General features: G+C 43.8%; 1 long non-coding RNA gene and 1 pseudogene across 1 annotated transcript; both read left to right on the forward strand.

Annotated features, from left to right (window-relative positions):
- Nucleotides 1-10,124: 10,124 nt before the first annotated feature.
- LOC124795943 lies at nucleotides 10,125-33,821 on the forward strand. Its single transcript, XR_007016726.1, has 2 exons — nucleotides 10,125-10,381; nucleotides 33,526-33,821. It is a non-coding gene; the product is annotated as an uncharacterized LOC124795943 (long non-coding RNA).
- On the forward strand, nucleotides 10,786-10,903 carry LOC124717846 (annotated as a pseudogene).
- Nucleotides 33,822-72,089: the final 38,268 nt, after the last annotated feature.

The raw sequence follows: 72,089 nt of genomic DNA on the forward strand, positions 1-72,089 counted from the left end.
GTGACACTGCCAACGTACTGTTACTGAACAACAGTGAGTTGGATGAGTATGAACCTTAGCAGTTGGAGGGCTCCGGAAACACGGAAATCCCTAACACTCTTGGTTCTTCTGTGGATGGAAAAGACAGCATCGTCGAGGGTGATGAACATCTGTCTTCCTCACAGGAAGACCTTTCTGCTAAACAGTGTTCAGTAGCATATTTTGCTGGCTACTTAGCACATAAATGCATCCAAAAGTATGGATGCTTGCGAAGAAACGAGACACTTACGTGTGGCAATAATCTTCAAGAGAAGAGAGGATGATTTATTCTCAGTATATGTTACGTAAGTGGCACTTTGTGTGACTCGTCAACAGCACTCATAACTCCAATTGTTGATTTCAGCAACGTTATTGAGACGTCGTTACAGGCACACGCATCCTGTTCTCTATAGTTTATTTATAAGAGAAATATAAAGTTTAGGGTACTTACCTACATGAAATTCACAACTGAAAAATTTCACTTGCTGGATGATGAAGGATGTGGAGAGCACTTTTTATTTTAAATCACCGTGCTAAGTGCAAACTATATTACGGTTGCAGAACTATTTTCAGAGACAAGTTTCGTAAAACTCTCTCAAAACACAAGATACTGAAAAATATGTGGTTGTGGATATTTTCTTATAGTGACAAATAAAAAATTTGTTACTCTGCACTAATCGATTTCATTATCTTTCCTTCATCACTCCACCTCATTTAACTAAGAGGAGGTAAATGTTAAAATACTGCAAAATATATCTGCCTTTAATAATGCCCAAAGAAATATTTACAAAGGAAGCCAAAACTGTTTCTTATGCTTGTTTACAGTATCAATACATTGTCGTTATAATTCAGCTAATCCCTATACATCCACTACGCAAAAGAGAGGACTATGTCCGTTGTGTCAGAACATGACAGCTAATGGTATCCCAGTTATAGTTACTGCAGGAACCGTGTTCAGATCATTTACTTGATTAGCGATTGTAATGAGCCTTCTACACCTGTTACTCACCAACTATGTTTTTATTTAACGCAATAAAATCTGTGAGTTGTGTTGCACATGTTCAGCAGTCGGATTTAAAAAAAAAATCTAAAAAAATAGTAAATCAGTAGTGGGTGCCTGTGTACTTGCGCCATCTGCAATTCAAATGGTTCAAATGGCTCTGAGCACTATGGGACTTAACTTCTGAGGTCATCAGTCCCCTAGAACTTAGAACTACTTAAACCTAACTGACCTAAGGACATCACACATATCCATGCCCGAGGCAGGATTCGAACCTGCGGCCGCAGCAGCAGCGTGGTTCCGGACTGAAGCGCCTAGAACCGCTCGGCCACTCCGGCGGGCCATCCACAATTGTGAGCACTGCAACTCACGGTTGATTACTTACATTCGGGTAAATTTATTCGTGCTGTTGGTAGCGTCCAATAAGCAGGAATGAGAGAGAATCACTACGATCGTATTGGCAATGGATCAACAACCGTAAAGAACAAAGCTGGAAGCAAATCACTAAGACAACTGTAGTCGAATTTTCTATATGACATCGAAGTCAAGGAGACACGTTTATAAACTAAGCGACTGCATATGTCCAACAGTTTATCAGACAGTTTTTATGGCAATACAGCCAGCCTTCATTCAAGCACCAAATCGCGAGGAATGTTTCATTCATTTATTTATTCCGCATATAACTGTAGGAAGTATCCCTACGGTAGAAGTAAATTTCGTTTGTAGAATTGCAAGAGCTAATCTGCGACCTTCGGCTGCGGAACTCGCAGCGATCCAGCATTCAGTTAAATGTACCCTGTGATCTGGGCCGTGGGGCTTCTGAGGGTTCCAATTCCATGAGACGTATAGGCCCAATAACATCGTAGCGTAGCATGCGACATCTGTTGTCCGACGAAAAAACTGTTAATGCGGTTTTCTGTTGCACCGTTAAGGACAGCCAATCTGTTTATTGTGTGATCCGGGCCGCAGTGCAAAATGAGAGGTCGCGCTATACGGAGAGTATCTCTTCGAAGGAACGAGCGAAAGCGAGACAGGGCAAGCCCTGGCACGCACACGGCCTGCACACCAAGCCTGCTTGAAGTTTGGCTCACCGTGGCCGGTTCTGATTTCCACATTTCTCAAACAGTTTCTATTCATATTAAAAATATGAAGGGTTACGGAGTCCAGCCAAAACTGCAACAGAATTGGCGATTTATTTTTATTTGAACTGTTTACCCTTCTTTCTTTGAAGAAACATCATGACTTACGAGTAACGTCTACATTTCTCTTGTTAATAAGTTTAATTTTGCGTATTTTGCCAAAGCGCGGTATAGCTCGCAAAAACTCACCTTCCTTACTAAACTATGGAATGGCTACTGCGATCAGTCCTGAAATAGTCTCATTAAACAAGCGACTGGCAATAGTAGAGGTCGACAGCTTACGAAAAAACATCTTTGTGTCATTTTGCAGTAGCGTAAGTAAACAAATTTCATGTTTATTTTCACACTAGCAAAATCTCTTTTCACTACCTGTTGGTGATTCTGAAAAAATTACCGTGGTGTATTGAAAAAAAAGCAAGTATTAACTATATGGAAAAATACTCACCTCTTTGCATCGTATCATTTTTCCCACCTGAAGTGGGGCCGAGGCAGTTTCAGATAAGTTTTTACAGTCTGAAGGTAATTATGGATTTGTAGTTTTAGCTTGACGATGTCCACTATGGACAAACGGTAGTTACTTTTATTCTGAAGAAGGTTGGGTTATCCCGACTGAAACCTAGGTAAATTCTAGGTAAACGGTGCAACTGAGGCTGTTGGTTATTAAAATTAAAATTAATGAATATTTCGTTTACGTTGTATATGGTTCAAATGGCTCTGAGCACTATGGGACTTAACTTCTGAGGTCATCAGTCCTCTAGAACTTAGAACTACTTAAACCCAACTAACCTAAGGACATCACACACATCCATGTCCGAGGCAGGATTCGAACCTGCGACCGTAGCGGTCGCGCGGTTCCAGAGTGAAGCACCTAGAACCGCTCGGCCACTCTGGCTGGCTACGTTGTATAGTTATCACACATAAGTGCAAGTGAAACAGCTACATAAAATCCATTTTATCGAGACTGGAGGTACATATATATCTCCTCCCAAGTTTAAAGAAAAATTCAATGGGTTAGCTAAATTTTATACGCACAATGTATGATCTAATATGTAGCAAAGTAACAAACATAGCTACCCTTGTTTTTCATTAGAAACCTTTTGAATTTTGTGCGTTTTGTTACTTAAATGCAAAACTCGCGATATACCATTAACGGAATTATGTGCATTTCTCCGTAAGTAATGAGTCAGTTATCGCATCTATGCCAAAGAGTGCAATTTGCAAAACTCATTGATTGTTGTACAGTGTGTTGGGAAAGTTACTGTGCAATTCCAGAATATGTTGGAAGTGATGTTTGCAGCCAGCTATAAAAGCCATAACTGGCCTAATTTTATTGAAAAACACTTTCTGCTTATGTGATTGTGACATGCTTCTCACATACTCACAAGGGGAGGCCGCCAATTCCGAAATTCAGAGTGGATTCATACTGCGCATAATAAAAGCTCATGGCCAGAGGTGTAATGTGGCAAAGCACCAAGATGCACTTCTCAGCCGTTGTAGAGAAAATCGACAGTTAAAAGAAACCGTTGCGGTGAAATACTCTCTACGATTAACAGTTTTCTACAGTGCCGTGGCGCAGCGGTAAGCGCTCGGGTTCGTAATGAGAAGGTCGCCGGATCGAATCTCGCGCCATGCAACCTTTAGTTTTTTTAGTATTTGTTTTTTGTAATTCAAATGTATATACACACACACACACACGAACATCATTATGTTTTCCGCAAACAAAGTTGTATTTCACAAATGTTATTAATTGTCTTCATAATGTTAACCACGTATAGTTAACGGAAGACGTAGAAACGATAATCCGAAACGAATGCGTATAGCGTAAGTCAAACGCTCGAATTAGAATAGAGACCCCACGAACACAAATTTGCTGTGGCAGGTATGAAATATAAACTCCGTTACTCGCTCGTTACACTTGAAGGACAGATGTTGAATGGGCCGAAACGAGCCGCCGCATAACAGCGTAGTTGCCTGCTAACTTCGAAAGAAGGTAGATGCGGTCCCTAGCGCAACTTATAACATCGTCGAAAATCAGTGCGGACGTGAAAACTTTGGTACACCCTGTTAAACAAACGGAAAAATGGAGGCGGTACAATTGAATTGCATAAGCAATTCATTATATATATATATATATATATATATATATATATATTTGAATTACAAAAAACTAATAATAAAAAAAATTGCATGGTGTGAGATTCGATCCGGCGACCTTCTCATTACTAACCCGAGCGCTTACCGCTGCGCCACGGCGCTGTAGAAATCTGTTAATCGTAGAGAGTATTTCACCCCAACGGTTTCTTTTAACTGTCGATTTTCTCGACAACGGCTGAGAAGTGCATCTTAGTGCTTTGCCACATTACACCTCTGGCCATGAGCTTTTATTATGCGCAGTATGAATCGAATCTGAATTTCACAATTGGCGGCCTCCCCTTGTCAGTTATAAAGTCACAAACCGTGCGTGGATTGTGATACAGTACTGATTTTGGCACTTATGCAGTTTAGCAGGTACGGAAAAAATTTTTCATTCCAAATGTATCTGGCTTGGAGAGCTTTGTGGGTGAATATGTAAAGTTTGTTGGTGATTGTACTTTGTATTTTCATAAATAAAGTGATCTGTAGCGTAGCCCACTTGAGGTTAGGTTGGGAGTTTTTTTTTTGGAATGCGGCCGCGGCAGCGGCCGCCTATGATTTGAAAATACTGATTAGTTAGTGTATTACACAATGTTGCGTCATCGGCAGCGCCGCGCTTATCGGGCAGAAGATATCGCCGACGGTCAATGGAAAATGAAAATGGATATTATATTCGAAATCAGCGCATCAGAATGCACTATATCGACAAAATATTGAAAAATAAAAAAATTTAAAAAAAATTTAAAACAATTTTTTGATGTAAATAATTGACTGGGGCGAAAATAAATATCGTATTCGTAATCAGCGTATCAAATTTGACTATAATCGATCAAATTTTGAAAAAAAATGAAAATTTTTTTCCGTACCTGCTAAACTGCATAAGTGCCCAGATTTTACTGCTTCCCAAAGAAAAAAGGTCTCGTGTCGTAAGGTCTGGAGGACGAGTGTTTTTTGAGATGACATGTTCCCCAAAAGTCTTCTGGAATACACAAAGTGCTGTTAGCTGTGGGCACAGAAGCGGCATCTTGTTGAAACCATGAATTGTTGACACACATGGCTAAGGACATCGTGGATCATTAAACAATAACTTTTACCGTTTACGGTTAGTTCCAAAAATAAAGATTCAGTAATGCTCCATCTGAATATTGCTAAGCACACTCCACTTTCTGATCATTCAACGGCGTTTCAAGCACAGCACGAGGATTCTCTGCTGATCATAATTGTGTGTTTTGTTGTTAACATGACCAGAGTTATGGAATCACGCCTTGTCTCTAGGGAAGGTGGCATCAAGAACATCAGAGGTATTCCTCTCCATAAAATACGTAAACCGTTTGCAGTGACAGATTGTCTTTTCGTAATCTGCACCTTTCAGTTCTTGCACTGATGTTACTCTATACGAGAAAAATTTAACTTTTTGGATAACTGTTTTTATGCGCTGTTGCAAGTCCAATATATTTTTCCCGTGTTGGCTTGTGCAGTGGTCTTGCTGGGCTCTGCTGCATAGAGTCAGAAATACCCAAGAACTTACGTTCTTTTAGTTTAGGTGGTCTTCCAGTTCGTTAGACTTCTAACACAGCCTCTTAGCCTGTTTCTCGAAATTTGTACTTATCGTCTTATCGAAAGCCATGTACAACAAGAAAAATACGTTCGTCAGTTGAAAGCAGCATAATTTAAAAGCAAATTGAAGATCTAAAACCGGCCACGCTGGCCGAGCGGTTCTAGGCACTTCAGTCTGGAACCACGCGGCTGCTACAGTCATAGGTTCGAATCCTGCGTCGGACATGAATGTGTGTGATGCCCTTAGGTTAGTCACGTTTAAGTATTCTAAGTTTAGGGGACTGATGACCTCAGATGTTAAGTCCCATAGTGCTTAGAGTCATTTTTTTGAACATCTAAGTATTATACATTGTATTCGATAGCTTTCATCAAAGGAAAGAAACATTTCTTTGGTATGTAGCAGTAGAACGAATTTTAAAATGAAAAATCCGTCCTGCCAACTTTGTTTCAAACTTCCAACGTAATCTACAGTGTGACCATAAAGTCTGTTGACATTCCAAAATGCGCTACGTCACGTAATAACGTAGGCAGAGAGGTAAAACTTGACACACATGTCTGAAATAACATGGGATCTTATTGAAAACAAAAACAAGCGCAAAATTGGTGCTGGACAGCGACACGTCAGTCATGCGGCATGAGAATCGTGTAGCTACAAAATGTCAGTGCGGCGGGTGCGAAGTACGCAGATATGTTACTGAGTCGTATCATCCCTACCCTGTCTGACAAAAACCTGCTGAAAGGTACTACTTTTATGCATCATGCCGCTATACGTGTGAAAGATATCTTGTACACATCATTTGGTGAGGATCGCATGCTGAGCCGCCACGTCTTGTCATGCTCGACCTCCCAGACCCCAGACGCCAATCCGTGTGGTTACGAGTATGGCTGTGGGGTTACCACAGTTGTCATTTGGGATGCTAAAACACAACATATGACGGCAGTTTATCACAGTCCTACTGATTTGTTGTACAGTGCTGTTCACAACATTGGCGCTGGACTACAGGTGTTGCTGATGAAGCCGACATGTTGACCATTTGCTATAGCTTTAAGAACATCGTCTATAATAAACCTCAATTGTTATGCTATTTATTGCTTCTGTATCACGCCAAGGGTCATCTGTTGGTTGTTTTGTGCTCTTTGTTTTGGTTTCAATAAAACTCCATGTGATATAAAGTATGTGTGTGAATTTTTATCTCTCCACCAACAGTTTTCTGTGAAGTATTGAAACCGCTACACTGTACTTCACGCGTACAAATCCCTGATCCTCCCCAGCCTTGGCTATCTCTGCCCGTCCTATGTTAAGCCCCATCAGATGCTCGATCGCCATGCTCATCGCCTTGCTTCAAATTCCCACCTCTCCTCACAGTGCACCATCAGCAAATTCAACTCCACCAAGCCTACTGCGTCCCCTCCCCTTTCCAGTCCCAGTGTGCTGTCCCTCTTCCTGCACATCCCACCAGTCCTGAGCCACGAACACTGAATCATCCTACCTTATCCACCCCCAGGGCTCCCTACCACATCCCCTTTTCCCCTTCCCTGTCGCCCCCCATTCCCGTTTCTTCTCCTATCTACAGCTCTGAAGACCATTTGCCACACTCTCCTTGACCCCCGCAGCCACCCCTGTCTAGTCACCATCTCTTACGATTGCCCAGTCCTCATCACCAGCACTCCCCTATCTCCCTCCTTATCTATTCTTCTTTTCATTTACAATCCACTGTCCCAGGGCAGGTCCTTTTCCAGTTAAAGTGAAAGTGCACGGTACTCCATTTTTAATGCTCAGTGAATCTTCTGTCTTGTTCAGTGGTTTTCAAGTGTTAAGTGTTGTTCAAGTATTGCTCACGTGTTTTAACTGTTCTGTCTGTCCACATTTTTATCACTGTTTTTAAACAATTCATTATTTACACTTCTCCCATTCATGTCACCTTTTCAAATTACTTTGAATTCGTAGTGCACGTGTCTCCTTGTTTTTTGTTTTAGCATCTATATTACCGTTTAGTTCTGCTGGCTGGAGAGCAGGTTATTTGTTCCGCTGCTAGCTCCCCCTCCCCCACTAGCCTACATGGGACGAGGGGGGATGAAATAACAATAATGGAAAAAAAGCAAACACTGAATTTTCAAATTTTAACGGACTTATGGGTTACACTGTACAGCCGCGGACAAAACGAGCGAGACCCCTCTCCTTTTCGTTATGCTGATCCGCACAGCTTTAAAGTCTGCTACATAGTATAACAGGCAAGGCGACGAAGTGCTACCAAGATACTATACACAGGCGTGAAATTGACGAACTATCCAAACTTTGTCAGACTGTACGAGGGTTGGAACTTAAAGAGTGGCAACTATTTATTCACAATCGATACAAAAGAGTTACATGTTTGCACTTGTTACTGTCCTTCAAAGTAGTCACCAGCGTTGTATGGAACCCGTTGCCGTTACTCGCTAATAACAGTATTTTGTTATTTCGATAAACATCCCGAATGATTGTCACATAAGCGATGACATAAACGTAGAAAATTCATGTTTTAGAGACCAGAAAGTTCTATGCAACAGAAACTGCAGATCATTTTGCTATTTTCATTCCGAAATTGCCGGCTTATGCATGTCTGAGGTAATAATAGAGGGCTGTTTGCCTGGGTTGTCCACTAGCATAGTGAAAGGTGTTTGCTAATGCAAGGGAGGTCTGGTTTTTTTTCTGTTCTAATCTCTATGGAGGCAGATACACTATCAGTAAAGCAATTTTAAGAAATTCTCGCGCTCCCAATACGTTTTATTGCTACATTGATTCTGTACTGGCGCCCTGTGGATGTCAATATGAAACTCTTGTAGAATTTCATACTTGTTACTGCCTTCCTTTTTCCGCCTCTGTCAATAATTGAATTGACCTACGTGTGGCACTGAATGATTTTTAAGTGAATTTCGTTATGAATCTTTACGTATTGCTAAATTTGCGCACTTTCATGGTAGGTCAGCAACGGTAATCCACTATGACTGGTCTGACACAAACCGTTTCGCGGCCGAATGCGTATAATATTTTGCTAATTCGTAACGATCTGGGGTACTTAGTCTTACTAGAACAGTTGTGTTATCTCGATAAGCTGAAATTCATTTTTATTAGTACAGTTCATACTAATTAACGTTTCTTCTTTCATTTATATCTCATATTTACGTGTTGTGTTTAACACACTAATCAGCATTAATACAGTCCTACACATGATTGAAAACAGTCTGACAAAGTTCGGATATGAAACTTCTTGGCAGATTAAAACTGTGTGCCGGACCGAGACTCGAACACGGGACCTTTGCCTTTCGCGGGCAAGTGCTCTACCAACTGAGCTACCCAACCACGACTCACGCCCCGTCCTCGCAGCTTTACTTCCGCCAGTACCTCGCCTCCTACTTTCCAAACTTTACAGAAGCTCTCCTGCGAACCTTGCAGAACTAGCACTGCTGAAAGAAAGGATATTGCGAAGACATGGCTTAGCCACAGCCTGGGGGATGTTTCCAGATTGAGATTTTCACTCTGCAGCGGAGTGTGCGCTAATATGAAACTTCCTGGCAGATTAAATCTGTGTGCCGGACCGAGACTCGAACTCGGGACCTGGCGGAAGTAAAGCTGTGAGGACGGGGCGTGAGTCGTGCTTGGGTAGCTCAGTTGGTAGAGCACTTGCCCGCGAAAGGCAAAGGTCCCGAGTTCGAGTCTCGGTCCGGCACACAGTTTTAATCTGCCAGGAAGTTTCATATCAGCGCACACTCCGCTGCAGAGTGAATATCTCATTCTGGAAAGTTCGGATAGTTTGTCAATTTCACGCCTGTGCATAGTATGTTGGTAGCACTTCATCGCCTTGCCTGTTATGCTGTGTAGCAGACTTCAAAGCTGTGCGGATCAGCATAACGAAAAGGTGAGGGGTCTCGCTCGTTTTGTCCACGACTGTACATCTGTAGTCCGTAGTCCAGTGCAAAGTGTCTTTTCGAATGGACTGGAGCTTCTTTTATTATGATAATGTTGTGCAGAATCCTTTATTTTTAATGACTGTTTAGTATGTGAAGCTCTGACGTATTGCCGTAATGTTGTCAACAGCTCGGAGAACGACCGGGAGGAAGCGGTAGTGTTCGAGACGAGAGAGAGGGACAGGGAGGTAGAGGGGATCCTGGAGAAGCCGCTGGAGTCGCTGCTGGACGAGGGCGTGGTGGCGGAGCTGGAGGCGCTGGGCGAGCCGCGACTGGAGGCGCTGCTGCGCGGTCCGGCGCGGCTGCTGGTGGCCCGGCCGGCGGAGGTGCGCGCGGCGCTGGGGCGGCCCGTCTACGAGACGCTGAGCGTGCGCGCCGCGCACCTGCTGCGCCAGCTGCCCGCGCGCGTGCTGATGACGCTGCGCCGCCTGCTGCGTCTGCCGCTGCGCGACGTGCTGCGCGCCGACCCCAGCCTCGAGCCGCTGCTGCGCAGCTTCATCAACGCACCCGACAGGCCCGTCACCTGCGCGCCCGGCCAGGGCGTCGCCAGCGACGGCACCTGCCGCGACAAGTGGAAGCGGCACACCAGGTCCTTAACCACCTACCTACAACTACGTGTGCCTGTACACTAGAGATGGGCAAAGTCGTTCATTCTTGGGAACTAGTTCACTGGTCATCGCTCTTTTTTGGGAACTTCATATTTACTCGTTCACTTTTCATTGTGCTTGGTATATGGTTCTTATAAAAATTAGTAGCATAGGTGACTGAAGATGGAAGGCGCCAAGAGGGGGCACTTGCCTCCCCCTGCAGTACAGAGTGTTTATTCATAACAGAATTCTCACACATTTGTAATTTTCGTGATTCTGCAAAACATCTCGTTTAGCCAACTGTAGCGTTATGTGGCTGATCGCAGTGAAATAATATAAGGTGGCGCACTAAAAACCGGCCCCGAGTACAGACTGCTCGCCAATTACGCAGGATTTGTTGACCGCTGGCAACGGCCTTGCCGCAGTGGATAGACCGGTTCCCGTCAGATCACCGAAGTGAAGCGCTGTCGGGCGCGGCCGGCACTTGGATGGGTGACCATCCGGGCTGTCATGTACTGTTGCCATTTTTCGGAGTGCACTCAGCCTCGTGATGCCAACTGAGGAGCTACTCAACCGAATAGTAGCGTCTCCGGTCAAATAAAACCATCATGACGACCGGGAGTGCGGTGTGCTGACCGCCCCTCCTATCCGCATCATGAGCTGAGGATGACACGGCGGTCGGATGGTCCCGATGGGCCACTTGTGGCCAGAAGACAGAGTGCTTTTTGTTGACCGCTACGAGCAGAATAGATAAACATGTAATAATTAGGCAGTGAAGAAATAACAAATAAGCTAGTGCAAACATTTTCGAAACAATAGATGACGATTGGTAAGCGACAATGAGCAGTCTAGTACTCGGGGCTGATTTTTCGTGCGCCACACTGTACCACTGAAATAATATTGTAGGAGCTATCATATTCCCTTTACAAAATGTGACATTATTCACTCGATTACGAAGCGCTGGCTTCATTCGGTTGTAAGTCGGTCTGCCTTCCATAACAGTGAGCATGCTCTTTTACCTTGGATCAAAAAAAGACGGAAAACGGCCACTCGTGTGCCGACGTCCTTTGATTTTGTAACAACAACAAAATCTTGCCTTTTTACAAGTATGTCTTGTGCTGTTTATCGAAATACTGAAGAAAGCTGATACGCCGTTTTATTACCTTAAAAGATGTACGTATTACACACTACGTAATTTTTATGTAGTCTACGTAATTATAAAATACGTTTCAATCGTTTTAATTACCGATCGTGGACGCTGAATAGAACACGAAAAGAACCAGACGTTCAGAGTTCAAAAAAGGTGTCAAACAGATCTAGAATGGGCGTGCGAAGCGAATGAAATGAACAACAACAACTCGATACTGAACTATGAGGAGTCGACAGTGGAACGGCGACGAGTGGCCACGCGAAGAATGACGAGTACGGCCGAGCGAGACCGAGACAGATGGGAACGGACCGAACCTGGAACGACACCGGCCGATGTGCCGTTCGGGAACGAGACCGACAATTTCCCGTTCCCTGGAACTACAAGTAGACAGCCGCGTCCGAGACCGAGACAGGCGGGAATGGGACCGAGGCTGGAACGAAACCGGCCGACGTGCCGTTGCGGGAACGAGACCGACCGTTTCCCGTTCCCGGAAACTATAAGTAGAAAGCCGCGACTAGGGTTCCTAGATAACAGAACGCAGCATGTCATTCTCAATGGAGAGAAGTCTTCTGAAGTAAGAGTGATTTCAGGTGTGCCGCAGGGGAGTGTCGTAGGACCGTTGCTATTCACAATATACATAAATGACCTTGTGGATGACATCAGACGTTCACTGAGGCTTTTTGCAGATGATGCTGTGGTGTATCGAGAGGTTGTGACAATGGAAAATTGTACTGAAATGCAGGAGGATCTGCAGCGAATTGACGCATGGTGCAGGGAATGGCAATTCAATTTCAATGTAGACAAGTGTAATGTGCTGCGAATACATAGAAAGATAGATCCCTTATCATTTAGCTACGAAATAGCAGGTCAGCAACCGGAAGCAGTTAACTCCATAAATTATCTGCGAGTACGCATTAGGAGTGATTTAAAATGGAATGACCATATAAAGCTGATCGTCGGTAAAGTAGATGCCAGACTGAGATTCATTGGAAGAATCCTAAGGAAATGCAATCCGAAAACAAAGGAAGTAGGTTACAGTACGCTTGTTCGCCCGCTGCTTGAATACTGCTCAGCAGTGTGGGATCCGTACCAGATGGGGTTGATAGAAGGGATAGAGAAGATCCAACGGAGAGCAGCGCGCTTCGTTACAGGATCATTTAGTAATCGCGAAAGCGTTACGGAGATGATAGATAAACTCCAGTGGAAGACTCTGCAGGAGAGACGCTCAGTAGCTCGGTACGGGCTTTTGTTAAAGTTTCGAGAACATACCGTCACCGAAGAGTCAAGCAGTATATTGCTCCCTCCTACGTATAATTCGCGAAGAGACCATGAGGATAAAATCAGAGAGATTAGAGCCCACACAGAAGCATGCCGACAATCCTTCTTTCCACGAACAATACGAGACTGGAATAGAAGGGAGAACCGATAGAGGTACTCAGGTTACCCTCCGCCACACACCGTCAGGTGGCTTGCGGAGTATGGATGTAGATGTAGATGTAGAAGTGAACTATGAAAGACCGTTCCATAGAATTCGTTCCTCGCTCGTTCCGTTCATCTTGGTGAACTGTTCTGTTGGACCCGTTAGTTAGCTAACGACCCATCTCTACTACACACACGTTCCATGTAGCGCATAAGAGGCCCCTGTAACGTAGCAGATACGTTACGTACCAATATATAAATGTATCCTCATCCAGTTTTCTTTCTACTTACATTTAGTTATAATAATACTAAATAGAGGCATAAACAAAATTTACAGAGAAATATTTCACGCCATCCATAAGAGGACGTGAAATAAACTATTTATTTTGAACTCCAGTTAAAGTAAGAGGGAGCAATTGAAATAATACTAGGCAACCGGACGACTCCGTTAGTGTAAGAACCGAAAGACAGCCGTTAGCCTGCATCCCGGTAGTGTACATGAGTCCACACGGAGAACGCTGGTTAGCCTGCTAGTCAAGGTGTAGCACAGCCATTACAAGTAGAACGTCATGAGCGCTCTGTTAGCTTTATAGTCTTTCTCACACGGTTTTACAGAAACTACAAACTAAACTCCGCCCGAACAGGCCCAACAGAACCGACCGGTCGCCGTGTCATCCGCAGCCCACATGCGTCACTGAATGTAGATATGGAGGAGCATGTGATCAGCACACCGTTCTCCTGGCCTTATGTCAGTTTACGAGACCGGAGCCGCTACTTCTCAATCAAGTAGCTCCTCAGCTTGCCTCACAAGGGCTGCGTGCACGCCGCTTGCCAACAGCGCTCGGCAGACCGGATGGCCCAGCCCGACAGCGTTTAACTTCGGTGATCTGACGGGAACCGGTGTTACCACTGCGGCAAGGCCGTTTTACAGAAACTATTCATAAAAAAATTGTTTTTTTTTTGCGTTACATATAGGTTTCTACATCAGCTTCATGGAGAACCGTCCATAGTTATTGTGATACTCTCACACAAGTCAGACGCTGCGCGAAATTCGACAAAGTTTGCAATGAAAAACACGGTTCGCTATGGTTTCACGCTTGGTGCATATTAAACCATATGTTGCTCCGAATGCAGTTTAGCTAAGATACTGAATTTTTCTTTAGACTTGGGAGGAGGTTTCTATCTCATAACATATCTCACATTTCCTAAACCGTTCGAGATATCGATACGAGAGTTTGGCAGGTGATTGTACGCAAAGATGAAAGTATTTTGTTATATGCTTAACATACGGAGCTTTCTTATGTACGTAGATGTAGTCGAAGCTACAGTTTTCATTTTATTTTCTTCAACCAGTATTATAATTTTTAGCTAGTGAAAAGAAAATTTGCTAGTATGAAAATAAACGTGAAATTTCTCATCTTATGTTACAGCAAACCGACACAAGGAGGTTTTCTGTAAGATATTGACCACTCTGGTCACTTATTGTTTGTTTAATAAGACACTCTGTTTCAAGATTCTATCGCAATAGCTACTGCAAGATGAGTTTCTGCAATTTATACGCTGTGTTGGCGAAAAGCAAAATTATACCGGTGAACAAGAGAAATATAACCGTTCCTCATAACTAATGAAACTTTTTTGAAAGAGAAATGGTTAATAACTCAAACACAAAAAAGTCGCCAATTCTGTACCAATTTTGCTGCAATCGTGTAACCCATCGTATTTTTAATAGTGAACAACCGGAACAGACACTTACCAAAGGATTTTCTCCCTGTATTTCAGCTTCGAAATCTGAAAATAATTCGCAGCATCACCTTAATTATTTCTAATGTTTTAAAGATATATTATATATTTTTATAATCTATTTTAAACTTAATGCATAGTTTTCAGTGATTCATAAGGTAATGATGATCATGTTTTTATAACATTGTCATCAACAGATACACAACCACCAAATTCGTTGTTTCTTATAGAACAATAATGCCCTTCTGCCGCAAAGTAGAACTAACCTAATTACTCTTTCGTTACTCTGACGCTGTGAACACTCTGACGAGTTGCAGAACATAGCAGGATTCTGCACAACTGGCTACAGAATTGGCGATGTATTTTTCTCTGAATTGTTAACCATTTATCTTTTGAAGACGCTTCACAAGTTATGAGGAATGCCTTCATTTCTCTTTTTGACATGTTCAATTTTTCTTTTTTTGTCATAACTCATCCTGCAGTAGCTATTGTGACAGAATCTTGAAACAGAGCGTCTTATTAAACAAACAGTAAGTAACATCATTGTGTCGGCTTGCTGTAACAAAAGTACTTTCACGTTTATTTTCATACAAGCGAATTTTCTTTTCACTTGCTATCGATGACTTTTTAAAAATTACAATATTGGTTGAAAAAATGAATAAAAACTTTAGCTTCGGCTATATCGACGTAAATAAGCAAGTTCCGTATGTTAACCGTTTGGTAAAATACTTTCCTCTTCGCATATTATCACCTGCCAAAATCTCGTATCGATATTTTGAACGGTTTAGGAGATAAGAGGTATGTTATGAATATTTCAGTCTTGCGCGCGTGTGGTCGAAGTGCTACATAAATTACATTTTCTCGAGATTGGAGACAGAGACCACCTCGCAAGTCTCAAGAAAAATCGACCCATATTTTTCATTGCAAACTTCTCTAATACTGCGCAGCGTCTTACTTAAATGATAATATCATAAAAAGTATGGCCATCAACGAAACGATAGCCACTTCACTTTGAACATGATATACGAAGCTATCACTAATGTGAAAATCATTTTTTTCTGATTAGTTTCTGTAAAATCGTTTAGGGAAGATCCCATGGCGTGCGCCTCGATTCCGTTAGCACAGCACGCCGAAATTTTGGCAACCACATCATCTTTTTGGGACTCGATAGTGAAGGAGGCAATTGAGATTCGCTCGACGACCAATTTATTAATAGAGAGAGTGGTTTCAACCTTGATAAGTCATGGAATCCGGCACTTTGTGTAATAAACTCACAAAGACGCCGTCAGTGCAGCTCATAATAATATATCGACACGCCAACACAGATCGACTGCGGAGTCATAGATGTAACTCGCGCATTGTGCACGTCTCTGCCGCCGACCAACGTCTCTGGCGCATTTCCATCTGTGGCCACATTCGCAGTTGCGCGGTACACGAGTACAAAGGGACGAAGCGAGCACTGGAGCGGTAGTTTTGCTGCTCACTCTGAAGATGGCTGAATGTTATACACCCGAAATATTAGAAGAAGATGGAGAATTCTTGCGGCTGCACACCCGAAACTTAATGGAACAGTCTTTGCGCCGCCAAAACCTGAAGATTCACATCAAAGATAGTCTCGTTCATTCTGGCTTACCGGCAGCCACGAGACTGCAACGATCGGCGGTGGCACCCGGCTGCCATTTTGTGCTGCCTCATTAGATACACTGGGATCAGACCCCTCGCACTTGGATCCACTGTGCAAGTGGCCCGCTTTCTTTCTGTGCGTACCCTACATATTTAACCCAGCGAGTCACTTAGAGTAGGAAGGCGAGAGTGAAGTAGCCGGAAGTTATACACTGAGGTGACAGAAGACGTGGGTTAGAGATATGCATATATGCAGATGGCGGTAGTATTGCGTACACAAGGTATGAAAGGGTAGTGCATTGGTGGAGCTGTCCTTTGTACTGAGGTGATTCATGTGAAAAGCTTTCCGACGTGATTACGGCTGCACGACGGGAACTAACAGACTCAACGCGAAGCTAGATGCACGTGATATTCCATTTCGGAAATCGTCAGGGAATTCAGTATTCCGAGATTTGCAGTGTCATGAGCGTGCCGAGAATACCAAATTTGAGGCATCACCTCTCACCACGGACGACGCAGAGGCCGACGGCCTTCGATTAACGACGGAGAGGAGCAGCGTATGTGTAGAGCTGTCGGTACTAACGGACAAGCAACACTGCGTGAAATGACCGCAGAAATCAATATGGGACGTACGACGAATATATCCGTTTGGACAGTGCTATGAAATCTGGCATTAATGGGGTATGGAAGCAGAGGACCGCCGCGAATGCCTGTGCTAATAGCATGACATCGCCTGTAGCGCCTTTCCTGGGCTCGAGACCATATCGGTTTGATTCGACTGAAAAACTGTGGCCTGGTCAGATGACTCCCGATTTCAGTTGGTAAGAGCTGATGGTTGGTTTCACGTGTGGCGCAGACCTCACGAAGCTATGAACCCAAGTTGTCGACAGGACACGGAGTAAGCCGGTGGCGGCTCTATAATGGTGCGAGCTGTGGTTACATGGAATGAACTGGATCCTCTGGTCAACTGAACCGATCATTGATTGATTCAAAAAATGGTTCAAATGGCTCTGAGCACTATGAGACTTAACAGCTGAGGTCATCAGTCCCCTAGAACTTAGAACTACTTAAACCTAACTAACCTAAGAACATCACACACATCCATGCCCGAGGCAGGATTCGAACCTGCGACCGTAGCGGTTGCGCAGTTCCAGACTGAAGCGTCTAGAACCGCTCGGCCACACCGGCCGGCGATCATTGATTGGAAATGACTATGTTCGGCTACTTGGCGACTATTTGCACCCATTCATGGACTTCATGTTTCCAAACAACGATCGAATTTTTGTGAATGGTAGTGTGTCCTGTCAATAGACCAGAACTGTTGGCGATTGGTTTGAAGAACGTTCTGGAAATTCGGGAGAATGGTTTGGCCAACCAAATCGCTCTACATGAATCCCATCGAATGTTTGTGGAACATAATCGAGAGATCAGTTCGTGCACAAAATCCAGCATCGACTATAATTTCGCAGTTATGGACGGTTATAGAGGCAGCGTGGCTCGGTGTTTCTGCAAGGGACCTCCAACAACTTGTTAAGTACATGTCACTTCGAGTTGTCGCACTGCGCCAGGCAAAAGGAGGTTCGACAAAATATCAGTAGGAATCCCATGACTTTTGTCACCTCAGTACGTGTCGTTTGTGCAGTAGCGCAAGAAATATCTCGATTGTTCTAGAAGAATCTTCACGTAGGTAGTAGACCTTCTCGTCAGATTAAAATCGCGCAGAACGGCTATGGCGAAGGGGAATCCTCGTACTGGTCTGCTTACAATAGATCGAGGTATCGCACAAAAACATAAAATAGTCCCAGGAGTTCTTAACCCTATAGATTAGGGACTGTTTATTTTATTTGTGACCTAAAGAAGGTAATTGAGGAGAATACCTAATCGATCAGATTTCCCTGATCCAACTCGTGCGTTTTCATTCAGTTCCAAAAGCGGTTACATCTGCTGTGATCACGAGTGCGGAAGCGTATTTTCAGTGGAGGGGCACCAGCAAAGGTGTTGGAGCGTTCTAAAGTAGAAGTCGCTAGTGGGCTGACTGAGAGGCAGGTCACGTAGATGCGCGCTAGGCAAAAATGTTCATTTCAGATGTAATATAGTATTTTCCGAATACTATCGCTTTTCAGGCACTGTTTCGAGTGTCCGATACACCATCTGAGCAACGAGAGACTATTCCTCAAATATTACACGCAGTAACGTGCACGAGTAGAAAATGACTCTGAATGTGGGTACTGTTGTGGTTGGCAGGAGAGCCAACACCGTGTTACTAGAGGAGGCCGAAATGCACGCGATTTAGCTCACGCAGGCTGGCGTGAGGTCTGGAACAGGACAAGGAAATTAGAATTTAGAAAAATGGACGTAGCTGATGGAATACTTAACTTTAATCCATTAATGATGAACGTCGCTCTTGATGGTACATGATCCACAATATCAATAGTAACTGAATATGGCGCCTTGCTAGGTCGTAGCAAATGACGTAGCTGAAGGCTATGCTAAACTATCGTCTCGGCAAATGAGAGCGTATTTTGTCAGTGAACCATCGCTAGCAAAGTCGGTTGTACAACTGGGGCGAGTGCTAGGAAGTCTCTCTAGACCTGCCGTGTGGCGGCGCTCGGTCTGCAATCACTGACAGTGGCGACAAGCGGGTCCGACGTATACTAACGGAACGCGGCCGATTTAAAGGCTACCACCTAGCAAGTGTGGTGTCTGGCGGTGACACCACATTCCTCCCCCGCAAATCGGCGCACGGTCGTGTTATAAGGCTTCTGCCCGGCGTGGGGAGGACCCCATGTTGACGTATGCGATGAGGTGGGGAGCCTAACAACAGGCGAGGCTGTGCCACCCGCACCCTGCCATTCGGACCGCGGGAAGCTAGGAAACGCCTGAAAACCTGCTCCAGGGTGCACGCCAACATGCGGTGTATGCGCCCGTAGAGAGACAGGAGGGGCCGAAGGGTCGACCTCCATCGGGCCGGGGCACCCGACGGGCGAAGACGACACATGGTCCGTAGCGGGCAAGAGTTCCATGTCGGAGTACAACTGGTCCCGGGAAGCGATCGGCGGCTCGTGACCCAGGGAGGCGCCCGGCGGTTGCAGCGAAGCGTCCACTGCGGGCGTCGCCGGCGGGAGAACAGGCGGCGGCGGCGGCGCGTCGCCATGGGGCAAAATGGAAGGCAGCGTCGGTAACACCTGGGGCTGAGGCGAGCCAGTAGATGGGTCCCCAGGGCGCTGACCGGACGGCACCGTCGCTGAAAGCAGACGGCGAGCGGCAGATCCCGTGCGATGACAGAGGCGCAGATGGTTTAGATGCCGGCGCACCTCACCAGAAGCCCCCAAATCCAGATACATAGCGCGTCCGAGGCAGCGAAGAATGCGCCCTTCGAGACAACGCCGTGAACCTCGGTAGTGGCGGTAGCAGACAACGTCGCTCAGGGCAAAAGCAGGTGTCTGCCGCTGCGCAGGAACCTGACGCGGCGGGTGTAGCAAAGACATCAAGGTTCGATGAGGGCGACCGTGGAGCAACTCAGCCGGCGAGCGACCATCTCGGGGCTGAGAGCGATACGAGGACAAAAAGAGCAATAACGCGTCCTCCCGAGAATGCGACTCTTTTAACTTCAACATCTGTGACTTGAAAGTCCTGGCCAATCATTCAGCGGCACCATTTGACTGTGGCGAAAACGGCGCGGACGTCAGATGTTGAATACCATTGGCCTTGCAGAATGACTGAAATTCTGCGGACATGAATTGTGGGCCATTGTCGGAAACAATAGTCTGTGGAAGACCTTCCATGCAAAAGATAGCAGATAACGCTTGGATGGTGGCAGATGACGTCGTGGAAGACATCCGGACAACAAAAGGAAAATTACTGAATGAATCTATCACAATCAACCATCGAGCATTCCAGAATGGACCAGCAAAATCGATGTGTAAGCGTTGCCAATGGAAAGTGTCTTTTGGCCATGCAAAGAATTTCCGTGGTGGTGCTGATTGTTGTTCGGCACACACCATGCAAGAAGAGCACATGTTCGTAATCGCGGAATCGATTCCGAACCAAGTACAGTGCTGACGAGCAAGTTGTTTCGTTCTCACTATACCCCAATGTCCTTGGTGGAGAAGCTGTAAGACAGAGGACTGTAACGAACGTGGGACCACGACCCTGGACTGATCATTATCAGAACGCAACAGCAAAACACCACGTCGAACAAAAAGTCTCTCCTTGTGAGCAAAAAATCGGCGAACCAACGGGTCCCCGATCCGTGACTTTGACAAGGGCCATTGCGTAACATCAAAACGCAGAACGGTAGCAAGGACAGGGTCGGCAGCTGTGGCTGTAGCTACACGACGAAGATCAATCGAAAACGATACGACCACGTCATCGGTTTCCGCATCAATGAAATCATGAAACTTTGTAACACCAAATACGAGAGACAATGCTTCTTTCTCGATCTGTGAGTAATTTCTTTGCGCAGACGAGAGCAATTTGGACGCAAAGGCAATAGGGCGATCGTGCGATCCATCTTTGTGCGCAAGCACAGCACCGATCCCGAAATCCGATGCATCCATCATCAACAAAAGGGGCTTCTGGGGATCGAATGGCGTAAGGCAAGTATTGGAAAGCAACGCCGATCTCAACTGGTGAAAGGCGCGTTCGCATTCCATCGTCCAGATGAACGGAACACCTTTACGGTGTAAGCGATGAAGCAGAGCTGAAATGGAAGAGGCATACGGCACATATCTGTTATAGTAATTTATTTTTCCCAGCACACTCTGTAGCTGCTTCAGATTCTGCAGCGAAGGCAAGTCTTGTATGGCACGAAGGTGCATGGGACTGGGATGTATGCCTTGGGCATTGAGTACATGTCCCAGGTATGGCAAGTCATGAGCAAAAAACACACATTTGTCCTTCCGCAAGCGAAGACCATTTTGTCGCAAGACCTGAAATAATGTTCTGAGATGGGCTAAATGTTCTTCTTCAGTCTTTCCGGAGATCACAATATCGTCCAGATAGTTTGCTGCAGTAGGGACCGACGCACAAATAGTTTGTAGATATTGCTGAAATAATGCAGGGGCGGATGCACACCCGAATGGCAGTCGTCTTAATTGATACAACACAAGATGCGTGTTAATCACCAAAACGCGCTGGGATTCTTCGTCCACCGGTATTTGCAAGTACGCATCTGCGAGGTCCAACTTCGAAAAATATTTACCCGGGCACAGTTTGTCAAAAGGATCTTCCGGGCGGGGTAAAGGAAAAGTTGCAATCACTAGTTGTGGATTCACTGTTGCCTTGAAGTCCACACAAAGTCTCAATTTTCCCGAAGGTTTTGGCAAAATTACTAACGGTGATGCCCAGAGAGAAGCCTGCACACATTCAATTACACCTTGTGATTCCAAATCGTGTAATGTTTTTGTGACCTCATCACGCAATGCGTGGGGAACATTGCGCTCTCTGAAAAATTTCGGTTGCGCGTTTACTTTCAGTTCCAAATGTGCTTTATAGTTCTTAGCGCAACCAAGGCCCGGTACAAAAATGTCTGCAAATTCTTCACATAGACGAGAAACACTGTCAGAAGGCACAGTCTGGTTCACTGATAGGACCTGATTTACTACAGACAAGTTAAACAACTGAAATAAATCGAATCCAAAGAAGTTCACTGCAGAAGAAGAACGGAGGATGTAAAATGACACAAGTTTTGTTTGTCCTTTGTATGTTGCAAGAAGGCTGCACTGTCCTAACACAGGGATCTCTTGACCTGAATAGCTAGTTAACTTAACATTTGCGGCACGCAACGGAGGTGTGCCCAGCAGTTTGTAAGTGCCTTGATTGATCAGTGAAACTGCAGCCCCGGTATCGAGCTGGAATGGTATCACTTTGCCGTTAATGTCCAAGTCCACAAAAAGTTTATTGTCCTGCTGATGACAAGAGCAACTGTCTCGTGCAACGTGAACTGACACTGGTACAAAATCACTTGCGACTTGACGGGAGTTCCGGTGATGTCAATGCACACTATTTGTGGGACGAACACAGTCACTGTTAGAGAGAGTGGCACTGGGTGGAGTGGAATGAACTACATGAATTTCCATGGGTGAAGTTTCGCGAGCCTGAGTATCCTTGGTTCGATTCCGATTCCGGCGCGAAGCAAAGGGCCTGGAATGGTTTTGAGCTTCTGATCTGAGCTTTTTCTGGCAAACACTCTGAATATGTCCTTTTTTATTACAATAAAAGCAAATAGCTTGGCGTGATGGACAATTCTCACACGAATGTCTAGTAGCGCACTGCAGGCAGGATTTTAGCACTGCATTTGCTTGCTGGCAGGGCACACGTGGCTGAGAGCCTGGCAGCAGCGGTGCGGCCGGGCGCGAGGGCTGTTTACTGCTCCGTGCAGCTCGCCCGGCGGGCCAGTTAACCTTACACATGGCTGGTGAAGTTTCAAAGTCAAGTGTGTCCTGCTGATCCAATATGTCCATCACTTGTTGAAGGGAGGGACTGACTAGTTTCAAAATCTGTTCCCTTATACGAATATCAGAAACGTTCTGTGCAATTGCATCACGTACCATAGTATCTGAATAAGGGAGTCCACATTGACACTCAAAAGCACAATCCCTAGTAAGGCCTTCCAAGGTTGCAACCCACTCCCGATTAGTCTGACCTGCCGTACGTTTTGTACGAAAGAAGGTATACTGTTTGGCAACTACATTGACTGATTCTTTGAAATATGCATCTAATGGAGACAAAATTTCTTCGTAGGACAGAGTTGCTACGTCGTGTCGGGGAAATAATTTGACTATCACACTGTATGTGTTCACCCCAACTGATGATAACAAGAAAGGCTGCCGCTCATTACCTTGAATTCTGTAGGCGGCGAGATGGAATCCAAATTGGCGTGACCACTTCATCCAGCTTTCCAGTGCAGCATCAAAAGGTCGAAAAGTTGGTGCAACTGTGTGTTGTGACTGCGTGTTGTGACTGCGTTAGCAGTGGAGCGGCGGCTGCCGCATCGTTTTGCATTGCACGTTGACCCTGGACGAGCTGTCCAAGGGCATCCAGTAATGCCTGCGTCTGCTGATTCTGTAAGCGATAAAATTCGGACAGTACATCTGGAGATTGTGGCGAAGCCATTACACAAGTAAAGCAGGGCAATATCGATAAGAACGCGGTTTTGCCTCGTCGCCAATGTTGTGGTTGGCAGGAGAGCCAACACCGTGTTACTAGAGGAGGCCGAAATGCACGCGTTTTAGCTCACACAGGCTGGCGTGAGGTCTGGAACAGGACAAGGAAATTAGAATTTAGAAAAACGGACATAGCTGGTGGAATACTTCACTTTAATCCATTAATGATGAACGTCGCTCTTGATGGTACATGATTCACAATATCAATAGTGACTGAATATGGCGCCTTGCTGGGTCGTAGCAAATGACGTAGCTGAAGGCTATGCTAAACTATCGTCTCGGCAAATGAGAGCGTATTTTGTCAGTGAACCATCGCTAGCAAAGTCGGTTGTACAACTGGGGCGAGTGCTATGAAGTCTCTCTAGACCTGTCGTGTGGCTGATAGTGGCGACACGCGTGTCCGACGTATACTAACGGACCGCGGCCGATTTAAAGGCTACCACCTAGCAAGTGTGGTGTCTGGCGGTGACACCACAGGTACAAGTATCATTTCCAACTGTGATGGTTATTAAAGCGACGGTAGGCGGATGGGTAAGTGCTTTCGGCACGTGACTTAGCGCCTGCAAGATTTCTGATGGTTGTATCTTCGAAAGATTAAATACGCAGGTGACCGGCTGGTAGCGTGATGAAAATACTGAACACCGATCCTTTATTAGGGTTTATTATCCGCAGACGAGAAAGAGTGTAGTTTAGTATCATTATTGAAAGATCTGCGAGGCAGTACAAAAATGATCAAATCGAGTGAAAGTTATTCACATATTAATTTTCCGTGTTGTTACTGTGTTCAAGTACAAAGGGCCTGAGATAGATTTCTGGAGTTCTAGAAATGGCTAACGTGAGTAAAGCTTCCCTTCGTAGTCAGTACGTGATTTGTGAGAAGGATTATGTTTAACATGCGGATGGAAATATCACACAAGGCACGTAAGTGAACGCGTTCTCCTGATACCACTGCCTTTCTTGTGCTCTCGTCATAAACAATAGGTGCCAAACGCCACTGTAACCGTCAGTCCACCGCTATTTTAACTGCTGGTTTATTAGTGGGCAACCGTCTCTCAATTACTTTTGAAGGTTATTGCATTTCTGTTATTTTTATTCGTGGCTAACCAGCCCTGCTTCCCAGCATACCTTAATATAATTATGATTTGGTTACGAGTGCGCTTTAGCGGGGCTTTCCTTGAGTGCCTTTCAGACGAGATGGCGAAATTGCAGGGTTTGCAGCGGTAGCGGGAATTCACAAACATGAGGTGGCTGTTGACATACTGCCCGCCCTGGTAAGTGAAGAGAGTGGCATCTGTTCACTCAAGTACCTGGTCACCGGCGTCCAACCGATACGATCCAAACACTTTGAAATTAAAATGAGCATTCTACCAGATACCGACATAGTCAAGCGGGATTGATAAATACATTTGATAATCCTTCCACGCAGAGGCCCTAGACTCGCTACCTCCACCTTGCTGTTGCATGTTGCTCAGAACCAAAGGCAAACGTCGGGGCATCAAAGAGCATACCACGTCACACGAATGCTGCCGACAGAAGCCAATCGTTCACTTACAATTGCGCTTTTAAGCGATGAAGATAGCCTGCGAGAAATATGGACTAAAGCCTTATCGTTTCGAAGCCAGAAGTGAAGATTATCACAACAGGAAACGACGTGACACAGTATTTAGGGGAAAAATGGAGCACATTAAAGGAGTGTAGGCCACAGTCAGCAGTGGAGAAATTAAAAAGAAAAGAAAAACTATACTCGCAGAATTACCGCGGAAGACATTCATTGTGTCTTCGAAGAGAAGTAATGCTGGCAGTGAGCTTTCTACATTGTATTCTTTTTTGACAGACTTGCATTCACCAGTGGCATGGAATCGTAGAGTAGCAGGTATATTCTCGGAAGCAGTAACTGCTTTCCTCATCCAAGTACCATGATTTATTACACTACTGGCCATTAAAATTGCTACACCACGAAGATGACGCGCTACAGACGCGAAATTTAACCGAAAGGAAGAAGATGCTGTGATATGCAAAAGATTAGCTTTTCAAAGCATTCACACTAGGGTGGCACCGGTGGCGACACTTACAACGTTGCGATACCTGGTGAAACGTTGTTGTGATGCCTCGTGTAAGGAGGAGAAATGCGTACCATCACGTTTCCGACTTTGAAAAAGGTCGGATTGTAGCCTATCGCGATTGCGGTTTATGGTATCGCGACAATGCTGCTCGCGGCGGTCGAGATCCAATGACTGTTGGCAGAATGTGCAATCGGTGGGTTCAGGAGGGTAATAAGGAACGCCGTGCTGGATCCCAACGGCCTCGTATCACTAGCAGTCGAGATGACAGGCATCTTATCCGCATGGCTGTCACGCATCGTGCAGCCACGTCTCGATCCCTGAGTCTACAGATGGGGACGTTTGCAAGACAACCACCATCTGCACGAACAGTTCGACGACGTTTTCAGCAGCATGGACTATCAGCTTGGAGACCATGGTTGCGGTTACCCTTGGCGCTGCATCACAGACAGGAGCGCATGTGATGGTGCACGAACCTGGGTGCAGGAATGGCAAAACGTCATTTTTTCGGATGAATCGTGGTTCTGTTTACAGCATCATGGTGGTCGCATCCGTGTTTGACGACATCGCGGTGAACGCACTTTGGAAGCGTCTATTCGTCATCGCCGTACTGGCGTATCACCCGGCGTGATGGTACGGGGTGCCATTGGTTACACGTCTCGGTCACGTCTTGTTCGCATTGACGGCACTTTGAACAGTGGACGTTACCTTTCAGATGTGTTACGAGTCGTGGCTCTACCCCTCATTCGATCCCTGCGAAACCCTACATTTCAGCAGGATAATGCACGACTGCATGTTTCTGGATACAGAAAATGTTCGACTGCTGCCCTGGCAAGCACATTCTCCAGATCTCTCACCAGCTGAAAACGTCTGGTCAATGGTGGCGGAGCAACTGGCTCGTCACAATACGCCAGTCACTATTCTTGATGAACTGTGGTATCACGTTGAATCTGCATGAGCAGCTGTACCTGTACATTTACTTCCTCGTCTTTCCCTAATCCGATGAGACCGATGACCTCGCTGTCTGGTCTCCTCCCCCAAAACAACTCAACCTTACTCATCCGTAATTGCATTCAAAATGGGTATTGGTCCATTTCTTTTCTAAGAAATGCCAAGCTTCTCTACTCCTCCTGTCAGGTCATCCATTTTTTTCCACCGACCATGACCATTTTCTATTTTTCGGCTTGTTCACTCTCTTTGTATAGACCACAGAGAAAGGATGAAATCCCGGTTTCCTGACAGAACTCGACGCCATGCAGTACTGACATATACTTTGTACCGCGTGAAACTACATGCGACTTTCCCCGTTCATGCTTTCTTGCGCTTTAAGGAACGTATATATATGGGCACTAAGTACCAACTACTACTCTTCCTGACATACGGCTCGAAATACCGAAAAGAGGTTTTCGGTAAATAGACGGAAGTGACAAAATTCATGGGCTGCCTCCTATCATCGTGTTGGATCTCCTTTTGCCCGGCATAGTGCAGCAACTCGACGTCGCATGGACTCAACAAGTCTTTGGAACTCCCCTACAGAAATACTGAGCCATGCAGCATCTGTAGCCTTCCATGGATTTTGTGCTCGAAATGATGTGTCGATTATGACCCATAAATGGTCGAGAGGATTCGCGTCAGGCAATATGAGTGGCCAAATCGTTCATTAGAATTATCCAGAATGTTCTTCAAACCAATAGTGAACAACTGTAGCCTGGTGATAAGGCGTACTGTCACCCATAAAAATTCCATCGATGTTTGGGAACATTAAGTCCATGAATAGCTCCAAATGGTCTCCAAATAGACTAAAATAACCATTTGCAGTCAGTGATCGGTTCAGTTCCAGGGGGCCCAGTCCAGTCCACAAAAAACGCAGCCCTTACCATCACGGAGCTAGCTTGAAAAGTGCCTTGTTGACAACCTGGATCCCTAGCTGCGTGGGGTTTAGGCCACACTCCAACTCTACCGTCGTGTCTTACCAGCTTCAATCAGGACCCTTCTGACCAGGCTACCGTTTTCCAGTCTTCTAGGGTCCAACCGATACGGTCACGAGCCCAGGAGAGGCGCTGCAGGCAATGTCGTGCTGTCAGCAAAGGCACTCGCGTCGGTCGTCTGCTGTCATAGCCTATTAACGCCAAATTTCGCCACACTATCCTAACAGAGACGTCCCACAGTGATTTTTGCTGTTATTTCATGCAGTGTTGTTTGCCTCTTAGCTGTAACAACTCTATGCAAACGCCATTGTCCACTGCGTTGTCCGTGGTGCGAAGTAAGGTCTGAAATTTGGTATACTCGGCACTCTCTTGATATTGTGGTTCGCAGAATATTGAATTCCCTAAAGTTGGAAACTTTTTCACATGGTTCACCTGAGTACAAATGACAGCTCCCCAATGCACTGTCCTCTTGTACTACCGCCATCCATATATGTGCATATCGCTAAACCATGACCGTTGTGATAGTACACACAGACAGGGCCTTACTGAAGGGATGACCAAGGCGCAGACAGAGAAAGGACTTAAAACCCAATTGTAAAAAGACGGTATGAAAATCAGCCAGGAAAGATAGGCGAGTTTCCCACCAATCATATTCCAGTGTTTGTCTACGAGGAGAAGCTTTTCTTCGAGCTGCGACAGTATACTCATGCTGTTCTCACAGACCGACTTCAACACTGTTATTTTGTCCGACTAGAATCATAAAGAAATGTCTAAAATGTCTACTACCGAGCAAACGTCTGTCATTAACATCGTTTGTACGGCAACAGTGCACTTTGTTCACACAGCTGCTGTCTGCACAGCACGTTTACGTTCAATAATTGAAGTCTTATTGCTACTTGGCTACTGTACTGTTGGATCTCAACGGTCGGGGAGTAGGGTTAGCATACGTCGCGGATTTCACGGACAGCCCGCGATTTTATGCTCGAAGACGGGTGTCCTGGACAAAGAGGAAAATGTCGGCGAAAAAAGTGGCCAGTAAGTAAAAAAAATTTTTTCGTAAGTTTTGCCACTGGCCTCCGATCAAGTGTTTCATAACTCGTGCAAACTTGACGATAGCCGTTGAAACCTGTGCTGATATTCCGTGTCACTTCAGAATCGCTCGGCTATTTTCAGAACAGACTGTGGAAGCAGTGTAATAATCGATTCTTTGCGATTGTTTCAGTTTTCCGCTGTTGGCGTACAACGTCTCTGCTGTCGGTATCTGATATTCTTTGGTCGTGTAAAGTTAACATTCAGCTGTGCGAAGCGTACTGGTTTAAAGCATAAAGTGAAAGATATATATCAATTGTAGCAGCATGATTGTGTACATGTTAATAATGTGTGTTCAATGCTTTAACTAAAAAGTTATTTAATGTCAATTGCAATTCATTTTCTTCATCATCGACCACTCCTTTATAGACACGATTAATGCTTGGATTAATTTTCCATGTTAATTAAAACTCCTTTGCTGATAGAATTACTGTTTGAATTATGGTAATTTTGAAGATTTGGCTGACCTGCAGAAACGTGGAAGGACATTGATGATTCCAGTTTTCAACCACATCTTCATAATTACTCTGTAAAGTAATGATGAGGATTCAACTGAAATGCAAACCAATGGTCACTTGCACAGCATATCGGTCCGTGTTTCAACCACATCTTTATAATCACCGAATTTTGTCCTTGATTTTCGTCCTTGGATTATGGCAACCCTATCGGGGAGGGATTCTGAAGCAAATATATCACTTGATCGTACGTTTCCTGTTTTGTAAGACCAAGGATTGGAGTGAGACGCCACGGTGAAGGAAGTACAAAACGTGGAGAATATATCCAATGTACATGCCCCAGCAACCAGTGCTATCGCTGCTGCCAAGCTTTGGTTGATAAAATCTTTCTTTCTTTCATTCTCGGGGCCTTTGTCCCGCTCCAACGCAGGGTCGGCTCTGTTATTACGGCATTGGAAGTGTTAATTACAGAGGGTGGCCGGATGCCCTTCCTGACGCCACCTCGAACCCCCTGGGACGGAAGTAGTGTACCCCAGCTGTTTACGTCTAGTGTAAGTCATGAAATAGTGCGAACGTTTCCAAATGTCTGTGAATGGTGTAACTGAGGCGGAACGTGGGGACCAGCCCGGTATTCACCTAGCGGGATGTGGAAAACCGCCTAAAATCCACATCCATGCTGGCCGGCATACCGGCCCTCGTCGTTAATCCGCCGGGCGTATTCGATCTGGGGCCGGCGCGCCCACCCGAGTCCAGGAAGCAGCGCATTAGCGCCTTCGGCTACCCTGGCGGGTCTTTGGTTGATACAATCTGCGTTGTAAATAGTAAAGAAATCGAGAATAAGCCTTCTGCAGCTGATTAATAATATTGCCGAAATGTTAATCGATGTGCCTATAGACAGCTACACTCTGTTCATCTCTGCTCAACCGAGGTGCAGGTGGCGCATAGGGTAGCGTGGCCGGCAGATGCGCAGGTGACAAGGCACTCGTAGAGAGAGCGGTAATGACAGAGGTTGCTGCCGGGCACTGTAGGGGAAATGCCGACCGCTAGAGGGGAATGCCATTCTAAACTGCTCACATTTTTTGTAAATATTAAGCGGAATCCCTACACGCCTACACTTGCATTGTGACCACTCAAAGAGATCTACTGTCACATCTGCTTTGGTAAGTCTAAAAAGAATTCAACAAAAGCAGTGTTTTATATTCACCTAATTTGTTAACCATTTATTACTTTCAGAGAAGCGTCAGGAGTGACGAATTTTGAGTAAAACCTAACCATTCCTTTTGTTGCCATGTTAAAATTCGCTTCTTTTATCAAAAGACAGAGACGTTTACACAGTTTCACCTCACTATTGTGTTGTGCAGACACAACTGGGAGAAAATTCTGAAACAGTGGTTTATTAAGTTTATGAAATGAGGAATTTTGCAGAAGTAAGGTAATAGCTTATGAAAAAGCACATCCTCAGTATAAAAATAAACTTTTAATGTCTTCATTTATGTTGTTCCAAATCCATAGCATTTCTCGGTTCACCAGCTATCAATGGCCCTTAAAAATTACATTCTTTGATCGAAAAAGTCTGCAGTTAGTGGAATGCCACAGTAGATAATGAATGATGATTATGTTTGGTTTGTGGGGCGCTCAACTGCGCGGTCATCAGCGCCTGTACAAAGTCCCAATTTTTACGCAGTTCAATGTTTAACGCAGTCCAATCTAGCAACTATCACGAATGATGATTATGATGAAATGATGAGGACAACACAAACATCCAGTCCCCGGGCAGAGATTCTAAAGCCCGGCTGGGAATCGAGCCCAGGACTCCGTGATCCAGAGGCAGCAACGCTAGCCACTAGACCACGAGCAGCGGACGTAGATAATGAAGTTTTGCGCAATAGCCATATGGTGTGCTATCAATTGCCAAAATTTCCTTGCGATATTTGAAACCGCTTATGAAATATGGGGAATGTTGTAAGATATTCCACTCTGGCTTCATCGCTATCATCCGCACTGCAAATGAGTGCGTTAAATCCGATCAGTTTTCTCGAGATTTGTGACAGATAGAGATGTCCACCCAAGTATAAAGTAAAATTCAATATGTTAACTAAATTTTATATGCAGCAACATATTATGTAATATGCATCAAACGGAAAGTCATAGAGACCCCTATTTTTCATTGCAAACTTTTTTCGAGTTTTGCACAGTGTCTTGCATGTACACTACTGGCCATTAAAATTGCTACAGCAAGTGAGAAATCCAGATGATAAAGGGTATTCATTAGACAAATATACTATACTAGAACTGACATGCCATTACATTTTCACGCAATTTGGGTGCATAGATCCTGAGAAATCAGTACCCAGAACAACCACCTCTGGCCGTAATATCGGCCTTGATACGCCTGGGCATTGTGTCAAACAGAGCTTGGATGGTGTGTACAGGTACAGCTGCCCATGCGGCTTCAACACGATACCACAGTTCATCAAGAGTAGTGACTGGCGTATTGTGACGAGCCAGTTGCTCGGCCACCATTGACCAGACGTTTTCAATTGGTGAGAGATCTGGAGAACGTGCTGGCCAGGGCAGCAGTCGAACATTTTCTGTATCCAGAAAGGCCCGTACAGGACCTGCAACATGCGGTCGTGCATTATCCTGCTGAAATGTAGAGTTTCGCAGGGATCGAATAAAGGGTAGAGCCCCAGGTCGTAACACATCTGAAATGTAACGTCCACTGTTCAAAGTGGCGTCAATGCGAACTAGAGGTGACCGAGACGTGTAACCAATGGCACCCCATACCATCACGCCGGGTGATACGCCAGTATGGCGATGACGAAGACACGCTTCCAATGTGCGTTCACCGCGATGTCGTCAAACACGGATGCGACCATCATGATGATGTAAACAGAACCTGGATTCATCCGAAAAAATGACGTTTTGCCATTCGTGCACCCGGGTTCGTCGTTGAGTACACCATTGCAGGCGCTCGTGTCTGTGATGCAGCGTCAAGGGTAACCGCAACCATGGTCTCCGAGCTGATAGTCCATGCTGCTGCAAACATCGTCAAACTGTTCGTGCAGATGGTGGTTGTCTTGCAAACCACTCCATCTGTTGACTCAGGGATCGAGACGTGACTGCACGATCCGTTACAGCCATGCGGGTAAGATGCGTGTTATCTCGACTGCTAGTGATACTAGGGAGTTGGGATCCAGCACGGCGTTCCGTATTACCCTCCTGAACCCACAGATTCGATATTCTGTCAACAGTCATTGGATCTCGATCAACACGAGCAGCAATGTCGCGATACGATGAACCGCAATCGCGATAGGCTACAATCCGACCATTATCAAAGTCGGAAACGTGATGTTACGCATTTCTCCTCCTTACACGAGGCATCACAACAACATTTCACCAGGCAACGGCGGTCAACTGCTGTTTGTGTATGAGAAATCAGTTGGAAACTTTCCTCATGTCAGGACGTTGTAGGTGTCGCCACCGGCGCCAGCCTTGTGCTAATGCTCTGAAAAGGTAATCATTTCCATATCACAGCATCTTCTTCCTGTCGGTTAAATCTCGCGTCTGTAGCACGTCGTGGTGTAGCAATTTTAATGGCCAGTAACGTAAATATCACAATAACTATGACCATTAACGAAATTGTGGGCACATCGTCGTGAAGCTGATACATAAAGTTTTAAGCAACGCAAAAACGATTTTTTTTTTTTACCGAATAGTTTCTGTAAAATCGTTTGAGAGAGACTGCAGGGCGTACGCCTTGATTCTGTTATAGCCGGCCGACCGAAAGGGGGCAAACACAGTCTGCCTACCTTCCAAACGAACGAACGAACTCGCCGTATGCTCTGTCATTGTTCATCCGCTGTATTGCTCAATCATAACTTGTAAGACAACTGTAAGTAGGCTCTACTTATGTTTTACGTAGTTTGTTTTTATTGTACCATGAATGAAACTCTTGATACATGTAGCACCAAAAGCCTAAATTTTCTCTGCTTATCACTGTGCCAAACGCTTGTCCCACCCAGTTCTTGTGCCACGTCTCAATGGTCAGTTGTTTGTGCCGCCGTTAAACACACACAAAATTTGCTAAATCTGCATGGAAAAAAACTGTCGGAAGGTAGTCTTACTGGGGGGGGGGGGGGAGAGAAGGGGGGGGATTACACCTTTCGCCGTTCTGTCAAGTGAGTAGGAGTACCTCAGTAGAGCTCTGCACGAAATTTTGTTACTTGTTCAAGCCTCTTAACTCTTATATCGACATAGATGATGAAGCAAATTTATTTCTTAGTGGAACAATTTACTTTTTTACAGTATTTCAATCCTCTTGAAAAGACAAGTATTGTCATATAACACTTGTCACTTCGAAATTTTTCGCAGAATTATCTGAGAAATGTTATTTCTCTTCCTGAATCAAGTGCTGAGCACTTACTTTGAAACAATTTTTATAGTACTAGATATAGTTTATTTGTACCATTGTAGACACTTTCAGTACATGGATGCCGTTTTTATTTTGTTTTAGATGAGGGAGATTCTGCGAGCGGCAAAGAATATCTGTTGCCATAGAATGTCTGTTACCTCCGAAACTGAAAGAAGAAAAGAGATAATTGAGTAATGAAAGGAAAATGAATTCTTTAAGGAATCTGAAGAAATGTTTGTGTCGCAAAGTAAGAAGTAAGAAAAATGAAAAGACTGTTCTGTGAGAAATGAAATCGTTTGTCCAAAGAAGACATTACTATTTCTACTTTCTCAAATGTGTTTTTGTAGCTGCAACATCGAAGTTTCGCTTTCACAATAAAATATTTAGTTGTTTGAAAATTGTTTTTTCAGTGGTCATTCATTAGTACAACTTGTAATTTTTGTATTAAATATAAAAAATTAATTACTGTAGAGTAAAAATTGTCCTTATCTGTGTTTCATCCTTGTTTGACGAAGCATAGATTTAAAACAGACGTTTCAGGCCACTTCATGACGAGATGCGCTGATGTGTCACATACCTTTAGCTATCAAAGCCACGACAGGAAGCACGAAATGGCTGTTTCATTTTACTATTGTTCTCAGTTGTAGTTCAGAAGAATAGTGTAGATCATTGCTTCGCCCATATACCACGTTGCTCAAATCTCTACATGAAGTGCATTCAGGTGCACAGGTTAAATCAAAGAACACACCAGGAAAGAGAAGATGGTACTGCAAACTCTATACCGCCACAGCGTAGTTTGGTAATTTGCCGATAGTCAGCACTAGTCGCAAACATGGCGAGTTCAGGTGCGGATCGAGCTTTCTGTGTGTTGGAGTTCGACAAAAACAAGTGTGCTACAGCTGTTCAACGGATGTTTAGAACCAAGTACGGTAAGAAGCCACCAACAAGGAAGGCCGTTTACCACTGGCACAACAACGACGGGTTGCTTGTGCCTGGCAAAGAGAAGCGGACGTCCCAGTGTGAGGGAATTGAATGTGGAGCACGTTTAAGTGACATTCAAAAAGAGTCCAAAGAAATCAATGCGTCGTGCATCCCGTGAACTCGAAATGGCTCCAATGACAGTGTGGAAAGTCCTGCGACAGAAGCAGTCTATGAAGCTATTCAAATTGTAGCTAGTGCAGAAGCTCAATGACGACGACAAAGACAAGCATTTCAAGTTTTGTTCGCAGTTGCAACAATTAAATGAGTATGGGGATGGCATTGTTGATCGCTTAATTTTTAGCGACGAAGCCACTTTTCACACTAATGGGAAAGTGAATAGGCATAAATGTCGAATCTAGGGTACAAGGCATCCGTACGAAAGTATTGAAGTTGAGCGCGATTTCTCAAAGGTAGTTTTTTGTGCCTTGTCACGTCGAAAACTGTTCTGGCCATTCTTCTTCGCCGAGAGCTCTGTCACTGGATCTTCCTACTTGGACATGTTGAAGCAATGGCTGATGCCTCAAACGCAATCGGACTCTGTTCATCTTTCAGCAGGATGGGGCTCCTTCCAGATTCTACTGGATGGATAGCCCACGTTCACCCCCAACACATGCAAACAGTCCAGATGCGGGAGAGGAAGGTTAGGTTAGTGTACTTTATTTATTTTTGGTCTGGAAAATGACGCAATGAGCGATCCTAATTACTTAATAACAAATATCAGGCCTAATTACACAGCTATATGCATAGCGCTACACAAGGACGGCATAAAAGCGCAATACAGCTCAAAAACTGACGATACCATATAACCGGTGATATCCTGCTAGGAAAAAATTTCGCAGTACCGCTCCAAATTAACGACAGACACACTCAAACTTTACCCTACACCTATACGCTGTCGGGAAAAAGACAGAAGTGTAAGTTACTATCTTCATTATTTTTGGTGAGAAATACATTCAGCTGACGAGATGCAGGTGTTGGACAGAGATGAGTTAAAAGAGTAAGCATACAGGATCTATCGCTGTTTGACGTCAGAGTTCGCTACAGATGTCTGCTCAAAAACGACCCTGCAGCCAAAGTAATCGAAGCCAATACACGCTACCAAAACTGATGGAAAAAAATGTGTCACAGTTCTAATTACACTTCGAAATTGTCATGAAAAAAGCAGCACTGGTAACGAATGGGTCATAATGCAGCATATGTACTGCGGGAAAATCGTCGTCCTAAAAGACTGCAGAGTTCAGAGAGGTGGAATTTGAACATGCGTTCTTCTCGATGTACAATCACGAACTGCCGAAAACCAAGGCCTTCTCACTTCTCCTCACGCCTACATATCCCCCCCTTCCAAGATGCTCCACCGAGCGTCTCGCGACCCCGCTGCCACCCACTAAAGCCGCTGCCCGCACTCAACTTTCAACCATCTGGCTGCCACCCCTTAAGGCGACACTCCTACGCCTGCACCTGGTCAACTAAACAATAGGAGATAAAAGTACAGCCACCTCAAGTGCAAATTGTTTCTCTAAAATTTAGTGACAAAGCCCCCACGCCCAGCAGAAGCGCCCCCACTGCGCTCCCTTTGTGCCTCTCGCGATACGCAGCATGTCCTCAAACGACGGTCCTAGACAACACAAAAATGTAATTAAGTAGAATAACCCCACGCATCCAGAGAACGGTCCAAAGGGTGTGCAAAACTCAGTTTTCCACAATCTGGCCTACACCTTAAGGTGCCGCTCCTACGCCAACACAATAGGAGATGAAAAGACGACCGCCTCAAGTACAGCTTGTTCGTCTAAAATATAGCGACAAAGACCCCACACGCCGCCTCCCTCCCCCCCCCCCCCCCCAACACCTTGGCCGCAGCAGCTCCTCTTTCGGCGGTGGAGAACAATTGCATGTGACATCAATGCATCTATAATCAAGCATCTATTAAAAAAAAGCAATAAACAACTGCGACTATAATAAATGTCCTCTTTCCACGAAAATAGGTAAAGTCCATTTTCTGTTAGTTTTATGAGCGAAATCGCTACAGTTTTTACGTTCGACTGCAGTCGCATCTCATTATTTTGTGACATCCACCGACCACAAATGATCAGCAGAGACATGCCCACCTTGTGTAAAATCGGGAAAAAGAAAAACTTCGACTATTTTGATGCGAGAACTACCGATTACCGCAGAATATCCTCGTTATTTCGAACCATCATCAGAGTAAAGAAAAAGCGAGAATTTAAACCCCAAAGAAAAAAATCTATATTAAGCAATTTCTTCCAGCTTGTTGAACAAATTACATGACCGAGAGCGTCTCTCGCATTCTGTGTCTGTAAATAAACTGTCATGCACATGTGTATTACAAACATTTCAGACAATCTTTCACGCCATTGGCGCGCATGTCAGAAAAAGAAACACATTCATTTCACGTGTGACAACAAGAAGCTATAGTTCAAGAGAACGCAACTGTTTTGTACACTATGACTGGGCTCCTTTTACCACTGCGATGCTATATCATACTAGCGTTTTCGAAACAAGTCGGGAGAGCCTGTCTCGCCCTGTGTAGGTGGGAGATTGAAATTTCGTTAAAAGATATCGCTTCAACGAAAAAAAAAAGAAACTCCTGTCAAGAATCATTCTGTCGTGCCCTAGACATCTCTTCCACCCGTCAGGAGGCAGGTCACTGATATCAAATTGATAGGCTAATTAATTAAATTGATGAATATAGTCACTTTGTATGGCGAGTAATTTTTTTTCAGCATTCAGGTTACACTCGCCAAGTAGGACAACTGGGAATCCATGGAGGGAACAGAATGTTCTTTTCGTGGAACACTATTGAGAAATGACATCTGAAGCTGACCTCAGAGGGATTCTACAACCCACAACACACATTTCGCGAAAGAACCGTACTATTTAAAAACACAATCATAACGCCTGTGTTACCATCACCCTGCATAAAAAGCGGTCTTGAGTCTACAGGCACACACGGTCGCTGATAGTGTTACACTTTCAGGCAGAAATGCAGTCCGAAATTCTGTCAGCAATTTGGAATCAAGTCTATCCATTCAACCATACATTTGCGTTGGATCCTGTAGAGACGTCTTTTAATGATTACAGCCACTGGTGAATCATATTCGTGCCACTCTCGTATCTCAAAACGAGTCACCCCTTTTTTTTCCAACCTACCATACACCAAGAACTCCAGCGCTGTTTTTAGACAGTCCCTCTGCATCTTGCAACTGCTTCTAAATCTGCTCCCCGACCTCCCCACAACTTAGTCGATATGAAGGTCCCTATTTAAATCTGACGTGTACAGAAGTTGGAGAGCGCTATATCTCAGACCTTCTGCATCCGGTGGGGAAACAGGACGAGGTGAGTTAATTCGAGAGGAGCGCGTTTTGATCACTCTGTGGAAATGGGAACACGTTGTCATTGCTCCGCCAATCATGTAAGTGTGTACGGTCAGCGCCAAACGAAGCTTTGCCCTGCAACACGAAGTAGTGGGAGAGACAGTACGAGCAGTTACGGTGGTGTTTCTCGTTGGAAAATTTGGGAATATTGCACATCATACATGGCATGGAGGAAGGATGAAGATTTTGCGACACATTTCCAAACTACATACATTTAGTCCGAAGGAGATCTATGTCTGTCAGGGTGCATTCATATCTATCTCCCAATCAGAAAAATAGTGCATTTGCGCTAGATGTTGGCAGCTGTATCACATTTACAAGCAATTTTAGAATACCGAACGAGAGATTCTGTCATGATGGCATGGGTAGAAGTGACATAAAACAATCGATAGAATTGCCAAAAATACATATAAATTGAAGGAAAATATGCCAAAATGAGGGAAATTGGGGAAGTACTTGCATGCCGGGGTGGCCGAGCGGTTCTAGGCGCTGCAGTCCGGAACTGCGCTACCGCTACGGTCGCAGGTTCGAATCCTGCCTCGGGCATGGATGTATGTGATGTCCTTAGGTTAGTTAGGTTTAAGTAGTTCTAAATTCTAGGGGACTGATGACCTCAGAAGTTAAGTCCCATAGTGCTCAGAGCCATCTGAACCGCAACGATCTAATATTATAGCTTGTTTTAAGTGCAGAACATTGTAGCCTTAGGAGTCAATGTGTTTATGTTCTCTCTTACCAATACCTTCTTGGTACTGATCCCAGGCACTAGGACAATACTTTAGAATTGCTAGCGCAGTTAATTCACGTAAAACGCAGCAAACTCCGTCTGTCTGGAGCTCCATCATGTATAAAAACCACCCGTTTCTTATCATCACAACAGTTTTATATCTACTGCACAGCGACAATGGGTGCTAACCTCCTCGACATTCGCACATCTGGAGAAATCTTGTGCTCTTGGATGGGTGCGGGAGAGCAGTTACAGCCTCAGTTCGCACTGTTCCTACACGAAACGTGGAATGTAGCGGTCTATTTCTAGTCAACTTCATGGAGCGTTAGTCAAAGAAATGCGAGGACATCTTTCCGTCTCTGACTCTATCCTACGAATACGAGAATGCCCTGTGACTCCCATCCACATAGAAAAACATCGTAAGTTACGCACCATAATCGAAGTGCTAGAGATATGTAGGTCGCTGTCTGGTATACTTTGGTGTATATGTTCGAGAATTATCAATGAATGAACATACTGCACAGTCATCTACTTCCATTCGCGATGGTACTCACAAAGCAGTGGAGGGGCTGTTTAGCGATGATACAGAAACTGGCAACTATCCTGCCACGTCATTGGTTGGTGTTGAAATCACGATAAAATTGCTAAAATTGATAGCAATATCAGCTATGATGTTTATTACTACAGGACATCGATGGCGGCTTTTACATCTCAACAGTCCAGGTACGGTATTGATTACCACATAATGTGATTTATACCGTGTGATGTGTAGTTTCCTGGAGGGAGTCAATGGACCAAACATGTTAATGTCAGTTTAGAATATGACACAGACGTTGAAGTCGTGGCGGAAAAAAAATGTATGTCAGTGTACAAAGCGTGTTACAGCAGAAAAAGTGGTGTATCAAACAACGAATCCGGTTCCCTCTCCTGTGACTGATAACATGTGGGAGAAGGTTCTCGTACAGTACAGGCGATGAAACTTTACACCAGTCTGTGCAAGCGACGTCGATCACTGGCCACCTGCTCCAATGGATAAATACCTGTCTATTTAATAGGATCGCAGCATATGCTCGATGCCGGCACATAGACGGTATTCGTTTTTGATAAATAGGAAGAGAGAGATGTAGTAAAAATCTATCAGATTAAATTAACGGACCTTTTATAGTTCGTAATTTTTCTCTGCTGGATGGTACAGAATAACGATGATAGAATGTTTGGGTGATAGACGCCGATGGATCCTGAGCGATGCAGAACTGCTTCGATGTTGAGTCTTGCTAATTTTCCCAGCAAGAAACACCACCGTAACTGTTCATACTATCGTCGTGTTGCAGGAGCAGGCTTCATTTGATGCTGACGTTACACATCGTACACGGGTAGCGAAGCTACAACATGTTCCCACTCCCATGCTGCAGACTCGTCCTATTTACAAATGCTGTCATACCCTAGACATGTTTTTATTTTCATTTTTTAAATTTTTTTTCACCAATAAGATAACAGTACCTCTTTTTATTAGTGCTACCTCACGCATGTTGTGAACAGCACCTTCTGGCAACGGACAACACCACAACAGTAATCACGTACATGACTGCAAACTGAAGGAACAATGCTTTTCGAAACGGAGCACCGAGACATCCGCTGCCCTTTCGATGGGAAGATAAGATTAACTGTACGGGTAATCACCTTCGAATAGTTGTTGGAAGCGCTCTACAATACCGCAAACTCTTCCAGTTTCCATATGTTGGGATGTCTTCCACATTTGTGTCAATGAGAAACATCACGTCTGTGTTTTATTTGTACCAGCCTGTAGTGTGGTAGTTGTACAGTTCATGCCATGTGATGTTCAGTTTTCTGTGAGAGTCAGAGGATCGAAACGTGTTAATGTCGGTATAGCAGCAGCTGACATAGGTTTCTAAGTCATGGTAGAAAAAACAAAATGTATGGCAGTGTACACTGATTGGGTGTGTTACAACCGAAAATAACAATGTATTAAACTACTTATGAAAGAGCAATACAGGAACCCTCACGTGTGATTGATAGTCTGCTGGATATGTTCATCCTACAGTACAGGTGATGAAACTTTACACCAGTCTGTAGAAGTGACTTAGATCATGAACCACCTGCCCCAATGAAGCAATACCTGTATATTTAATAGAATCGCCTCATACGTTTGGGAGATAGGCATGAATGCACCCTGAGAGACAGAGATCTCCTTCGGACTAAATGTATGTAGTTTGGAAATGTGTTGCAAAATATTCATCCTTCCTCCATGCCATGTATGACGTGTAGTATTCCTACTTTTCCCAACAAGAAACACCACCATAACTGCTTGTACTATCTCTCCTACTACCTCATGTTGCAGGGCAAAGCTTCGTTTGGCGCTGACCTTACACACTGTACCTGGTTGGCGGAGCAATGACAACGTGTTCCCATTTCCACAGAGTGATCAAAACGCGCTACTCTCGAATTAACTCACCTCGTCCTGTTTCCCCACTGGATGCAGAAGGTCTGAGATATAGCGCTCTCCAACTTCTGTACAGGTCAGATTTAAATAGGGACCTTCATATGGACTAAGTTGTGGGGAGGGCGGGGAACAGATTTAGAAGCAGTTGCAAGATGCAGAGGGACTGTCTAAAACAGCGCTGGAGTTCTTGGTGTATGGGATTCTCAGCAGGTAGGTTGAAAACAAAATGGGGAAGTGAGTCGTTTCGAGATACGAGAGTGGCAAGAATATGATTCACCAGTGGCTGTAATCATTAAAAGACATCTGTACAGGATCCAAAGCAAATGTATGGTTGAATGGATAGACTTGATTCCAAATTGCTGACAGCATTTCGGACTGCATTTCTGCCTGAAAGTGTAACACTATCAGCGACCGTGTGTGCCTGTAGACTCAAGACCGCTTTTTATGCAGGGTGATGGTAACACAGGCGTTATGATTGTGTTTTTAAATAGTACGGTTCTTTCGCGAAATGTATGTTGTGGGTTGTAGAATCCCTCTGAGGTCAGCTTCAGATGTCATTTCTCAATAGTGTTCCACGAAAAGAACATTCTGTTCCCTCCATGGATTCCCAGTTGTCCTACTTGGCGAGTGTAACCTGAATGCTGAAAAAAAAATTTACTCGCCATACAAAGCGACTCTATTGATCAATGTAATTAATTAGCCTATCAATTTGATATCAATGACGTGCCTCCTGACGGGTGGTAGAGACGTCTAGGGCACGACAGAATGATTCTTGACAAGCGATTCTTTTTCTTTTTCGTTGATACGGAATTTCAATCTCCCACCTACACAGGGTGAGACAGGCTCTCCCGACTTGTTTCGAAAACGCTAGTATGATATAGCATCGCAGTGGTAAAAGGAGCCCGGTCATAGTGTAAAAAATAGCTACGATCTGTTGAATTATAGCTTCTTGTTGTCAGATGTAAAATGAATGTGTTTCTTTTTCTGACATGTTCGCCAATGGCGTGAAAGAGTGTCTGAAACGATTGTAATGCACATGTGCATGACAGTTTATTTACAGAAACTGAACACGAGAGATGCTCTCGGGTCGTGTAACTTGTTCAACAAACTGGAAGAAATTGCTTAATAAGGATTTTATCTTTGAGGTTTAAATTCTCGCTTTTTCTTTACACTGATGATGGTTTCAAAATAACGAGGACATTCTGCGGTGATCGGCAGTTCTCGCATCAAAATAATCGAAGTTTTTTTTCCTGTTTTTACACAGGGTGAGCATGACTCTGCTGATCATTTGTGATCGGTGGTGGTACATGTGGTGTCACCGCCAGACACCACACTTGCTAGGTGGTAGCCTTTAAATCGGCCGCGGTCCGTTAGTATACGTCGGACCCGCGTGTCGCCACTATCTGTATTGCAGACCGAGCGCCGCCACACGGTAGGTCTAGAGAGACTTCCTAGCACTCGCCCCAGTTGTACAACCGACTTTGCTAGCGATGGTTCACTGACAAAATACGCTCTCATTTGCCGAGACGATAGTTAGCATAGCCTTCAGCTACGTCGTTTGCTACGACCTAGCAAGGCGCCTTTATCAGTTGCTATTAATATTGTGAATAATGTACAGACAAGAGCTACGTTCAACATTAATGGATTAAAGTTAAGTATTGCACCATCTGCGTCCGTTTTTCTAAGTTCTAATTTCCTTGTCCTGTTCCAAACCTCACGCCAGCCTGCGTGAGCTTAAACGCGTGCCTTTCGGCTTCCTCTAAACTTCGTGGGTTGGCTCTCCTGCCAGCCCACAACAGTACACTTCGCTGGACGTCACAAAATAATGAGATGCGATTACAATCGAACGTAAAAACTATACCGATTTTGCTCATAAAACTGAAAGAAAATGGACTTAACCTATTTTCGTGGAAAGAGGTCATTGATTATGGTCGCAAATGTATTTTGCTTCTTTTTTTTAATAGATGCTTGATTATAGATACATTGGCGTCAAATACAAAAATACAATTATTCTCCATCGTCGAACAGCGGGTTGCTGCGGTTGATGGGTCGGGGAGAGGAAGGGGGGAGGGCGGCGGGGGGCGGGGGCGTGTCCGCTGTGGCGGTCGCCGGACATAGGCGCTATCTGTCTGGAGTGGGTGGGGGAGGGGGTGGCGGGCGTGTGGGGGCTCTGTCACTGTATTTTAGACGAAAACAAGTTGTACTTGAGACAGTCGTACTTTCATCTCCTACTGTGTTGGCGTAGGAGTGTCGCCTTATGGTGGCAGCTAGATGGTGGAAAGACGAGTTTTGCAGACGAGCTGGACTGTTCCCCAGATGGGTGGAGTTATGTTATTTAATTTCCCATTTGTGTTGTCCTGGACCGTCATCTGAAGGCATGCCACGTATTGCGAGTAGCGCAAAGAGAGTGGCAACGAAGGTGTGTCTGCTGTGCGTGGGCGTTCTGTCGCTTTATTTTAGACAAAAAAGTTGCACTTAAGGTGGTTGTCCTTTTATCTCTTATTGTTTAGTGGACTAGGTGCAGGCATGGGAGCGTCGCCTTAGGCAGTGGCCAGATGGTTGAAAGCTGAGTGCAGGCAGTGGCAGGGTGGTAGCAGGGGCGCGAGTTGCTTGGCGGAGCATTGTAGAGGGGTGGATGAGGAGGGGAAGTGGGAAGGCCTTGGGTTTCAGCAGTTTGTGATCGTACGTCGAGAAGAACGCATGTTCAAATACCACCACCTCTGCACTCTGCAGTCTTTTAGGACGACGATTTTCTCCCAGTACACGTCCTGGATTATGACGCGTTCATTACGAGTGCTGGTTTCTTCACCACAATTTCGAAGTGTAATTAGAACCGTGACACATTTTTTCCATCAGTTTCTGGTAGTGTGTATTGACTTCGATTACCTGGGTGGCAGGATGGTTTTTGACCAGGCATCTGTAACGAACTCTGACGTCAAACAACGATAGATACTGTATGCTTACAGGTAATATACTTTTTAAACACCTATCTGTCCAACACCAGTATCTTATCGGTTGAACGTATTTCCCACCAAAAAGAATAAAGATAGTACCTTACACCCCTGCCTTTTTCCTGCCAGCTTGTATGTGGGGCAGGGGTGATTAATTGATCAATTTATTTAATTTGCATATCAATTTGACATCAAAAGTGTGCTCGCGGCGCCATCTTCCTACTACTATCCCAGACCATCATCTTGTATAAGAAGTAATGAAAACGTGTTAAATAGTATTACTTTTTGTAATGCTTTCAGTGTCTTTAAAAAAGAAGATTAACACTAGTCAAAAGCGGGAGTAAGAAATGTATTGAATTTTGACAGGTTTCGGTGTATTCGCACTACTCTGTGTAGAACTGTCTTTTTCTTTTTTGTGCTTAGTGGAATCACACTTCGACTGAAGACCTTAAAAAATTGGTTATAGAAAACGAAGTGGAATAAACACAATAGCACTAACTTTTCCAGTGGCAAGTTACTTAAGCAACCACTGATCTTAAAACAGAGACAGGATAGTTTATTTTGTTTAACTCTACTAAATTATCAGACAAATACGGCTTTTCCTATAGAGTGGTCATTAGAGTATCAATATCGAGAAGTTGTCAAGTTACTGTCTGAAAGAAAATATTGTATTTAATCATAATTCTAATAACTATAACTTTAAAAAACTAAAATGACTAAGAGAGCTACATAATCAGATAATATTTCCTTAGTTCTACTTGTTCAGGGTGGTCCATTGATCGTGACCAGGGCAAACATCTCACGATACATGCGTCAAACGAAAAAACTACAAAGAACGAAACTTGTCTAGCTTGAAGGGGGAAACCAGATGGCGCTATGGTTGGCCCATTAGATGGCGCCCCCATTGGTCAAACGGATATCAACTGCGTTTTTTAAAATAAGAACCCCCATTTTTATTACATATTCGTGTAGTACGTAAAGAAATATGAATGTTTTAGTTGGACCACTTTTTTCGCTTTGTGATAGATGGTGCTGTAATAGACACAAACATATGGCTCACAATTTTAGACGAACAGTTGGTAACAGGTAGGTTTTTTAAATTAAAATACAGAACGTAGGTACGTTTGAACATTTTATTTCGGTTGTTCTAATGTGATACATGTACCTTTGTGAACTTATCATTTCTGAGAACGCATGCTGTTACAGCGTGATTACCTGAAAATACCACATTAACGCAATAAATGCTCAAAATTATGTCCGTCATCCTCAATCCATTTGGCAATACATGTAACGACATTCCTCTCAACAGCGAGTAGCTCGCTTTCCGTAATGTTCGCACATGCATTGACAATGCGCTGACGCATGTTGTCAGGCGTTGTCGGTGGATCACGATAGCAAATAACCTTCAACTTTCCCCACAGAAAGAAATCCGGGGACGTCAGATCCGGTGAACGTGCGGGCCATGGTATGGTGCTTCGACGACCAATCCACCAGTCATGAAACATGTTATTCAATACCGCTTCAACCGCACACGAGCTATGTGTCGGACATCCATCATGTTGGAAGTACATCGCCATTCTGTCATGCAGTCAAACATCTTGTAGTAACATCGGTAGAACATTACATAGAAAATCAGCATATGTTGCACCATTTAGATTGCCATCGACAAAATGGGGGGCCAATTATCCTTCCTCCCATAATGCCGCACCCATACATTAACCCGTCAAGGTCGCTGATGTTCCACTTGTCGCAGCCATCGTGGATTTTCCGTTGCCCAATAGTACATATTATGCCGGTTTACATTACTGCTGTTGGTGAAACGCTTCGTCGCTAAATAGAACGCGTGCAAGAAATCTGTCATCGTCCCTTAACGTCACCGACGTTTTTGAGATTCCCGATTCTCGCGAAATTTGTCTGCCACTGATGTGCGGATTAGCCGCGACAGCAGCTAAAACACCTACCTGGGTATCATCATTTGTTGCAGGTCGTGGTTGACATTCCACATGTGGCTGAACACTTCCTGTTTCCTTAAATAACGTAACTATCCGGCGAACGGTCCGGACACATGGATGATGTCGTCCAGGTTACCGAGCAGCATACATAGCACACGCTCGTTGGGCATTTGATCACAATAGCCGTACATCAACACGATATCGACCTTTTCCGCAATTAGTAAAAGGTCCATTTTAACACGGGTAATGTATAACGAAGCAAATACCGTCCGCACTGGCGGAATGTTACGTGGTACCACGTACTTATACGTTTTTGACTATTACAGCGCCATCTGTCACAAAGCGAAAAAAGTGGTCCAACTGAAACATTCATATTTCTTTACGTACTACACGAATATGTAATAAATATGGGGGTTCCTATTTTAGAAAACGCAGTTGATATCCGTTTGACCTATGGCAGGGCCATCTAGCGGGCCAACCATACCCCATCTCTTCTTTGTAGTTTTTTCGTTTGACACTTATTTCGTGAGATATTTGGCCCGGTCACTATCAATAGACCACCCTGTATAGTTGGGTAATGCTACTACATATTATTTTTTATAAGGGAATCACTATTAATAACATTGAAACTGATATGTCAAGCGAGACTTCAGTTATGAAATAAACAATATTCTAATAACTTGTCCGATATAAATCCGTCCTTTAAAAAATCGGTTTTTTTCATTTATTCATGTCTGTTATATGTTTAGCCCCCTATGAATAACGAACCTTGCCGTGATGGGGTGGCTTCTGTGCATCAATGAAACAGAACAGCTGCAATCAGAACAGAGGAGTATTATGGAAAGGCCAGGCTAACCCGTGGTTCCTGAAGAGCGGCAGCAGCCTTTTCAGTAGTTACAGCGGTGACAGTCTGATTGGCTAATCTGGCCTTATAACATTTAGTCAACATGGCCTTGCTACGCTGGTTCTGCAAATGGCTGATAGTAAGTGGAAACTACAGCCAGTGATTTTTTCCCCGATGCATGCTGCTCTATTGTACGACTTAATGGCGATGTCGTCCTCTTGGGTAAAATATTTCGAACGTAAAATAGACCCCCGTTTGGATCTCAGGGTGAGGATATGTGAGGAGGATGTCGTCATTTGAAAAAACAAAACTGGCGTTGTATGGGTCGAAGTGTGGAATTTTAACTCCCTGGATCGGGTAAGTAGGCTAGAGCATTTAAAAAAGGATAAGTACAGCTTGAAGTTAAATATAGTGGGAACTAGTGGAGTGCAGTGGCAGGCAGAACGTGACTTCTGATCACGTCAGTACAGAGCTATGTACACAGAATCAAAGAGTCATAATGCAGGAAGTGGCGTAATAATTAATTATAAAACGGTTACGTGGGTAGCTACTGTGACTTGCATAGTTAAAGCTTTATCATAGCCAAAATAAATGGAGAGCCAACACCCACCACAGCAGCAAAAGTTCATTTGCCAGTTACGTCCGCAGATGAAGAAGAGATTGAAAGAATGTATGATAAGTAAAAAAAATTACTCAGGTAGTTAAAGGAGAGAAAAATTTATGTTTGAAAAGGAACAATAGTCGGAGAACATGGACTGCGAGAAAGGAATGAAAGAGGAAGATGCCTGGTAGAATTTTTCACAGAGCATAATTTAATCATAGCTAATATTTGGTTCAAAAATCATGAAAGACGATTGTATACACAAAAGAAACATGGAGACACTGGGTTGTTTCAGGCTGATTATGTAAGAGAGATTTCTAAAACAAATTTTAAACAGCAGGATATTTTCAGGAGCATACGTGCCCTATGACGATAATTTATTGGTACAACTGCAGATCAAAATAAGAAAATGCAAAAATGGAGGAATTTAAGTTAATCGAACCCGGATAAATTGAAAGAACCAGAGGCTGTTAAAAGTTTTAGACAATAAGTAGGCAACGTTGGACTGAAACACGGGAAATGAATATAATAGAAGACGAATGGATAGCTTCGAGAGATGGAATAGTGAAGGCAGCATATGATAACATAGGTAAAACGACAAGGCCTAACAGCAATCCATAACAGAACAGACATTTTATTTACTTGTTAAAAGGAGAAAATGATAAATGCAGCAAATGAATTAGACAAGAAAGGAGTACAGAAGTTTAAGAAATTAGATTAAGAAAGAAATTGGAAAAATGACTAAGCAAGAAAGGCTAAGGACAAATGCGAGTCTGTAGACTTCTGCGTGACTGGGGGCAAAATAGATGCCACCTGCAGGAAAATTAAAGAGACCTTTGGAGAAAAGAGAAATTATATCAAGATATCAGATGACAACCCAGTATTAAGCAAAGGACAGAAAGGTGGACGGTGGAAGGAACCTACAGAGCATTCAATGAGGGAAACAAACTTGACGACAATATTTTAAAAAAAAGAAGAGAAAGTAGGTGGAGATGAGATGGAAGATATGATACTGCGAGAAGAATTTGACAGAGCACTGAGAGACCCATGTCGAAATAAGGCCCCTGGAGTAGACGACATTTCTTCAGAGTTTTGAGATCTTTAGGAAAGCCAGCCATGACTAAAGTATTCACCTGGTGTGCAGGATATGTGCGACCGTCCGACCTCTGGAAGAAACTTACAATTTCAAAGCAGGCAAGTGTTGACACTTGTAAATACTACCGAACCATCAGTTTAATAAATTATGGTTCCAAAATATTGACACGAATTATTTACAGGAGAAAGGAAAAACTGGTAGAAGCCGATATCAGGGAAGGTCATTTTTGGTTCCCAAGAAATGTAGGAATACACGAGGCAATACTGACGCTACGTCTTATTTAGTAGTTAGATTGAAGAAAGACAAACACATATTTATATCATTTGTAGATCAACTAACGTTAAGAGCTTCTTAAGAGAGCGGTTTTCCTCAGTAAAAACAAAACTACTTACAGAGACAGTAATATATTAAGATGGACGGTGACCGACTAACAAAAAGAATATGGAGTTTCATCCAATCTAAGAAAGCAAGACCAAGATGGTTCGAAGAATGTGGTAAAGATCTTAGGCAGATTGGTATGTCAGAGAGAGAAATTCCTGACGGGAACAAATTTAGAAGATTGTTGAACAGCTACCAAGGTTTTAAAATGGCATCAACGTCCAAAAGACGGAGAGGACCATTATCCGAAGAGCATAAACAGGCACTTCTTGGTGGGCTCAGAAGATACTGGAAGGAAGTCAAAGCTGGAACAAGAACAAGACCTACACACTAAAATTAAATTGGTTGTTACCACGCAGTCCATAGAGGCTCAACTCTATAGTAAAAAAAATTTAAGATGTACTTGATTTTAATTGACGTCGTGAATTCAGCCGTGATCTAACAATAAGTAAAGTTGACCACTTTCCTCAACGGCTGAAGGTAAGTTGTGCGGCCAGTGCGGGGGTAGGGGATGTGAAAGGGGGACTTTTTTATTGTTTGTCTTCCTGAACTGACAACTCAGTTCGTCACGATCAGCCGTTGTGGTATAAATTTTAACACGGATGCCGAACGCGCATTAAAGATGCCCTTCTTCAAGTGCGGTACATATTTATAACACGGACTACAAAATTAAATTAAGGCTGTTGTTTACAACTCAGTGAGTAGAGGAAAATGATATTCAAAACACTTAGTAAATATTTATGTCTGTGTCTTGTACTGCATAATACATTTAAATATCAGTAAAATTACTGTTATTGCTCAAGTAATCGTCTGCTAACACAGAAAACGCAACAACACTTCGTCAAGCAATTACAGTGTCACAACTTTGGGGTCTCTGATGGTGGCAGCAATCTGAAACACATAACCGACGACACGGACTGTTCCGAATGGGGTCGATCCCTTACTGTAGTTAGTTGGTAGTCTATTGGGGGGTTCAAAAATACTAATTTATGTAGGTTACCAACTAATTATAACATCGATACGTATGTGACTTGATATGGAGACCCAGAGCATCAGTCTTGAGCATAATAGTTTGACGACCACCGGTATAGATGGTCGCGATCTCTCTCTCTGGTTTACTCGGCGCGATTGATTAACAGTGTGCGAGTTTCCACAGCAGCTAAAGAAGACGGCCAGATCGGTCTTCGAAATATTGTGCATAAAATGGAAAAAACAACACGGCAGACCACTCGGAAGAACACTATTAATAGATATGGCCACCTGCTTAGCTGAGTGGTAACGTGTTTGCCTACCATGCAGCGGACCCGCTTTCGTTTCCCGGCAGCGTTGGAGATTTCCTCCGCTCGTAGACTGGGTGTTGTATTCTCCTTATCATCAACACCGATACGCAAGTCGCCCAATGTGACTTCACCTGAAATAAGACTTGCAACGCGGCGGCCGAACTTCCCCGGACTCCCAGCCATCAATGAGGCACGATTATTTTTTTATGAGTGTATTGATTTCTCATCTGCCAGCCCAACGCATTTGATTTGGTATCTTTAGAGTTACCCTGGAAGCACTCTCGGAACAACTTTTTAAATCCTATCATCGTAGCATGCTGCAACCAAAACATTTATAAACGTTCTTAAGTTTCTCGGAGTACAGTGTTGTTTCTTGATTAAGCTCTTAGACTTTGCTGGCACCATTAGGAACAAAATTTAAAATTGTGGCTTTATTCTTTTTTGCTTACTCACGAAGGATGCTGTGGTGTCACCGCCAGACACCACACTTGCTAGGTGGTAGCTTAAATCGGCCGCGGTCCATTTAGTACATGTCGGACCCGCGTGTCGCCACTGTGAGATCGCAGACCGAGCACCACCACAAGGCAGGTCTCGAGATACGGGCTAGCACTCGCCCCAGTTGTACGACGACTTTGCTAGCGACTACACTGACGAAGCTTTCTCTCAATTGCAGAGAGACAGTTAGAATAGCCTTCAGCTAAGTCCATGGCTACGACCTAGCAAGGCGCCATTAGCCTTACATAGTTTGAAAGTTATCGTATGAAATGTCTCATCAAGAATGCTGTAAACAACAAGGGTAATTAAAAGTTAAGTATTCGAGGAGCTGCATACTTTTCTTGCTACCATTCACTACTTATCCTGTTCCAGAATTCACGCCCGTCTGCCTTAGATAGCGTGCATTTAGGCCGCCTCTATCTACAAGGTGTTGGCACATTTACCAACACATCAGATGCTCCGTCATAGACTTGGCCGTAACACTTGCTCACATAAATTTCTTTTCATTCCGTATTTTCAGTAGGTGAAAATTGCCGAACTATTAGTTTATCAAGTCGTGGCTGCAAAATAATGACAAGATTTCTTTACGGAGGAATGGAGGAACTGGAAGAAGGCGATCTCGGAGAAGATCAGTTTGGATTTCGAGGAAATGTAGCAACACGCGAGGCAATAGTGATCCTATGACTTACCTTAGAAGGAAATGTTAAGGAAGTGCAAACCTTCGTTTATGTATCTGTAGACTTAGAGAAAGCTTTTCATAATGATCACCGGCATGCACTCTTTCAAATTATGAAGGTAATGAGGGTCAAATACAGGTAGTGAAAGGCTATTTACAAGTTGTACAGAAACCAGACGGCACATATAGGAGTCGAGGGCCATGAAAGGAAAACAGTGGTTGAGAAGGGGAGTGAGAGAGGGTGGTAGCCTTTCCATGATGTTATTCAATCTGTAAGTTGAGCAAGCAATAAAGAAAACTAAGGAAAAATTTTGAAGTAGGAATTAAATTCCAGGGAAAAGAAATAAAAACTTCGAGGTTTGCCGATGCCGTTGTAATTCTGTAAGAGACAGTAAAAGACTTGGGAGAGAAGTTGAACAGAATGGGCGGAGCCTTGAAAGGAGAATTTGTTATAAATATCAACGAATAATAGATTTTAGTGGAATTAAATGAGATGATCCTGAGGGAATTAGATTAGGAAACGAGGATCTAGCCGTAGATGAGTTTTGTTATTTGAGCAGTGAAATAACAGAAGATAGCCGGAGAGGATATAAAATGTGGACTGGAAATGGTAATAAAAGCTTTTCTGAAAGAAGACAGATTTGTAAAGTGTTAGGAGGTGTTTTATGAAGGTTTTTGTATGGACTGTAGCCATGTGCAGAAGCGAACCATGGACGATATACAGTTTAGACAAGAAGAGAGCAGAAGCTTTTGAAATGAAGTGCTACAAACGAATGCTGAAGACTGGATGGGTAGATCACGTAACCACGAGGAGGCAGTGAATAGAATTTAGTGGACAACAAATCTATGGTACAATTTGAATGGAAGAAGGTACCGGTTGATTGGACACTTTTCTGAAATGTGAATTCACCAGCAATTTAGTACTGGATGGATTGTAGGGGGTAAAAATTGTAGAGGGGGACGAAGAGATGATTACAGCAAGCAGTTTGAAAAGGATATAGGTTGCAGTAGTTATTCATAGATGAATAGTCTTGCACAGGATAGAGTAACATCGATAGCTGCATCAAACTAGTATTTGGATTGAAGAACTCAACAACAACAGTCTTTCATTATTTTATCATAGCGAAATATTTCCCTTGATTGATTTCCACATATGCTTACCATCTTACTTTTCCCTCATTTTTCCTTTTTTTATATAAAAAAAAAGATTCTAGAAGTACCTTATCCTCGAGAGCATTGCCCCAGTTGTCCTTGTCAATTTACACCAGTAACATTATCGCTGGATGGTTTCCTTAATTTTGGGGTGACTACTTTCCGCATATTCTCTAAGAGTAAACAACGTACCGTGACGTGACGCGGTTCTCAACAATACAGTCGTCTCTGCAGCGACCTATGCAGTTGCTTAGCATTAGACTGTGGCATTAGTTTGATACGAGGCGACTGGCGAGCAACGTGGACGTGTTCGTCATTGGTCAGTAAAATTTCAAGAAAACCGTGAAATGCAGTAACAGTCAGAAGGTAAGTCATCTGAGGCCCATATTTAACGATTATGGAGATCTTCGACAATGCTGTCACATTCAGTGTAATTTGACTTTGGAACACAGTCTTCCAGACTGTTTATCAAGGTTTGCCTAATGCAGTTTGTGTTGGAAAAGACTGAATTTTATAAATTTTGTAATTGCAGGAATGTCGGAAAACTCAAATTATATATCCGTGCTATGTGGTCTGTGTATTCGCTCATATAGGCATTGTTCGACAAGTCTTTGTCACCATGGTGCCTTGCAACGCACGGTTTCCATGCACATGTCACATTTTGATAGTATTTATTAACTACTGAGCATGAATTTCAAACATTACGCTATAATTTTGTCTGAAACTAATCTGCGTTTTAAATTATACGTGTTTCATACACGAAACGGCATGCGACTCGAAACTACTGTTTCCGCTTACGTATACTTCAATAAAGTAGATCAGCCTCTGGCTTTGTGCCAGTGCAGTTCGTGTCTCCAGTTAGGACTGTTAGTATTTTTAACAATATCTGGAATCCGATATATCGATATTTAAAAAACATCACTATTGGCCCTCGCTATAACGAAAAAAATTAACGATAAACCGCCGGAAAATATATCGACGTCCCGACAAAAAAAAAAAAAAAAAAAAAAAAAAAAATATCGGCCACACATTGTAAATAAACTACTACTTTTAAAGCTGTACGTTTAATTATTGATTTATTACTAGATATTCTGCAATCAATAAGCTAGCAGCTTGCTTATCCCCCTTAGAGCAAAGAACTGAAAGAAAAACGGTGCACGTGCATGCTTGACGATAACCACTTTGCCAGCAGTGGGAACAACAAGGGAGTGCGATGAGTTCTTCGGTTTCGTCACATATCGGATTAGTGTAAAACACTTCATGTCGACTTCCCTGTATTTTCATTTCTGCAAACGCCAGCGAACTAGCAGTCGTACTATCAAAATTGTGTGGTGAATTTAAATGTTGTAGTTTCTGTTGGTAGTGCGGAGCGCCGATTACATCAGCGTTTCCCTCACACGTTGGTATGCTATTTCTTCACATCGGATATCTTACTCCATTCACACCGCCACCCCCCCCCCCCCCTCCCGTCCATCGTACATTCGGACATCTTCTTTGTGCCATCTATCAAGAGAAAGCTCGAAAAGAAATAAACTATTTCACACAGTGAAAGCAAAATTTAACAGTTTCAAAAGAACAATTTCAAATATTTACCAAAAATTGCGAAAATAATATAATATAAGATAAAAAATATCGGCACTCTGTATTGCCATTTCGATGTCAGTACATCGGTGAAAGAAATTTCTCCGACATATATCGAACTTTTCGTAAAAGATGTCGATATTTTATCAACAGTCGTAGCGTCCATCCCAGTACCGGGCGCGCACATTTTCTTCGTTTCCCCTGTCCCTAAAACTGAAGTGGTAGAGGTAGCTGGAATTCGACTTGCCAAAATATTGATTCCTATCGCTGCCAGCTTTGATAAAATGGTACATGTGAGCAATAGACTAACTACTATATTCGCCATTGTTTAATGCCGTGTTTCATTTCGGTGGTAAGTAGTTTCTAACAGTAAGCCCCATTCAAACATGGTCCCTTACACCATTGTGTACCTCCTAATGTGTCCTAAAAAATGTCAAGTGTTCATTTTTAAGAAGATTCTCGGAGCAATGACTGACGAGTAACTGTTTCAATAGAAGTCGAAATGTGCATGGCTTCAAACTGGTATTCGTATGTTTTTTCAATGTCGTGTGCAAAGACCATCTTCATTGAACATATCATAACATTAAATTTAAACGATTTAAAATTCAGCTACTTTTACCATTTTTGTGATCTCGCTCTCTGCGTGTTACGTCTATTTTCGTTTACGAGTGCATCAAAGCACTGAAAACAGCAACGTCTGCTAGCTAAAGTTAGCTAAATGACTCTGTACGTAAGAATGATTTTCGAAACCAACTCAGAAAAGGCTTTATTTGACTGACTGATTTTACAGATATCGTCCATTTTAATTTTTCCTTGTTTGTTTTTCGTTTCTTTCTTGTGGACGCCAGGGCCGCTTCATCCTCGGGCTCCGAAGCAAGACCTCAGCCAATTTACTCCCCTCGTCGATGGAACGTTATACACAGTTCTGTGTTCCCTACAGTGTGTTCCTGTTTGCGCATTTTAAAACTAATGCAACTCTATTTAACGACTCACTTTCAATCCCTCCACAGAAAGAGATTTTGAATCTTCAATCTGTTATCCTTTGCTTCACTACTTAAATAAGAAACTTATCAAATCATGTAGCTATCGACGTCCTTTTCCATTATAATAACTTCTTACATCTAAAGTTTCTTATGTTGTATAATGCGTGTTAAGAGTGTTGTACGGTTGCTTTACCTGTGACTGTAACTAGTTGTTTTCATCCCAAGTTTTTTTTTATCTTCTCTCAAAAAGAAATTGCATTACAGTTTACAATAGCAGTATGGAAGGGTGTCTGTGGCATCCGCCTGGTAAACGTCTTCCACAAATACTTCCTGTAAATTATCTTTAAATGCTGAGAGTCAGTAATTGTTAATTTTGTGCTATAAACTTTATACCCTTTTATCTAAATTAAACCACCACAGTGTTTGCATTCACCGTTTGGTTGGCATGATCAAAAAGATTATTTATTATCGCTTTTGAAGCTAGGTGAAGGTTTAAATCAATGGACCACCTAAAGAAAATGGTTAATAAAATCCTCGGATATTGCAATATGTATTTTACTTTCAGTGTAGCTTGAACCTTATCCTTCGCATTTCACTATAGTAGACACAGAAGTTATAAATAATCGCTGTTAATGAAATATTTTAAAAATAAAAATATGTGTCATGGGCCCAGTCAAGGCGACTGGTTTTCTTCATTGGGACGAGCAGTTTCCATGAATAAGCTATTGTGTATACCGGTGGCTGTTAAATATTATGCGCATCTAAATAAGTGTCAATACGTTTCGTGTTTTTTGTATTTTAGGAGTTTTTTAGCATCTAAAATCGAATATTCGTTACCAGGGTGGCTAAAACAGGAAATGTCACCTTCGAAGGTAAAACACTCTTTTGACTGATTATGAAAACGCTTATAAACTATTAGACAAGACAATGAAAACCATTACTTAAATTTTGTTCATAGTGGCCTGCTTATGCCTCACGTTAGACAAAATTCGAGGCGGCTCATTCAAGGCAACTCGCAATGCGTCGCTTAAACAATACCTCGTCTCCGTCCACGGAACGTAAGTATTGCGAATATGACAAAATGATCTTTCTGCTCGTATTTTCCAATGAGTGCTGTAGAAATTTAATCAGTAGTACCATAACAGTACCACGTTTCAATCATTAATACTAGCCAATTACAATAACACAGTGCAATTCCTACAGTTTTTCATTGTAGTTTCGTGTCTTAGTGGAACTGCGAACTACTAAGAAGGCGAATCTTTGGTAACGCGGAGTACACTTTATGACCGGTAGCATGCTCCTACTGTCATTATCCACAGAGACATCGAGCTGACCCATCGATATAGCCGGCCTAACGATAGCAACTTACCGTAAATCACTGCCAACAGTTGGATCTAAATATAGGTTCTCAAATTACATTATCCAATTCGCATTGTAATACTGAACTCTGGAGAGCAATATAAAGCTGGACTATAGTTAATTTTATATGGCTTCTTCAGTAGTTTCGTTCTTCTTTTCTTCCGTTCTCTCAAAAAGGGAAGAAAGAACTAACCTTAAAATTCCTATTTGTAATTGATAATTCACTTCGTAACGTCTTATTTACACTTTACTTAAATTATGAAAGCTTAAAGTACTGGATGCTTTTACATTACCAAATGTTATAGCGCAGTGATTAAGGCCCAATAGTGGTATTCTGGAGGAGCGGAATTGAATTCCCATCCAGTTTCCCTTAAAAAAAGAAACCGGCCGGTCTCCTTTACTAGCCATGTCCAGTACGAGCTTGTCCTCCGTCTCTATTCACTTCAGCATTCACCCGGCCTTAAACTCTAATCTACACTCCTGGAAATGGAAAAAAGAACACATTGACACCGGTGTGTCAGACCCACCATACTTGCTCCGGACACTGCGAGAGGGCTGTACAAGCAATGATCACACGCACGGCACAGCGGACACACCAGGAACCGCGGTGTTGGCCGTCAAATGGCGCTAGCTGCGCAGCATTTGTGCACCGCCGCCGTCAGTGTCAGCCAGTTTGCCGTGGCATACGGAGCTCCATCGCAGTCTTTAACACTGGTAGCATGCCGCGACAGCGTGGACGTGAACCGTATGTGCAGTTGACGGACTTTGAGCGAGGGCGTATAGTGGGCATGCGGGAGGCCGGGTGGACGTACGGCCGAATTGCTCAACACGTGGGGCGTGAGGTCTCCACAGTACATCGATGTTGTCGCCAGAGGTCGGCGGAAGATGCACGTGCCCGTCGACCTGGGACCGGACCGCAGCGACGCACGGATGCACGCCAAGACCGTAGGATCCTACGCAGTGCCGTAGGGGACCGCACCGCCACTTCCCAGCAAATTAGGGACACTGTTGCTCCTGGGGTATCGGCGAGGACCATTCGCAACCGTCTCCATGAAGCTGGGCTACGGTCCCGCACACCGTTAGGCCGTCTTCCGCTCACGCCCCAACATCGTGCAGCCCGCCTCCAGTGGTGTCGCGACAGGCGTGAATGGAGGGACGAATGGAGACGTGTCGTCTTCAGCGATGAGAGTCGCTTCTGCCTTGGTGCCAATGATGGTCGTATGCGTGTTTGGCGCCGTGCAGGTGAGCGCCACAATCAGGACTGCATACGACCGAGGCACACAGGGCCAACACCCGGCATCATGGTGTGGGGAGCGATCTCCTACACTGGCCGTACACCACTGGTGATCGTCGAGGGGACACTGAATAGTGCATGGTACATCCAAACCGTCATCGAACCCATCGTTCTACCATTCCTAGACCGGCAAGGGAACTTGCTGTTCCAACAGGACATTGCACGTCCGCATGTATCCCGTGCCACCCAACGTGCTCTAGAAGGTGTAAGTCAACTACCCTGGCCAGCAAGATCTCCGGATCTGTCCCCCACTGAGCATGTTTGGGACTGGATGAAGCGTCGTCTCACGCGGTCTGCACGTCCAGCACGAACGCTGGTCCAACTGAGGCGCCAGGTGGAAATGGCATGGCAAGCCGTTCCACAGCACTACATCCAGCATCTCTACGATCGTCTCCATGGGAGAATAGCAGCCTGCATTGCTGCGAAAGGTGGATATACACTGTACTAGTGCCGACATTGTGCATGCTCTGTTGCCTGTGTCTATGTGCCTGTGGTTCTGTCAGTGTGATCATGTGATGTATCTGACCCCAGGAATGTGTCAATAAAGTTTCCCCTTCCTGGGACAATGAATTCACGGTGTTCTTATTTCAATTTCCAGGAGTGTACTTTCTACTTCTCCTACGTCATCATAACTACCAACTCATACAGGGTGTAACAAAAAGATACACCCAGACTTTCGGGAAACATTTATCAGGCGTAGAGGAAGAATGTATGTTGTATGGAATAGGGTCAGAAAACATTTTATTTCTATGTTAGAGCTCAGGTTCTACACATAGTACGGATACAGAAGCACTCCCCAGTCGCAAGTAGTAGGCTCATACTTCCTAAGGCGATACGTACATAACATGTCGTATGACATTGTCTTGTGACAGCCAGAGCAAGAGCACCAGCAGCAGCGAGTACTGTTTGTATAAAGCGTTTATTTTGCATTTTGTTTACGACCTTCCACTAAGGAAGGGATTCTATTTGTGTTTATCTGCTCTGCATAGTAACTAACAGTTCTTGATAAAACTTTACGTAGTTTTCGTGTTAGATTTCTTAGTGTTTTCTTGATCGTTTAGAACAGAAAGCGCCCTAAAACCGTCTTTTGTTTGTTTCGCGGCCGTTAGCCACTAGTCACTTGAATCAGCAGTTGTCTTGTGACAGCCAGAGCGAGAGCACCAGCAGCAGCGAGTACTGTTTGTATAAAGCGTTTTTGTACTTATTTGCTGCGCTTAGCTTTTAAATAGTTTTTCTGGGAAAACCTAGCGTAGTTTTCGCGTCTCGTATTTCAGTGAGTGTTTCTTGATTATCAGAGTAGCTCATCCGAAGATTATCTTGGGAATTTGTCACCGTATAGAGTAGGGTAAACATAGTCATGTGTAGGGACTGTGGTTGTTGTGAGCGGACGCAAGGAGAATTGGCCACTCTTCGGGGGCAGGTGGAGGCTTTGTCTGTTAGGCTCATCGAGCTCGAGGCGCAGGCGTCGGCTCGTAGTGGCGTTGGGGCAACTGTGGTGAGACCTATGCCTACTTCGGTGGCCTTGGAATTACATGGAACCCCTGATGTCGCTGCGTCTTCCGGCAGTGAGCATCTTACCGGTCAGCCATCACTCCAGGGTGAATGGCGGACAGTTGTGGGCTCGCGCGTGCCTGGCCGAAAGGCGAAGGTGGGATCTGGCCGCGTGGCAGCTGCCTTACCCCTTTCCAACAGGTACGGTGTGCTTCCTAGTGGTGATGACATCGTTTCCGAGCCACCACAGGATGCCTCGCCTGTTGGGCCAGTGGCCGATTCTCCGGCAAGGTCCCGACAGTCACAGAGGGCGGGCCTATTAGTTATAGGGAGCTCCAACGTTAGGCGGGTTATGGAGCCCCTCAGGAAAATAGCGGGTAGGTCGGGGAAGAATGCCAGTGTGCACTCGGTGTGCTTGCCGGGGGGTCTCGTCCGTAATGTGGAGGAGGCCCTTCCGGCAGCTATTGAACGCACTGGGTGTGACCGGCTGCAGATAGTAGCACATGTCGGAACGACTGACGCCTGCCGCTTGGGTTCTGAGGCCATCCTTGGTTCCTTCCGGCGGCTGGCTGATTTGGTGAAGACAACCAGCATCGCACGCGGAGTGCAAGCTGAGCTTAATATCTGCAGCATAGTGCCCAGAGTCGATCGCGGTCCTCTGGTTTGGAGCCGTGTGGAGGGTCTAAACCAGAGGCTCAGACGACTCTGCGACTATAATGGTTGCAAATTCATCGACCTCCGTTATTGGGTGGAGAACTGTAGGGCCCCCCTAGACAGGTCAGGCGTGCACTACACACCGGAAGCAGCTACTAGGGTAGCAGAGTACGTGTGGCGTGCACACGGGGGTTTTTTAGGTTAGAGGGACCCCCCCTTGGGCGAAACGATAAAATACCTGACGGCTTACCAGAGAGGACATTATCATCGTTGATAAAGAACGTCCGTCCTCAGAGACCAAAAACAGGAAAAGTTAACGTAATATTGGTAAACTGCAGGAGTATCCAGGGCAAGGTTCCTGAGTTAGTATCTCTTATTGAAGGAAATAGTGCGCATATAGTATTAGGAACGGAAAGTTGGTTAAAACCGGAAGTGAACAGTAACGAAATCCTAGACACAGAATGGAATATATACCGCAAGGATAGGATAAACGCCAATGGTGGAGGAGTATTTATAGCAGTAAAGAATTCAATAATATCCAGTGAAGTTATTAGCGAATGCGAATGTGAAATAATCTGGGTTAAGTTAAGTATCAAAGGTGGGTCAGATATGATAGTCGGATGCTTCTATAGACCACCTGCATCAGCAACCGTAGTAGTTGAGCGCCTCAGAGAGAACCTGCAGAACGTCGTAAAGAAGTTTCGTGATCATACTATTGTAATAGGGGGAGACTTCAATCTACCAGGTATAGAATGGGATAGTCACACAATCAGAACTGGAGCCAGGGACAGAGACTCTTGTGACATTATCCTGACTGCCTTGTCCGAGAATTACTTCGAGCAGATAGTTAGAGAACCAACTCGTGAAGCTAACGTTTTAGACCTCATAGCAACAAATAGACCGGAACTTTTCGACTCCGTGAATGTAGAAGAGGGTATCAGTGATCATAAGTCAGTGGTTGCATCAATGACTACAAGTGTAATAAGAAATGCCAAGAAAGGAAGGAAAATATATTTGCTTAACAAGAGTGATAGGGCACAAATCGCAGAATATCTGAGTGACCACCATCAAACGTTCATTTCTGAGGAAGAGGATGTGGAACAAAAATGGAAAAAAATTCATAAACATCGTCCAGTACGCCTTAGATAAGTTCGTACCGACTAAGGTCCAAAGCGAGGGGAAAGATCCACCGTGGTATAACAATCATGTACGAAAGGTACTACGGAAACAAAGAAAGCTTCATCATAGGTTTAAGAGTAGTCGAATCATAGCTGATAAGGAAAAGCTGAACGAAGCGAAAAAGAGCGTAAAGAGAGCAATGAGAGAAGCATTCAACGAATTCGAACATAAAACATTGGCAAACAATCTAAACAAGAACCCTAAAAAGTTTTGGTCATATGTAAAATCGGTAAGCGGATCTAAATCCCCTATTCAGTCACTCGTTGACCACGATGGCACCGAAACAGAGGACGACCGAAGAAAGGCAGAAATACTGAATTCAGTGTTCCGAAACTGTTTCACTGCGGAAAATCGTAACACGGTCCCTGACTTCAGCCGTCGCACGGACGCCAAAATGGAAAATATTGAAATAAACGATATCGGAATTGAAAAACAACTGCTATCACTTAGTAGCGGAAAAGCATCCGGACCAGACGAGATACCCTTAAGATTCTACAGTGATTATGCTAAAGAACTTGCCCCCTTTCTATCAGCAATTTATCGTAGATCGCTGGAAGAACGTAAAGTACCTAGCGACTGGAAGAAAGCGCAGGTCGTTCCCATTTTCAAGAAGGGTCATAAATCAGATGCGAATAATTATAGGCCTATTTCGCTTACGTCAATCTGTTGTAGAATAATGGAACATGTTTTGTGTTCTCGTATTATGACGTTCTTAGATAATACAAATCTCCTTCATCATAACCAACATGGATTCCGCAAACAGAGATCATGTGAAACTCAGCTCGCCCTATTTGCCCAAGAAATTCACAGTGCCGTAGACACTGGCGAGCAGATTGATGCCGTATTCCTGGACTTCAGGAAGGCATTTGATACGGTTCCGCACTTACGTTTAGTGAAATAAATACGAGCTTACGGAATATCGGACCAGGTTTGTGATTGGATTCAGGATTTCCTAGAAGAAAGAACACAACATGTCATTCTTAACGGTTCAAAATCTGCAGATGTAGAGGTAATTTCGGGAGTACCGCAGGGAAGCGTGATAGGACCTTTATTGTTTACAATATACATAAATGACTTAGTTGACAACATCGGTAGCTCCGTGAGGCTATTTGCAGATGACACGGTTGTCTACAAGAAAGTAGCAACATCAGAAGACTCGTACGTACTCCAGGAGGACCTGCAGAGGATTAATGCGTGGTGCGACAGCTGGCAGCTTTCCCTAAACGTAGATAAATGTGATATAATGCGCATACATAGGGGCAGAAATCCATTCCAGTACGATTATGCCATAGGTGGTAAATCATTGGAAGCGGTAACGACCGTAAAATACTTAGGAGTTACTATCCGGAGCGATCTGAAGTGGAATGATCACATAAAACAAATAGTGGGAAAAGCAGGCGCCAGGTTGAGATTCATAGGAAGAATTCTAAGAAAATATGACTCATCGACGAAAGAAGTAGCTTACAAAACGCTTATTCGTCCGATTCTTGAGTATTGCTCATCAGTATGGGACCCTTACCAGGTTGGATTAATAGAAGAGATAGACATGATCCAGCGAAAAGCAGCGCGATTCGTCATGGGGACATTTAGTCAGCGCGAGAGCGTTACGGAGATGCTGAACAAGCTCCAGTGGCGGACACTTCAAGAAAGGCGTTACGCAATACGGAGAGGTTTATTATCGAAATTACGAGAGAGCACATTCCGGGAAGAGATGGGCAACATATTACTACCGCCCACATATATCTCGCGTAATGATCACAACGAAAAGATCCGAGAAATTAGAGCAAATACGGAGACTTACAAGCAGTCGTTCTTCCCACGCACAATTCGTGAATGGAACAGGGAAGGGGGGATCAGATAGTGGTACAATAAGTACCCTCCGCCACACACCGTAAGGTGGCTCGCGGAGTATAGATGTAGATGTAGATGTAGACTAGGGCCTCCCGTCGGGTAGACCGTTCGCCAGGTGCAAGTCTTTCAATTTGACGCCACTTTGGCGGCTTGTGCGTCGATGGGGGTGAAATGATAATGATTAGGACAACACAACACCCAGTCCAGGAATCGAACCCGGGCCCTAAGGATTGACATTCTGCCGCGCTGCCCACTCTTTTTTTTTTTTTTTTTCGTTGCGGACGTCACATGACATTCGGTCAAGTTCGTTTTGTTGATTTTTCCACCTAGCTTTTTGTTACAGAGGCCAACCAGCTCTCTGACCGAACATGCTGAGCTACCGTGCCGGCAAACCATTCAGCTACCAGGGTACAGGGGTCGTAAGACTATCATCAATTAATTCAAGCGTTCTCCGGTCGGGGAACCGGATTCTCGAAATGTCGCCCGATACAAACTTTGAACACCACAGCTATCATCATCTGCTAATCCGTGCAGAATCTGCCAACTCCGCATCTAAATACAATTCCACTGCAGTGCACCGAAAACCAAGTCCATGATGAACATCAAACAGTTGAAGCTACGTGCTTGATGCCGGGTTTTTTTTTTTTTTTTTTTTTTTTTTTTTAAATCTCATTTTGTTCGATTTTGTTCATTGCATCTGCTCGGGGCGGACGTCGTAAGACATCCGTTTAAGCTCGTTGTTGATCAATTAACTCAGTTTTTTTTTTATTACAGAGGGCAGCTAACCCTCTGACCGAACACGCTGAGTTACCGTGCCGGCTAAAATTTGTGATTCGGGCGGGACTCGAACCCGGGTCTTCTTGTTTACTAGGCAGATATGCTGACCATTACACTACCACAGCATTATATTCGTTGAACTGGTCAACAAACATTTGCGGTCGAACTGCCAACTACAACATACTGAACATTCTAACCGAGCGTCATCAGCAGGGTACTATGAACATTTCACGTAAGAAAAAGTTCTGCTTCTGTGTATTTGTCATGATATGTGATTATGACCAGAAGCACAGACATGGAAGTAAAGTGTTCCCGGACCCATTTCCATTTAACACATTTTATTTCTGTATATGGGAGAAATAATTCCTGAAAGTTTGGCCGTATCTTGTAGTTACACCCTGTATACAAGGTGAATCACCTCAGACTTGCATCCTTTTGTTTGTAAACTGTTCAAAATATTGAAATAAGCTTTTCAGCAAATGATAGTAAGCAAAGGGATGTTCTATGGGCAATACTCTTCTTATATGCAGGGCGGTATTCAGGGTGTGTGACGCCCTCCAGCACTACTATTCATCACGAACAACCAACAATAAAACTGCGTAGTCAATTTTAAACTTTGCTGGAGAACTTAAATAACATTTACAACGTAGGACATGTGCAAATAAAATATTCAAAAATAATAAAATAATTACTACGGTTCAGCCTCTTTTACTGAAAAATTACCACAGAAACATCAAACTTGAGCGCAATAGATGGTAAAAATATAAAGAAAATCTCCACAGTTTATTTAACTCCCTATGCTAAAATTACTTCACTTAAATTTAGGCAGTTTGAAATACGTGATATAATTACATTTAACTGACCTGTTCCAAACTTTAGCGAACTTAGACAAATGGCTCCCTTCTCACTTTCATATTTGCAAATTCATTTGTCACTTCCTCAGAATCCAGACACTGTCATTCCTGATTCCATGGACAGTGCTCCAAGATGAAGTTTTCGTTCTTGATTCTTTGCTGACCGTGGATAGCTCATAATCCATTTTAAACAGAAAAGCTTTCAGCAGGACATTCCGTTGTTACAGTACACATTTGGATAAACATCACCATTTTTTTCTAAACCAACATTCTACAGAGAAATAGAAAAGAGGACTCCCGGCCGGAGTGGCCGTGCGGTTCTAGGCGCTTCAGTCTGGAATCGCGTGACCGCTACGGTCGTAGGTTCGAATCCTGCCTCGGCCATGGATGTGTGTGATGTCCTTAGGTTAGTTAGGTTTAAGTAGTTCTAAGTTCTAGTCGATCGCGGTCCTCTGGTTTGGAGCCGTGTGGAGGGTCTAAACCAGAGGCTCAGACGACTCTGCGACTATAATGGTTGCAAATTCATCGACCTCCGTTATTGGGTGGAGAACTGTAGGGCCCCCCTAGACAGGTCAGGCGTGCACTACACACCGGAAGCAGCTACTAGGGTAGCAGAGTACGTGTGGCTTGCACACGGGGGTTTTTTAGGTTAGAGGGACCCCCCCTTGGGCGAAACGATAAAATACCTGACGGCTTACCAGAGAGGACATTATCATCGTTGATAAAGAACGTCCGTCCTCAGAGACCAAAAACAGGAAAAGTCAACGTAATATTGGTAAACTGCAGGAGTATCCAGGGCAAGGTTCCTGAATTAGTATCTCTTATTGAAGGAAATAGTGCGCATATAGTATTAGGAACGGAAAGTTGGTTAAAACCGGAAGTGAACAGTAACGAAATCCTAGACACAGAATGGAATATATACCGCAAGGATAGGATAAACGCCAATGGTGGAGGAGTATTTATAGCAGTAAAGAATTCAATAACATCCAGTGAAGTTATTAGCGAATGCGAATGTGAAATAATCTGGGTTAAGTTAAGTATCAAAGGTGGGTCAGATATGATAGTCGGATGCTTCTATAGACCACCTGCATCAGCAACCGTAGTAGTTGAGCGCCTCAGAGAGAACCTGCAGAACGTCGTGAAGAAGTTTCGTGATCATACTATTGTAATAGGGGGAGACTTCAATCTACCAGGTATAGAATGGGATAGTCACACAATCAGAACTGGAGCCAGGGACAGAGACTCTTGTGACATTATCCTGACTGCCTTGTCCGAGAATTACTTCGAGCAGATAGTTAGAGAACCAACTCGTGAAGCTAACGTTTTAGACCTCATAGCAACAAATAGACCGGAACTTTTCGACTCCGTGAATGTAGAAGAGGGTATCAGTGATCATAAGTCAGTGGTTGCATCAATGACTACAAGTGTAATAAGAAATGCCAAGAAAGGAAGGAAAATATATTTGCTTAACAAGAGTGATAGGGCACAAATCGCAGAATATCTGAGTGACCACCATCAAACGTTCATTTCTGAGAAAGAGGATGTGGAACAAAAATGGAAAAAATTCAGAAACATCGTCCAGTACGCCTTAGATAAGTTCGTACCGACTAAGGTCCAAAGCGAGGGGAAAGATCCACCGTGGTATAACAATCATGTACGAAAGGTACTACGGAAACAAAGAAAGCTTCATCATAGGTTTAAGAGTAGTCGAATCATAGCTGATAAGGAAAAGCTGAACGAAGCGAAAAAGAGCGTAAAGAGAGCAATGAGAGAAGCATTCAACGAATTCGAACATAAAACATTGGCAAACAATCTAAACAAGAACCCTAAAAAGTTTTGGTCATATGTAAAATCGGTAAGCGGATCTAAATCCCCTATTCAGTCACTCGTTGACCACGATGGCACCGAAACAGAGGACGACCGAAGAAAGGCAGAAATACTGAATTCAGTGTTCCGAAACTGTTTCGCTGCGGAAAATCGTAACACGGTCCCTGACTTCAGCCGTCGCACGGACGTCAAAATGGAAAATATTGAAATAAACGATATCGGAATTGAAAAACAACTGCTATCACTTAGTAGCGGAAAAGCATCCGGACCAGACGAGATACCCTTAAGATTCTACAGTGATTATGCTAAAGAACTTGCCCCCTTTCTATCAGCAATTTATCGTAGATCGCTGGAAGAACGTAAAGTACCTAGCGACTGGAAGAAAGCGCAGGTCGTTCCCATTTTCAAGAAGGGTCATAAATCAGATGCGAATAATTATAGGCCTATTTCGCTTACGTCAATCTGTTGTAGAATAATGGAACATGTTTTGTGTTCTCGTATTATGACGTTCTTAGATAATACAAATCTCCTTCATCATAACCAACATGGATTCCGCAAACAGAGATCATGTGAAACTCAGCTCGCCCTATTTGCCCAAGAAATTCACACTGCCGTAGACACTGGCGAGCAGATTGATGCCGTATTCCAGGACTTCAGGAAGGCATTTGATACGGTTCCGCACTTACGTTTAGTGAAATAAATACGAGCTTACGGAATATCGGACCAGGTTTGTGATTGGATTCAGGATTTCCTAGAAGAAAGAACACAACATGTCATTCTTAACGGTTCAAAATCTGCAGATGTAGAGGTAATTTCGGGAGTACCGCAGGGAAGCGTGATAGGACCTTTATTGTTTACAATATACATAAATGACTTAGTTGACAACATCGGTAGCTCCGTGAGGCTATTTGCAGATGACACGGTTGTCTACAAGAAAGTAGCAACATCAGAAGACTCGTACGTACTCCAGGAGGACCTGCAGAGGATTAATGCATGGTGCGACAGCTGGCAGCTTTCCCTAAACGTAGATAAATGTAATATAATGCGCATACATAGGGGTAGAAATCCATTCCAGTACGATTATGCCATAGGTGGTAAATCATTGGAAGCGGTAACGACCGTAAAATACTTAGGAGTTACTATCCGGAGCGATCTGAAGTGGAATGATCACATAAAACAAATAGTGGGAAAAGCAGGCGCCAGGTTGAGATTCATAGGAAGAATTCTAAGAAAATGTGACTCATCGACGAAAGAAGTAGCTTACAAAACGCTTGTTCGTCCGATTCTTGAGTATTGCTCATCAGTATGGGACCCTTACCAGGTTGGATTAATAGAAGAGATAGACATGATCCAGCGAAAAGCAGCGCGATTCGTCATGGGGACATTTAGTCAGCGCGAGAGCGTTACGGAGATGCTGAACAAGCTCCAGTGGCGGACACTTCAAGAAAGGCGTTACGCAATACGGAGAGGTTTATTATCGAAATTACGAGAGAGCACATTCCGGGAAGAGATGGGCAACATATTACTACCGCCCACATATATCTCGCGTAATGATCACAACGAAAAGATCCGAGAAATTAGAGCAAATACGGAGACTTACAAGCAGTCGTTCTTCCCACGCACAATTCGTGAATGGAACAGGGAAGGGGGGATCAGATAGTGGTACAATAAGTACCCTCCGCCACACACCGTAAGGTGGCTCGCGGAGTATAGATGTAGATGTAGATGTAGATGATGACCTCGGATGTTAAGTCCCATAGTGCTCAGAGCCATTTGAACCATTTTTTAGAAAAGATTACTACTTGTCACCATATCCTTTCTTAATAGGCAACATGTAGCTTTTAAAATGCGTAGGCGCATTCTTCATCAAAGTTGTTCTGTATGTCAAAATTATAAATGGTTCTGTGTTTTTCTGCGACGTTGATAAATTTGAACAACTTATAGTCCGATGATATTTGAGCATAATGAAAATCTTAAGTTGTTTTCTCTGTAGACCCTAATTCTCTTCTCTAACTCATCCTGAAGAGTTTGAATATTCTTAGAAATCGACATTTTCATTCTTCATCCTGATCTCAACACAACCTGATGCTGTTTCTTCTTCAGGATACTTGGGCTCTTCTCTTCAGTCAGGCGATTCATCAAAGAATCTCTTGCGTCTAATCTGACGTTTCTTTTTTTGATTCTCATCAGCTGAAAAGAGATGGAACTGATTCAGAATTCCTCATCTCCATAACTTTCATTTACGTTGAACGCTTGTGAATTGAAAAAGGTGCCTAAAGCTCAACTAAGAACAATGCAAGAGAGCCATACATTACAACAGAAGTAGAAATGTCTACATCTCCAGACTGCAGTTTTCCCAATGCCTTGCCGAACTGTTACAAAAAACAGCCCCACACTGACGTCATGAAAGCTACTTCAGTGCCACTTCATGCCTAAGAAGGCCTTCGGCTTGGCATCTAACCCTACTACTCTCATTTTATAAAATTGTCCTTAATGCAGAAAACATTGCTTTGCAATCTGCATTCAAACTCTTACAATCATCCTCACCTACACACCATCGGCTTTCAGACAGTGACTAAAATGTCATAAACGGAGAGTTAAAAAAGTGGCCAAGCTGTTCCATCTACGTGTAGAAGCTGCAAAGAACTTGTATAAACCTTGAATTAACTCAAGAAACCATATCCCAACAGTGTAGCTCATGAGCCAACTAGATTCAGCAAATGAACCGAACATGGAATGAACAAAATTAGAGTTTCAGTCCTTGAGTCTTGCCTGAAAGCCTGAATATAAACCAGAGATATAGACTGCGTTACTTTATAACTGATCTCTGCACTTGTCAAGTTTCACTCCATGTAGTTTTTTATAAAACACAGGAATCTCTCGACTGAGAGTCCATCCAAGTTACGTGCCTCATAATTGTTCTTACAATATGTGGTCAAAAGTATCCAGACACCCCCAAAAACATACGTTTTTAATATTAGGTGTATTGTGCTGTCACCTACTGCCAGTTACTCCGTATCAGCGACCTCAGTAGTCAATAGACATCGTGAGAGAGCAGAATGGGGCGCTACGCGGAACTCACGGACTTCGAACGTGGTCACGTGATTGGGTGTCACTTGTGTCATACGTTTGTAAGCGAGATTTCCACACTCCTAAACATCCCTAGGTCCAATGTTTCCGATGTGAAGTGAAGTAGAAACGTGAAGGGACACGTACAGTGCAAAAGCGTACAGGCCGACCTCGGCTGTTGACTGACAGAGACCACCGACAGTTGAAGAGAGTCGTAATGTGTAATAGGCCGACATCTATCCAGACCATCACACAGCAATTCAAAACTGCATCAGGATTCACTGCAAGTACTATGACAGTGAGGCGGGAGGTGAGAAAACTCATTGTCGAGTGGCTGCTCATTAGCCACACATCACGGCAGGAAATGCCAAACGACGCCTCGCTTGGTGTAAGGAGCGTAAACATTGGACGATTGAACAGAGGAAAAACTATGTGTGGAGTGACGAATCACCGTACACAATGTGGCGATCCGAGTGGCAAGGCGTCGGTATGGCGAATGCCGGGTGAACGCCATCTGGCAGCGTGTGTAGTGCTAACAGTAAAATTCGGAGTCGGTGGTGTTATGGTGTGGTCGTGTTTTTCACGGAGGGGGCTTGCACCCCTTTGTTGTTTTGCGTGGCACTATCACAGCACAGGCCTACATTGATGTTTTAAGCACCTTCTTACTTCCCGCTGTTGAAGAGTAATTCGAGGATGGCGACTGCATCTTTCGACACGATCGAGCACCTGTTCATAATGCACGGCCTGTGGCGGAGTGATTACGCGACAATAACACACCTATAATGGACTGGCCTACACAGAGCCAAGACCTGGATCCTATAGAACACCTTCGAGATGTTTTAGGACGCCGACTCCGCGCCATTCCCCAAGAAACCTTCCAGCAACTGATTGAGTGGAAGCTGTCATCAAGGCTAAGGGTGGGCCAACACCATATTGAATTCCAGCATTACCGTTAGAGGACGCCACGAACTTGTAAGTCATTTTCAGCCAGATGTCCGGATACTTTTGATCACATAGTGTACCTGGTTATTGCGGGATAGATCTCTTGCGTAATCTTCAATGACTGAAAAATATTCAGAAGAATATTTAGAAGAAATAATTTAGTTATTTTTGTGTCACTGACTATCGGCTTCTCCCTCCTTCCCCTCCCCCCCCCCCCCTCTCATAAGATGTATTAATCTTCATAAGTTGCTGGTGACATGTATAAAGTAATTCCTCGTGCGGATTACCAAACTTTGCTATATGATCAGCCAAAATAGAATAATACTTCGCAATTAGTTCTAAACACATCAAGAAATTCCCATTGTTTACATAGCCAAACATCTCTCTGTCAGAAATAACTGATTTTAGGACATTTCTTCTATGAGTACATTTCTGCGATGTGTAACTTCATGTTCATCTTGAATGGGCAACCATTCTTTAGTTCTAACCATCTCGTTTCCTCTGTTATTCAATTCTGACAAGCATTCTCTATTGGAGATAGAATTTTCATGTCCTGCAATTCGTATTCCATCATGGCTCTAATCGTTGAAACCAAATGTTACAAACTTAAATGCACCACTGAATACTTTACGACATGCACAGAACAACGATCTTTGGGTAGGGGAATATACAAGATTTGACGGTTTACCAATTTCCCATTCACCAAAGCCCTCTGAAACAGCTTTCTGCTGCAAAATCACTGAGATCCGTCAGCGTATCGCCACGAGGGCATAGAAAAATCGACATGTTTTTTATTACCTAGTGATATGGATCATTACTGAGAACAGGAAAATCCTCTGGTTTGGAGCCTGTAGATTCTCGATAACTTTCTGGAACTCCTGAAGCTAGAACTTCTGTATGACGTTTACCTTTTATAGCTCTAGTTTCGCTTCCACTTCCATACCTTTACTGTTCATTGTTACTGTTTTGACCCGTAACTCCACCTGAATGTTCAGAGCAACAGAGTTCACTTTTGCTTTTACCATGAAACTTTGAGTCGATTTGCAGTACTTGAGTTAACTATCCCTTAACCTATATCATCCAACCATACCACCACAGCGATGTTTAGTCTTGGAAACTGAACGGACTTTGACCATATCAAATACAACGAACCAACTTCATTGTGACCAGTTTTTATACGAATTACATACCTTAATTTTAAGTTGAGAAGCACATGGAACGGTATTGTGTTGTGTATGACGTCAACATAACCATAGATAGATGAACTGAACAACATGCTACACGTGAGGTCTCGTAGGCTACAGGATTACGTGGAGAGCTATCTCGTAGCGTAGCCTACGAGATTAATGCACTCTTTCAAGGAAGTTTTACAGATGGACTAGCAATAAAATACGAGTTTAATGACGGGTAAAAATATTTGTCAACACGTTTCCAATAAATTATTGAATGACTAACGCTAATGATATCCACATTAAAATATACATAAAAAATAATTTTTCGATGGCAACGTTTTCCCGCCCCCAAACTTTTGCCACCGGGTGCAGTTGCACATGTTGCAGGTGCCTAAATACGGCCCTGCTTATATCAATGGAGACACAGAAGTAAGTATGCTATGTTTAATGGAAGATCATTCGAAAGATCTCGAAAAGACGAATACAGTGATACAGCAGTGGTTAATGTTGGCACTGAAATTTTTCGCCAGAGTATTCGAGGAATGTGCTACAATTGGCAGGCAAGGCGGCGCGACCTGTCAGAGACAGAGAAGGGCTAGGAAGAGTAATTGGACGGAATGGACAGTGTCTTGAAAAGATGTTATAAGAAG

This window comes from Schistocerca piceifrons, chromosome 1 (assembly GCF_021461385.2).
Source record: "Schistocerca piceifrons isolate TAMUIC-IGC-003096 chromosome 1, iqSchPice1.1, whole genome shotgun sequence".
In the NCBI taxonomy this organism is placed as follows: domain Eukaryota; kingdom Metazoa; phylum Arthropoda; class Insecta; order Orthoptera; family Acrididae; genus Schistocerca; species Schistocerca piceifrons.